The sequence below is a fragment of the Papaver somniferum genome, chromosome 7 (genome assembly GCF_003573695.1).
Source record: "Papaver somniferum cultivar HN1 chromosome 7, ASM357369v1, whole genome shotgun sequence".
NCBI lineage: Eukaryota > Viridiplantae > Streptophyta > Magnoliopsida > Ranunculales > Papaveraceae > Papaver > Papaver somniferum.
Genome location: NC_039364.1, coordinates 144003734 through 144064681, shown reverse-complemented (window position 1 = coordinate 144064681; position 60948 = coordinate 144003734). Strand labels below are relative to the sequence as shown.

Here is a 60948-nt window from a genome sequence, read left to right as displayed (position 1 = left end):
AACCCCAATTTCTAATCGTGGCACAAAACTCTGCCACTTCGGGCCCGCAACATGCCACAAGCCGTACAGACTTAGGAAACCCTAAAAAAGGTGCCACACCATAGCCCCCGTGGAAATATTTGATCTCGTGGCCGTTTCTACATGGTGGCCTGCCTATCGCTCCTCCGGCATGACTCTGGCATCGTTTGTATAAAATGCCATGCCACGATCACCTACCGCATGCTGCATGCCATATATGCTAATTAGGGTTTTGACATGCCAAACCCTAATTTAGGCAAAGTTGTCGCGCCAACCGGGCCAAAAAATGTTCCACAGAACATGGGGATCAATGTGGCCATTGAAACTGATGTTGCCACACCACATTTGAATATAACACCAACGTGACAAAATTTCAGTGGCCATGGTTACGCCAGGCGCCACTTGCACCATCGTGCCGCTGGCATGCACAAACTATGCCATCCATTCCACCGTGCCACTGGCATGCACGAACTATGCCAGCCATGCCACAATGCCGCTGGCATGCACTAAAAGCGCCATTGAGCCACTATCAGGCGCCAACAGAAGGTATCCATGATCAAAGGCTACCGTTTCTCATGAGATGTAATCTCAGCCATCCAAGTTTGCCACCTAACTGACAGACTTGTGGCAACTCTTAGGCGACCGGACGCCTAAATCTAGTGGCCACGGATACGCCAGGCGCCACTTGCACCACCTTGCCACTGGCATGCACGAGCCATGCCATCCATGCCGCATCACCACTGGCGTACACCAAAATTCCACTGCGCCGTTATCAGGCGCCAACACAAGGTAGCCATGATCAACGGCTACCCTCCCTCATGAGATGCGGTCTCAGCCATTGAAGTTCACCACCGAACTGACATACTTTTGGCAAGTTTTAGGCGACCAGCCAAAACGAGCCTAATAGCATCACATGTTATTTTCCTGCGACAAGACTCTTGATTTTTACCTGCCACACGTAGCAAAGTGTTACACATTTTCCACGAAAACATTCGAGACATCAAACATGTCACAAACTGGGGGATACTCATCAGGGTATTGTACTGGCGGTTTACAGCGTGCGGCGTGCAATACGCCTGTTACAAGAAAGTGTCATAAAGCGGGGTGGTTAGTAATGACAAGAAGTAATTGTGTAAACGGATCCTTCATTATGGAAGCATAATTCCTGACGTTACACGTTACTGCACTCTTCCACCACTCAATCGTTTCCACTTCCTACGAGACAAGGGTACGTTTTATTATGACTTGTATAAATAGGTTTCATCTATTTCACCAGACAACAAGTTTTGGTCAGGAGAGCAACACAGTATCCAGAAATCACATGATAGCTTTTCATTCAGCTATCCATTTCTACTTTCTGACACAAGTCACAAACAACCACACTTTCAGAATCAACGATTCTGGTCTCTACACTTTCTTCGCTTCCCTCCCTAAGACCAACCTTTCTCTTTCACTTTGTGACCGAAGCAAGCCTGGAACGGCCGTTTCTTGGTTTAGGCCAGATTTGTACAGATTGATTTCTCGAATCAAAAGTACTCTCGTGCAGTACATTGTTTAGGATCTAGACTCGTTTCTCATCCACACACACGAAATTACCAAAAATAGCAGAAACCGTTTTCACCCTCAAACAATTGGCGACCACAGTGGGAGATTAATCTCTCAGTTGGAATATAAATTTCCAATTTCCAATTTCATTTTTCAATGCCGATCTCAAGATGGTATAACTCAGGTTCGGATCAGCAACAAACCCTGAAAACACTAGCGCTGAAATCATCCTTGGTATTAACGTTCCTTCCAATGGAATTAATACGCCACCTGTCAACACCAGCGGCGCGTAAAATGTTCCTTCAGGCACTACACCTCCGATCACCAGAACCAGAGCCGCTACCGCCACCCCCAACGTTTCTTCAAGTGTGACACCTCCATCCGTCACCAGAGCCGCTGCTACTCCACCATCAGGACGAGAGATTGGGTGAGCCAGAGGAAGCCGATCCCATATTACTATTGCTGATTTGATGGAAAGACAGGAAGTTCTTGCTAGAGCTTATACAGACATGGCTTCGACTCAGAAAGAGATACCTATTTTCCTCAAAACACTAACAGAGCTGCTTCCACAAGAGTCACTCAACCCCATATGGAGCTGACAAGGAATACTTTTAAGCACTTCAGTAGGACGCGCGTTTATAAATGAAGAGGCTCGCGTTGCTATTGAACGCCCAGTAGAAAGGAATCAGCGATCCAATTTCATCACATGTGAAGTCAGGAACGACTTCTCCAAAATCGAGGCAAAGAAAATCAGCAACCCTCCTGAGTTCACAGAGACCCTCTTCCCGTCAGGAGCTGCATGATTTCTAGGGACTTCGCCCACAAAATCGTGCAGTCTATGATGAAACATTTACGTGAGATTACGTATTCCTCCAAGGCGCATCGTCAAGACATATTTGCAGCCCTCAACCGCATTGCATCAGTAAAGCAGTTGTTTCCAGCCAGGGAAGACGTTCACAAACCCCAACCTCTCCTGGAAAGAACGATTGATAGATGGAACTGGGGAATCCTAACCGCTATTCACTTGAAGGATGTCGAGTTTGACAGCACGCTGATTGACGCGGCCTCCGACTTCAACATTGTAACCGTCAAGGCTCTGAGAGTTGCAAGGGAAAACCAAACAGAAGAAGCGTATTCTTTCCCATGAGAGAAAAACACGATTTTCCGACCAGCACTATTTGTGTCGTCTTCCCATATGCCATATCGTATCAAGTCGTTTTTCGAAGTCAAGGGTTAATAGCGCCCTCAGTGGAGTTTTCTCCAGGAGACGCTTCAACATTTCTATATGATCCACTTCAACCTTCTCTCCAGAAATCGCTCCGCTTCAACGTTCTCCAGCAGCGGCTCCGCTTCAACGTTCGCTCCAGCAGCCGCTCCGCTTCAGCGTTCTCTCCATAAGATGCTCAAGGATCCGAAGCCGAAGATTCAGCGTTTTTCCCCATAAGATTCAACGTCCTCTCCAAGATCCGAAGCCGCTTCAACGCCTCCTTCCTGCCAAGGATCGTGTCGTAGCCGCCACTTCATCCTGCCAAAGATCGTGTCGCAGCGGCCACTTCTTCCTGCCAAAGATCGTGTTGTAGCCGCCACACTCCTTCCTTCCAAGGTTCGTGCCCGTATCCACTACACTCCTCCCTGTCAAGGATCGTGAACGCAGCCAAACAAGGTTCATAGTTGTGGCCACCTTTTGTTTCATCCCATCAAATACCTAGGACTTTTGTTCGTCTATCAACTTGTCATCATCCTGATGTCATCAGTAACGCTTGATGATGCTCACTCATGGGGCCAGGCATATTAAATAAATGTTTTATATCTATTAGGCATATTAAATAAATTTTAAATATCTTAGTGTTGAGACGTGTAAATTCCTCAACACCACTATTGTATTGCCAGGCATGCTGCCTCAACACACCTTTCCTATTCGTGTTGAGACATGTAAATTACTCAACACTCACTACTGTGTTTCTATGCATGCTTCCTAAACACTCACTACTGTGTTGCTGGGCATGCTTCCTCAACACATTCTTCCTCTTGCTGTTGAGACGTGCAAATTCCTCAACACCACTATTGTGTTTCCAGGCATGCGGCCTCAACATATCATTTCTCTTGATGTTGAGACGTGCAAATTCCTCAACACTCACTACTGTGTTGCCAGGCATGCGGCCTCAACATATCATTTCTCTTGATGTTGAGACGTGCAAATTCCTCAACACTCACTACTGTGTTGCCAGGCATTCTGCCTCAACACACCCTCCTCTTGGTGTTGAGACGTGCAAATTACTCAACACCACTATTTTGTTTCCAGGCATGCGGCCTCAACATATCATTTCTCTTGATGTTGATACTTGCAAATTCCTCAACACTCACTACTGTGTTGCCAGGCATTCTGCCTCAACACACCCTCCTCTTGGTGTTGAGACGTGCAAATTACTCAACACCACTATTTTGTTGCCAGGCATGCTGCCTCGACATATCCTTTCTCTTAGTGTTGAGACGTGCAAATCCCTCAACACTCACTACTATGTTGCCAGGCATGTTTCCTCAACACACCCTCCTCTTGCTGTTGAGACGTGAAAATTCCTCAACGCCACTATTGTGTTGCCATGTATGCTGCCTCAACATATCCTTTCTCTTAGTGTTGAGACGTGCAAATTCCTCAACACTCACTACTGTGTTGCCAGGCATGCTGCCCCAACACACCCTCCTCTTGGTGTTGAGACGTACAAATTCCTCAACACCACTATTGTGTTGCTAGGCTTGCTAACTCAACATATCCTTTCTCTTAGTGTTGAGACGTGCAAATTCCTCAACACTTACTACCGTGTTGCTAGGCATGCTGCCTCAACACACCCTCCTCTTTGTGTTGAGACGTGCAAATTCCTCAACACCACTATTGTGTTGTCAGGCATGCTACCTCAACACATCATTTATCTTAGTGTTGAGACGTGCAAATTCCTCAACACTCACCATTGTGTTGCCAGGTATAGTGCCTCAACACATCCTTTCTCTTAGTGTTGAGACGTGAAAATTCCTCAACACTCACGACTGTGTTGCCAGGCATGCTGCCTCAACACATCCTTTCTCTTAGTGTTGAGACGTGCAAATTCCTCAACACTCACTACTGTATTGCCAGGCATGTTGCCTCAAAACACCCTCATCTTGGTGTTGAGACGTGCAAATTCCTCAACACCACTATTGTGTTGCCAGACATGCTGACTCAACATATCCTTTCTCTTAGTGTTGAGACGTGCAAATTCCTCAAAACTCACTACCGTGTTGCTAGGGATGCTGCCTCAACACACCCTCCTCTTAGTGTTGAGACGTGCAAATTCCTCAACATTCACTACTGTGTTGCCAGGCATGTTTTCTCAACACATCCTTTCTCTTAGTGTTGAGACGTGCAAATTCCCCAACACTCATTAATGTGTTTCCAGGAATGCTTCCTCAACACACCCTCCTCTTAGTGTTGAGACGTGCAAATTCCTTAACACCACTATAGTGTTGCCAGGCATGCTGCCTCAACACATCCTTTCTCTTAGTGTTGAGACGTGCAAATTCCTCAACACCTACTACTGTGTTGCCAGGCATACTGCCTCAACACATCCTCCTCTGGGTGTTGAGACGTGCAAATTCCTCAACACCACTATTGTGTTGCCAGGCATGCTGCCTCAACACATCCTTCCTCTTAGTGTTGAGACGTGCAAATTCCTCAACACCAGCACCGTGTTTCCAGTCATGCTGTCTCAACACATACTTTCTCTTAGTGTTGAGATGTGTGAATTCCTCAACACTCACTGCTGCGTTGTCGGGCAAACTGCCTCAATACATTTTTCCTCTTGGTGTTGAGACGTTCAAATTCCTCAACACCACTGTGTTGCAAGGCATACTGCCTTAACACATCCTTCATCTTAGTGTTGAGACGCACAAAATCCTCAATACTCACTACTCTGTTGTCAGGTACACTGCCTCAACACATCCTCCTTTTAGTGTTGACACGTACAAATTCCTCAACACTCACTATTGTGTTGTCATGCATACTGCCTCAATACATTATAGTGCTGAAGGCTCCACGACCTCAACACTCATCTTTGTATTCAAGGCTCGCTGCAGCAACACTACATGGCACCAGCACTCCGTGATCAAAGCCGCGCTATCTCTGCCCATTCTGCGACCTAGCCGGCTCCATCCTCATTGTTTGGTAGTCAAAGTTCCAAGTGATGTTTCCACCATTCCGCGGACTGAAGCCAGTTTTCACCATTCCACGGACTGAAGCCAGTTTCCACCATTCTGCGGACTGAAGCCAGTTTCCACCATTCCACGGACTGAAGCCAGTTTCCACCATTTCGCGGACTAAATCCAGTTTCCACCATTCCACAGACTGAAGCCAAGCGCCATCTCTGTACATTCCGTGACCTAGCCATCCAATGCCCATTCCGCGTACCAAGTTGCAGTGCCACCTCTGATGATCAGTAGCCAAAGTTGCAGCGCTGACGCCAACCCCTATGGACAAGCCGAATTCATGCAAAGCCACCAATGCAAGGATCACAGATTCTTCATGCCTCTTGACAAAGGTTAGCCAAATTTTCCTGACAATCTCTTCATGACTTGTCGTTTCGATTTTATCCTTTTCTGTCACCATCTCATGCTTACCCCACAAAAATGCCACTGTCACGGGCAAAGCAGGGGACTTAATGTTGATGGTGGTTTTTAGCTTAGGGTTAAAATCGTAAAACCTTGCATCTGATGTGACGTCACTCTGTAAGGAAGTGGAGCCATGAGTGTCAACCTCTTCACTGGAATATTTATTGATCCGTTCAATATATTTACATGAAATTTATCCAGACTGGCGCATGTAGCAACAATCCCAGATGCTCTGTAAATTTCGGCGCCTTGCCTATGTTACGTATTCATATAAGACTCACTGAGTACCTTTCCTGTGCTATGTTCCCCGGCAGAACCCTTAATATCGGTATGGCATGACGGATTTGTGTTCACTCGCAGCAGAGTAGCACGGATTTCCAAGTACCAAAGTTAAGGCCCTTGCACAAAACGCTCAGACAGAAAGCACACCGCACTCTGTAAATAAGGAATTTTGTGGCAACACACAAAATACAATTAATTTTTGTGATAACTCACAATACTCATGAACCTGACTAATTTGCAAAAATTAGGATTTTGCGCCCTGCGCAATATACTAAACCTCGTTGGTCGAAATTACGCTTAAGCAACTAAGCAATTGATCCACCTCGGATTAATGGGTGCAGAGTCCCGCCCAAATCAGAAAGCAAAGAATAACGGAGCCGCGGAGAAGGATCAACAATGAAGCGTAGCCATGCCACAGGCCAGCCGGCGCCACTTGGCCACGCTCCATGTTACCTAACTGGCCCTTACTCCTTTGTCGACCAATCAGGTCGCATTAAACTTTCCACGCGCACCAAAAGGGTAGCCATGCCCATGCTTGGTCGGCCCCCTACTTTCATTGACCAATCAGGTTGCTCTAAACCTGCCACAGCCTTAAAAGAGGTGGAAATTGTGTCAAGAGGTCGCCATACTAAGTTGGCTTTCCAAAATCGTGCCAACATGCTAACGGCATGCCAAACACGCCAAAACGAGCATGCCATCCAAACGGCATGCCAAAAATGCCAAAACAAGCATGCCAGACGCACATGCCAAACGACATGCCAAACGCGCCACTTACCGGGACAGCATGCCAAAACTTGCCAACCCACTCTCCGTGTGTGACCATCTTCACAACGGACTTCAATTTGGATATCCTAAACCCTAGGCGCGGCCATGCTTTAGTGGCGGTGAAAGAAACCCTAATTTCTAATCGTGGCACAAAATTATGCCACCTCGGGCCCGTAACATGCCACAAGCCGTACAGACTTAGGAAACCCTAAAAAAGGCGCCACGCCATAGCCCCCCGTGGAAATATTTAATCTTGTGGCCGTTTCTACATGGTGGCCTACCTATGGATCCTCCGGCATGACTCTGGCATCGTTTGTATGAAATGCCATGACACGGACACCTACCGCATGCTGCATGCCATATATGCTAATTAGGGTTTCGACATGCCAAACCCTAATTTAAGCAAAGTTTCCGCGCCAACCGATCCAAACAATGTTCCACAGAACATGGGGATCAATGTGGCCATTAAAACTGATGTTGCCACACCACGTTAGAGTATAACACCAACGTGCCAAAATTTCAAGTGGACATGGTTACGCCAGGCGCCACTTGCACCATCGTGCTGCTGGCATACACAAACTATGCCATCCATTCCACCGTGCCACTGGCATGCACGAACTATGCCAGCCAAGCCGCAATGCCGCTGGCATGCACTAAAAGCGCCATTGTGCCACTATCAGGCGCCAACAGAAGGTAGCCATGATCAACGGCTACCCTTTCTCATGAGATGCAATCTTAGCCATCCAAGTTTGCCACCGAACTGACAGACTTGTGGAAACTCTTAGGCGACCAGCCTCCTAAATCTAGTGGTCACGGCTATGCCAGGCGCCACTTGCACCATTGTTCCACTGGCATGCACGAGCCATGCCAGCCAAGCCGCTTCACCATTGGCGTACACCAAAACGCTACGACACTGTTATCAGGCGCCAACACAAGGTAGCCATGATCAACGTCTACCCTCCCTCATGAGATGCGATCTCATCCATTGAAGTTCGCCACCGAACTGATAGACTTGTGAAAAGTTTTAGGCGACCATCCAAGACGAGCCTAATAGCATCACATGCTATTTTCCTACGACAAGACTCTTGATTTTAACTTAACACACGTGGAAAAGTGCTACACGTTTTCCACGAAAACACTCGAGACATCAAACATGTCACAAACTGGGGGATACTCATCAGGGTATTGGTCTGGCAGTTTACAGCGTGCAGCGTGCAATACGCCCGTTACAAGAAAGTTTCATAAAGTGGGGCGGTTAGTAATGGAAATAAGCAATGTTGTAAACGGATCCTTCATTATGGAAGCATAATTTCTGACGTTACACGTTACTCCACTCTTCCACCACTCAATCGTTTCCACTTCCTACGAGACCAGGGTACGTTTTATTACGACTTGTATAAATAGGTTTCACCTATTTCCACCAGACAACAAGTTTTGGTCAGGAGAGCAACACAGTATCCAGAAACCACCTGATAGCTTTTCATTCATCTAGCCAGTTCTACTTTCTGATACGAGTCACAAACAACCACACTTTCATAATCAACGATTCTGGTCTCTACAGTTTCTTCGCTTCCCTCCCTAAGACCAACCCTTCTCATTCACTTTGTGGCCGAAGCAAGCCTGGAACGTCCATTTCTTGGTTTAGGCCAAATTTGTACAGATTGATCTCTCGAATCAAAAGTACTACCGTGCAGTACATTGCTTAGGGTCTAGACTCGTTTCTCATCCACACACACGAAATTATAAAAAACAGCAGAAACCTTTTTCACCCTCAAACACAACCGTAACTAAATTACGGTTCATATCGAAGAGACTAATACCAACCGTAACTGGTTTCACGATTGGATTTTCCCCAAATTCAACTAATTATGGTTGGTAGTTCATCAATTATGAACCGTACTCACGCTTACGGTTGGTTACGTGAGAAACACCAATCGTAAGTCTCTCTGAAAATCTAAAAGTTTTGATCTTTTTATATATTTTAGATAATTTTGAGCAACAAAAAGCTAATTGGATCTAAGTTAAACATGGTCATATAAAGATTCACTCATCTCAAATTTGTCACTTAAACCACTCATTTTGGTTGAGTGAATCAAAACCTAGGGTTTCAAAAATATCACAAAAGTTTTTCTTTTTTTCTCCTCTACACTTTTTTTCCCTCTAAGGCTTTTTCCTATGCATATGCCAAAAAAAAAAAACTGGTTTGGCATACCAGGTGGCATGGCAAACCAATTATGCCACTATGGGAAAATCATTGAGAGACAGACATTCTAGCGAGCGGTATTCATAATATCGCTTGAGTCATACTTTCCATCACGCGTTATAAATAATATCGCTGGCGTTATTAAGATTATCGAGCAGTAGTATTCTGCAATGGCTATTTCCCCCTTCTGATTTCTATATATACGCCCTTGTACTTCTCCAGGTTACTCACACATACTTCTACATATATTTCACCAATTTTTTTTCCTCTATATTCTCAATTTTAAAGTTTCATAATCATCAATGGCGAGATCCAATGAAGACAGGAATGTTATTATGAATCGGTTCAGATTACAGCAAGAAATGTATCGTAGGAGGTTGCAAGAACTTGACGATGAGGAAGCTGAATAAAATAAACTAATCGACACTTTGATGCTTGTACATACGGGCTAAATACTTAGAGTTCCAGACCCAAATAAGTATTATCAAGAAAATATACGTATCGAGGGAGGTAATTTTACCACCAAAAGCTGATGCACGATTATTTTCTTCCAAATTATGTGTACTCTGATCAGAATTTTCAAGGTCGATTCTGCATGCCTCGTCATCTGGTGAAAAAGATTATTGAAGAGATTTGTCGAGTAGAACCTCAATTTGATTATCAGTTTGATGCACTGAAAATTAGAGGTCATAGTCCTGAACAAAAAGTTACTTCGGCTTTAAGGATTTTAGGTTATGGTACTCCAACGGATGCGAACGATGAGTACCTTCGTATGGGTAAAACAACTTCGTTCACTTACCTTTCATTATTTTGTGAAGTAACGATTAATCATTTTGGTCGAACATATTTACGAAAACCAACCGAGGAAGATGTTAGACAAATATTGAGGGAGAATAAGGAAAAGGGATTCCCGGGAATGCTAGGTAGTCTCAATTGTATGCATTGGAATGGCAAGGATGCCTTGTTTATTGGTCCGGTCAATATAAGGATCATTATACAAAACCAACAGTTATCCTTGAAGCTGATGTTTCTTATGATTGTTGGACATGGCATGCTTTTTTTGGTCTTCCGGGTTCACAAATATGTTTTGCACAAGTCGGCTCTGTTTGAAGATCTGGATTATGGAATTTCTCCCGAAGTCCTTTTCATGATCAACGGCCATCAGTACACTCATGGATATTATCTTGCGGATGATATCTACCCAAAATGGTACACCTTAGTTCAATGCTACCATCAGCCTCCTGCCGGTGCATTGGGCCGTTCATACCGGCATTTTAACGATACCCAAATGGCATTGAGGAAGGATGTGAAACGCGCTTTTGGAATTTTGAAGAGGAAGTTCGCAATCATTTGTGGCCCATATCCTGGGTTGAGTCCTCGTGAAATTCACAAGACTATGCTCACTTGCATAATTCATCATAACATGGTAATTCAGGAAACCCGTCGTGATTCGGATTGGACTAACTGTGAAGATGAAGATTTAAGGCCGGAGATTCAACCAACTAAAGACACCTGGGTTAACTAGAGTGTAATCATTCATGCTTCGCAGTTTTGTTTTCAATATGCACGACTTGAAAGATACGTTAGGGAATGAAACAGTTCAAGTCAAATATCACTAACCTCAAGTGGAAGGATGATGTTGTCGTTGTATCTCCTTATTTATTCACTTCTTCAAGTCTTCACAATACTTGTAATGTCTCATATCCTAATACTTTCAAGCTAACCTATACGAAGTTGACTCTAGTACATAATCAAGCGACTCTTAAATGATTTTTGGCTCACTAACATATGACAACCAAACTTGACATACCAACGCTTGGTGGGTTCAACCGATCTATGCTCTAACAACTTCAACTTTTCATTTCAAACTAATATTAAGTGGAATGCAATAACAACATATCAAATTAAAATGCAATACTTCAAATTAAAACTTAAACTAATACATCAATCATCTAGAGGAACTACTACATCAAACTCATCATCAGTTTCATCCTCATCATCATCACCATTGGGTTGGTTGTTAGTAATCCAGCTTGTTGTTCAATCTGTGCTTGAATCCTGTCGAATTAGATTTCCCACACATGTTTTTGTTAGGCGTTTATAATTGTAGTGTTAGCTTGAAGAATGTTATGCTTGTCATAGTCAAACCCAATTTTTTCTTGAGAAAGACGACTTTTTTTACTCTCCCTGTTTTGAAATTTCGTATCAACTGCTCTTTGCTTCTCGACGGTCTTTTGATGTTCCATAAACTCCACCATGTTAAATCCACTGGAACTCCCTCCTTCTTGAGCTACTTTTCTAGCCAGTCTTGCATTGTTCCTCCCTGGAAGTCTTCTCTTACCATCATCATAATTATTGAAAACTAAGTTGGCATGGGGTTCTTGGGGTATATGGTGAAGAATTTGATGGACCTGGTGAAAATGGTGAAGAATTTGGTGTTGAGGGAGAAGAAATATATGGTGACCTTTCAGGTACTTGTTGATTAACTTTCTAAGAAACATGGATTGTATTTGTTTAACACCTTCAAAATATGATAACAACTTTCGTAAGCGAACTGTTTACCATGTTTTCGCTGCCAATCTGTACGAACCTTCCTTTCAAAATAAACATCCACCTGAGCACTCTCCTTGCCTCCTCTCTTGGCTTGCATTATCAATGCAACATAAACGGCTACTTCCCCGTTGATTACAATGAAGTGTTTTGCCAATCCTTTTGGATCACGAGAATTGATGTTCATGGTTTGTTGTTCATATTTACGAAATATATTTTCCTACATGGTATTACCATGTTGTTGTGCACCATCGATACAATCTTGGGTAAAAAAACATAATTACGACAAATACATTCATCTTCTATCATGTTGTATTTTGCACCACGAACTCTGGGGTTTTTTTACCTTTGCCTTGACGTTGAGATTGGGAATCCATATTACAAGAAATAAAAAATCATAGAGAATTAGTGATTGTTTTAGATTTGAATAAGATTAAGAGACTGATTGAGAATTCTAAAGAGATTTAGAATTCTGGTGTGAGTTAAAATTGGTTTGGAATTGGGTATTTATAGTGGGGAAAAATAGTAGTCGTTGGATGAGGAACTACTGGGCGATGATCAAATCAGCGAGCAGTACAATGACCAGCGCTGGCGGTTTAATGACCATCGAGCGCTTCTATGACCATCGAGCGATCGAATCTCTATCGCTCGCTGGAAACTCCATCGTATATGCCTATATGCTATTTCTGACATATAGGCATACACGTTTGGTAGTTTGGCATACCCATAGTGGTGGTGCATATATGTCAAATATCATATTTTGGCATGTACATAGGAATATACCTAAAACAAATCTGATTTTGTTTTAGAGTAAATATAGGGGGATTTTGCGTTTCCCCCTCAAAAAAATACCTATTTTGCATTACCCCTTTTTAAATCGTTAATCGGTAAAAACCCCTCTATGTGAACTTTGTCGTGAATACAAAGTTAAGTCAGTACGTGCAGCACGCGCATGTACCAGAATAATTTACTTCAAATTATAACTGGACAGGTGTTGCTATATAATCGATTTGATCTATGATCAGGAAACAATATTTTAGATGAACAGTTAGGAATTTATCACGATTTATAAAGGCTGATACTGAAATTGGCGTGGCTGATACCGGACTCGGTCAATTCATGAAGACCAGGATTAGAATTTTAAAACGAGGATAACCCTTAACCAATTTCATTCGAATTCCCTTAATATCCCTAGCAGTTTATCTTCTTCGTTTATACACTTTCCCAAAATCAGAAAACATATCTAACCTAAAATCAGTGAGGAAAGCATTCGCTTTCCTTCAAAATTCTCTCTGGAACAATAAAATAAAAGGAATGGTAACTTTTGAGCACGAAGATGACAACTTTTCTCCGGACAATTCGGGTGTGGAAGATGATAGTTTTGGGGGATTTGATTTCTCAGAAGACGGAGAAAAAGATAATCGTTTTGACGGAGAGTTTTACAGTAATACTATTGGTCTGTTAGAGGATGAAAAAGATGATTCCCAAGTTGATCATCGTACAAACACACCAGTAAGTCGATATATTTTATACTAGGTTATGGTTTTGATAAACGTTTTTAGTTCTTTTTTTTTTTTTTTTTTTGTAATCAAATTAGAAGTTAGGGCAAATTAAACTTGACTTCAATAATCGAATTCCTAACACTGTTTTGTTTCAGGTGGATTTTGATAGTAATTCTGTACCCAATTTTGAAGAATACCCCGACACCTCACACTTCTACAAAACCGATCAGGTACATTTTTGAGGAAGTGCTAAGAAAATTTGTTGTATCCGTATCTCTAATGAGAGAATTTCCATATATTTGCTACTTGTTATGAAGTGGTGGCATGTTTTATAGAGTACTAATGTTGGTATTGACCAGCTAATTTTAATAATCAATCTACTAATCAAATGTCTTATAAAACTACAGGCATTTGCCACCAAATTGGATGCGAAAAAATGGTGTGTTGAAACTGCAGCAAAGCACAATTGTGTTGTTGTTACAAAAGTTGGGTCGGTTAGGAAAAGGAACACTTGGTCAACTGGAAAAGGTAGTAGGTTCGAACTGGAATGCGAGAGAGGTGGTTTTCACAGAAGCCACGGGTCTAAAAAAGAAGCCCCAGTTGTGACAAGCAAAAGAAAGAGAGATTCAGACTAAATTAGTTTCCTACTGATATTGTTTTAAGTTTCCTACTTAATTCATTTGAGTCATACTAAATTAGTCCTACTGATACTCATTCGAGTCAGACTAAATTAGTCCTACTGAATGGTTTTGGAACACACTAATTACTGCTACCATCTAAATTTTCTTTAAAACAACGATTAGAATATGTGGGTGGTTATAAACAAGTGGGGGTAGTTTTGTATTTTTATGCATTTTATGGGTATCCCTTATCAGTGGAGGTGGGTTGGGAATGGACTGGTATCAGCCACGCCAATTTTGGTATCAGCCTTTATAAATCTTGGAATTTATCTTCATTTGATGTTGGCTTAAATTATTGTAGGAAATACCATATGGTCCTAGAAATAATATATTAGAGAGAGTCTAGTCCAGTTGACTGAGTCAACTGTCTGTTTGGTCCTTTTTGGTAAAATATATTATAGTTTGGTCCTAAAAATTATGATTTGGCCCTAGGATGACGTCATGGATGATGTAATTTTCAAATGGTAGTGGCAGAAATACCCTTTTAATGGGGACCATATATATACTCATTATTAGGAGAGAAGAAAATAATTTTCAGATTTATTTTCTCTCACCTCCTTTTTTTTTTCCAAGATCTACTTTTTTTTTTCTTCTTCTTTTTTTTTTCTTTTTTCTTATGCTATTGTTTACGATGGTGTGTTAAGATGAAGATGATGATTAAACGATGAAGATTTGTATGTTTTTTTCTTTGTGTTTGTTGTTGTTTGCTGTTGAAGATGATGGAGATGATTTTTTAATGAATTTTTCTTGATTTTTTTTATTTCTGTTGCTGCTGCTGATGATGAAGAAGATGAAAATGACGATGATAAAGACGACGATGATTTTTCGTTTTTTCGTCATTTTTTCCTGCTACTGCTTTTGAAGATGACGAAAAAGATGAAGATCTGCTATTGTTGCTGCTGTCAAAGAAGATGAAGATTGAAACGAAGATGATGAAGAAGATTTTCGATGTTGCTGCTGCTGTTGAATGACGAAGAATTTATTTCTGCTGCTGTTGAAGACGACGAAGATGATGATGCTGCAGTTCATTTCATAAATGAAGTCTGTTTTTTTTTTAGGTTTTTATATGGAGTTCATTTCTGGAATGAACTCTGCTTTTTTTTAGGTTTTTATATGGAGTTCATTTCTGGAATAAGTCTGTATTTTTAGGTTTTTATATGGAGTTCATTTCTGGAATGAAGTCTGTATTTTTTATATGGAATTCATTTCTGGAATGAAGTCTGATTTGTATAGGTTTTTATATGGAGTTCATTTCTGGAATGAAGTCTGATTTGTATAGGTTTTATATGGAGTTCATTTCTGGAATGAAGTCTGTTTTTTTAGGTTTTTATATGGAGTTCATTTCTGGAATGAAGTCTGATTTGTATAGTTTTTTATCAGGAGTTCATTTCTGGAATGAAGTATGTTTTATAGTATACAATAAAGTGTACAGTTTTCATCAGGCAGAATGAACTGCTACAAAAAAATAAGTTGAAATTAACACGGAAGGATACTTTGATTTATTTATTATTTTTAAATAATTATGTACCAAACAGTAAAGTCGTTTTCCAAAATGACCAAACAGACATAGACCCACCTAAAAAAGAACCAAACGATATTTTTCCCCAAATTATTACACTTCCGTAACATTCGTTTGTTTTATCTCCCAAAAACTCTGTTCTTCTTCTCGAGTCCCACCGCCATTAAAAGCTAGGTCATCTTAACCTTAAGAGAAAATTTATGACCTTGTTAAACCCGAAAATAGAAAATTTCCCTTTAATCGGTTTATTTTCTTCAATCACTATTTCTCTATCTTAAAAACACACAAAAAAAATTCTTCCTTAGTCTCTCTTTCAGGGACAAATCTGTTCTTGATTGTGGTGGTAGTAGATAGATCTAGATGGTTGGTGATTAATGATTTGAATGGTGATGTTAGTGTTGATTGTAATCTGCATAGTTGATTAGGTCTTTGGTATGCTTTAATTTCTGATGGTGATTTTTCTTGTAACCTATTTGGCAGAATTCCTCGTAGAAATCTCTTTGTGCATAAGATTTTGAATTTTGTGATTTTGGTCCAGATTTGATGACAAATCTAAGAATATGAATATACGAGTATATTGCAATCAGATTGCACAAGTTTCTTTCGCATTTGATTCTCAAGATTTGCTAATTGGATATGAACTATAATGATTGTACTTAACTCGTTAATGATGAAATAATGTTGTTCTCTTCTCTTTCCCTATATACAGTGATGAAATTGGTTAATTGAAGGAATGGAAAAATGGTGGAGTTGGTTCATTCGGCGGTGGTGAGGAAGGTGGTGGAGGAATTGGTGATTGAGTGGGCGGTGAACAAGATGATAGTAATGTTTTTTAGGGTTCATCTAGAAATGTTTCAGGGACCGTCGGATTAGATTTATTTATTCATGCATGTGTACTGCTCGTGCTGACTTAACTGTGCAGTCACGACAACGTTGACAGAAGGGGGGTTTTACCAATTAGCGATTTTAAAAGAAGGTAATGCAAAATAAGTATCTTTCTGGAGGGGGAAACACAAAATCCCCATACATATAATAGAAACTTGATTATCAACACCAAACTAGATTATCAACACTAAACTATGTAAAGGTTAATTAGTCATTATAAAAAAAAGTTGATAAGACGTTTTTGAAATTATCATCTAATGACCTTTTTTGTCCTATTATATCAGCCCATCAAGTGGTTTCTTCCGCCCCTATAACAGAGAAATATGGAAACCAAAAGTTTGCTCAAACGAGGGAGTTTCATGAGATGAGAGAAACAATAATAATAAAATAAGGAATTGGAGAGGCGTGGGACCGGCCCCGGTCGTGCATGGCCGGCCGGTGGGCCCGGTCCCGTGACGCTCTTCCCTATTTTTATTATTATTTTTCAACTTGTGTCAAGAAATATGGAAAACTAGGAGTTTCGCTCAAACGAGTTTTCAAGACACGAGGAAAAATAATAAAATAGGGTTACAAGAAAAAAAAATGGAGAGGCGTGGGACCGGCTTCAGCGGCATGGCCGGTGGGCCCGGTCCCGTGCGCGCCTCTTAATTTAATTAAGTTTTTAATTATTTTCCTTTCCTATTTTGCATAGGTCTTCATATTTCCTCGCTCGTCCATATTTGGGGTGCTCGCTCGTGCATTATTGGTAAGTACACTCGCATCATTTTTTTTCGGGGCTTACTCGGTAGTCCAAATGCCCGAAAAGTGAATATATATTACTAATCCATGATATTCAGCTGAGATAAGCCATGAAACAGAGTAATAAGATATTATGATAAAAACAGATTATTTTCTAGGAATTCTATCGATGATATTGCGCTAGAATTAATCAATGAATGACTCTATACTAACAGACAATTTGTCTAGGAGCGTTATATTTATTCGAGAGTCGAGGTATGAGATAGTAAAGGCATCATACCCGCTCTGAATGTTTATTCTATATAGTCAGGGAACATTGCAACATCCTGAAGACGTTATCGCTCTATACTAGTAGACAATCTGTCTAGGAGCCGTCAAATCACTATCAATCTATACATAAGTGAATACTGAAATTGCTCATTGTTGATGAAATGTGCACAATATTGAAAGCTCAACTAAGAGGCTTTAATGTTTGCATATTCATGCTGCTCTGAGAGGTTGTACGCTCAGTCAGAGATTGTGACATGAGCTTTCACATCTAATCCTAAAATACGAATTTTACATACGTGTTTGAAATTAGGTCAGAAATATGCAAAATTATGATTTTACGATTTTAACCTTTATCAAAAATCGGAATTCATTATATCTTGTTTTAGATCTAGTATGTACGAAAAAACAAAGACAACAACTCGATCAAGATCCTCATCCAGTTCATCTATTACTTCAACTGTTACCACAACTCCAAAGCCGAGTCACCCCCAGTACTTTCCGGTTAGACACTTAAAGACCAGATTACCTTGATTGCATTGACCCGATTAGACACTTAATGATTGCATTTTTTTTGGCTACAATGTTATCTTGATTGCATTACACAACCTAGACTTAAAAAACTCCAGTTGTTGTTCTGTCCAAGAATCCGTTCCTGCCTTGGCCGGTGCAAATGTGATTTTGGATGTTTTTGGCAAGAAATCAAAAAAGAGAGAGTATGAGAACCAAAGATTAAACTACATAAAACCTAAAACATGTCATCCCATTTCTTCAACTAGAAAGGTAGCAACAAACTTGCATCATCAATGGATTAGACTGATAATTCAACATTACATAATACTTAACATAATAGTTCCCATTTCACTGTCACAAATGAGACACGAAATACTAAACATAACAAAACTTCCAACTTTATTAGAAGACTAATAATTCATAACATGAAACTAAAAAAACCTCTAATTACCTCCTCCACAACCATTCAAAGCATCACCGGTCAACCTACAAATCCTCCATTCCTGAAAAACTTGAGCACCCATTTCTTCATAAAACTTGATAGCATTGATATTCCAATCCAAAACACACCATTCAACACGTCCATACCCCATTTTCACAGCTTGAGCAGCCACGGCAGATAACAACATTTTCCCTAACCCTTTCCTCCTATAACATTCTCTGACAAATATATCTTCAATGTAAAACCCTGGTCTTGCTAAAAATGTTGAATAATTTGGGAAAAACAAAGTAAAACCAGCAACAACAACATCAGAATCAACTTGGAAGTTATGAGCTTCTGGATCTTCAATATTGGTATCAAGATTCACCATCTGAGTAACAGAAGGGTAATTAGGGTTTACAGAATGTCGATCATTTGGAAATGGTAATCTTGAAACTTCAAGAATGAAAACAGTGAACGATTTGAAAGGTGGCGAGTTGAAAAGGGTTGTGGTTAGATTCTCCTGGGTTGCTTCAAATAAGTGAGTTAGACGTTCGAATACTGCCATTTGATGGATCAATTTGTGAATATGAGGGACATCAGTTGGTACAGCTAATCGGATTCTGACGAAAATGGCGTTTGCAGCGGGGTTTTCTGGTAGTGTCATTGATGGAATCGGTGTTGGAGTTGGTGGTGGTGGTCCAGCAGCTGCGGCGGCCATTTTTGTTGATGTTTCTAGTTTCTAGAGGAATTTTGCAGTTACTACTGATGGATTTAGGTCTGTAAACTAAAATTAGGATTAGGACTTCCTTATAAATGAGAGGAATTCATATTTCGCATATGCGGTTGTATTCTAAGGAATTATAGGACGGGTCTACGATGATGGTACGTGTTGGTATCGCTTTTCATCGGTTTAGTTATTCGATCCTAGCCGTGCTAAATTTAAGCGATTAATCAGGGCTTGGGCTTAAGCCTTTCGCGTGGGTTACAATAATTAGGGCAGAGTATAGTCGGGATTGGTCCGGTTTTCGCTTCATCCCCGTCCAATCCAATGCACGACGGATTCATTTTGACATACGTAGTTGTATACGAATGATCAAATAAAAGTAGAACTTAGCTCCTCTCTTCTCTCTCTCAGTAAAAAATAGCAAAAAATTCTTGAACTTCTTTCTTCTTCTTGCTCAGATTTAGTCTTTTTAGGCTAGATCTGAGCAAGGATTATTATTTTTTTTACGAATAAAAGTAGTCTAAATTTCAATTTTAGTCTTTGTTTTGGTGTTGACACATTTATTCGCTATTTGGGCAATATTTACTTCGTCTTTAGGACGATTTTCTCGTCGCTCGAATAGCGATTCTCTCAAATCTCCATGGTGTTTTTTGGCTTGCTATTCTCGATTCATCAAGAACATCAATGATTCTGCTCGGATTCGCTTTGGATTCATCTTCAACAAGGGGGATTTAGGGCATCCGGACACGTTTGTATTTACAAGACTTTGGGAAAAATACTCTATTTTATTTGGAGCATCTCTCATTGAAGAAGATAATTATTTTAAATGGTCGCAGTTGATTCCGGTTCACACTATCATTCGTTAATACTACTGGTAAAAAATTGGATATCTTTGCAGTTCATGGCTCTTTCTCTTCGCGATGTATTTGCAATTGGTGTCGTCATTTGTATTTGGGTTTTGAGTTTCTTGTATTTTGGTGTTTTTGTTAACCTTGTAAGCAATCATGTTATCACTATTTTGATTTGAATTTGAATGAATTGAAATGTGATTTCCATAGAAAAAAAATTAATAAAAAGAAAAAATAATTAATATTTAAAAATATAAGATAAAATTAATAAAAATGACTTAAGATCTTGGTGCCATAAATATGGTTTCTAATATGGGAGATTTATTATTTGGTCCAAGACACGTATAGTTATTTATAGTAAGGTTATTTATAGTAAGGTTCAACTGTAATTTCGTTTTATCTAGAGATCCTAATTTAATTAGAACATGGGAATGACCAGAGTACTCCCTGATACCCTATTGGCAAACATGTATGTCAACACACCCACTACATCACTCGATGTTTTTCTTTTTCCTCATCACAAACCTAATTTCTTTGTGTTCATCCTCTCTCTTTGTTTTTTCCGTTTCTTTTTCATTTTTTTTATCACCAACAAAACCAACACTATCAGATCGTCTTCGGATAACGATATTGCCCAGCTAGATCGAAATGATCAAAACACACACACACACATATATATGTGTGTGTGTGCGCGCGCGCGTGCATTAAAGAAAAATCATATGAAAACCCAATTTTATGTTAATCTATGATTGAAAGAAAAAGAAAAATAAATAACAACAGATAACCTGGATATTATGATATGATCAGTTAGAGAAGAAATCCACATCTACACCTGCAAAAAAACTAGTAGAAAAAAGTATGAATATGCAGTACATATCTTTTGTACTGAAAAAAACTAGTTTATTTTTATTAATACGATCCATCAATGCATGTATAATAGTTTGTTCTTCTTTTACTTACTTGATTCGACAGTACATATATGTTATACTGAAAAGGAAAAAAAAACTAGCTTATTTCACTTCATTTCTAATTTTTCTTATTACCTAGTATAAGGATTCACCATTACATATCTCCAATACTGATGAAAATGCTCAAATACCCATCATAAGTATATATTTTGTTTTTAGCACAATTCGTCAGTACATATCTTTAGAACTTATCAAAATCCTAATTTATTTTGATTGTTATGATCCGTCGGGGCATATATGATACTTTATTTTGCTTTTGACAATATAAATTAGCATTACATACATGTCGTACTAAAAAGAACTGGTTTATTTTGACTAATATGATACATCGGTGCATATATAATAGTTTCTTTTGGTTTTGATAGTGCGAACTAGCAGTACATATCTATCATACTGTAAAAACCTAGTCTATTTTGATAATTAGATCTGTCGGTGCATATATGATAGTTTTTTTCTTTTTCTTTTGACAGTATAAATCAGTAGTACATATAGGGTATACCAAAAAATCCTAGTTTATTGTCATTAATATGATCCGACAATGCATATATGATAGTTTCTATTGCTTTTGCTACTGTGAATTAGCAGCACATATCTGTTGTACTATAAAAACCTAGTTTATTTTGGCTAGTATGATCTATCAGTGCATATATAATACCTTTTTTTACAGTATAAATCAGCAGTACATATTTGTTGAAATAGGTCTTGTTTATTTTGGCCAATATGGTCCATTGTTGCATATAAGTAGATTTTTTTGCTTTTGACGGTATAAATTAGCATTACATATATGTTATATGGAAAAATCCTAGTTTATTTTGATTAATATGACATGTCGGTGCATATATATATATGATAGTTTCTTTAGCTTTTGACAATATAAAATCTACTAATAAAGACTGTTCATCCTTAGGATTGTGATCGTAAACCATAGTTATCGCATACCAAGGCTAATTTGAATGAGACCCTAAAAGAAAAAATATCGATGACGCATCATCCTGATCATGCCTAGATCATTGTGAGACAAGTTTTCCACGTAGGACCAGAATATTATTGTAGTTTCAACTATATATGTTAGAGTATTGCTCGGATAAACCCACCAAGCGTTGGTTAGTCAATTTAAGTTGTCATATATTAGTTTTAATTTTTAAAACTCGAAGTTGCTTGATTTGATTACTATGGTCAACTTCGTTAGATTAGAATAGGAACATATAAATATTGAGACTTGGTATTGTTACTCATAAAGAACCCGAAGACATATCGACATCAATGAAAACATCATCCTTCAGTTCGAGGTTAGTAATACAGACTTGACTTGTTCTATTTCTGTATACGTTCTTTCGAGTCAATATTTATTAAAAACATAACATACTAAGTATAATTTGTTTACTTGTCTCAAGTATCGATGACTTGGTCATTATATTATGATCAAAGTGTCCAGGAAAGATATACTAGTTGTTTTGTACAACTTTGGTAAACAGAATTACGAAGTATAGTTAATGTATGGACTTTGTAGAATCGATATAATACTAATTGGTAATTCTTTATTATTTATTGGGTTGAACTTTCGGTTGAATCCATACCTTGCAATTGTGTTTAATTACATGGTTTAAGAAATTAGACTCGTGAAGCATGTTTTGAATAGGTGACTCAAAGGATCTACACTAGGACTAATCCGCTCAAATGATCTTTACTAGGTTTTGACCTAAGGATATCTAGTAGGAAAGAACCTTAAAGGATCTCTAAAAGGACTGCTTCAAAGAAGGAGGATCTCTACTTGGATCGATCCTTAGGATCTCTTTTAGGAACGATCCTTATATGACCAAAAGTGCATTTTCGATTTGTCACTATCTTAGGGTTTATGTAGATATCGAAATGTAATAGGTTAGAGAAGAAAGTTCAGAAATGATGAAATAGTATTTGAAAATGTGCTAAAGTCTTATTACTTAATATTCAAGTATTTTCCTTGATACTCAAGGCGAGATCCCAAAACCGAAATACTCTGATATCTTTTAGATATTCGGATTTGTATGCTTTCCATATTGTTAGAGCACTGCTCGGTTGAACCCACTAGCATTGGTATGTCAAGTTAGTTGTCAATTTTAGTTTCCAAAATGCATTCTTGATTTAGCATACTAAACATAGTTTCGGACAAGATTAGGTCTAAGAAGTTGAATTGAAGTTATCCTTAAAGGATGAAGATTGAATATTGAAGACTACAAGAAGACATCAACAATTACTTCATCAACAAAGGTATGTGATTGATTTCATTTGGATTCTTGTTCAATTCTACCTTTCTAATCTATCAAGATAAATGCTCACTCTATGGAACAATTCCAATGACGGTAAATGTACATTTATGTATATATACTTTGGAGACAATAACCTTTATTCTTATAAAGAATCTCATGTTATAGTGGATGATCTTACGAATCCAACGAGCCAAGAATCACTCAATTCCGAGTTATAACGATGAAGTTATGAGTGATTTATTAAAGTTCGTTAGTAGGAAACAATCCATGGGCTGTTTATTACAGTTCACGGACTTGAGCCCAATTAAAAGCTATTTTTGGTCAAGTTGGTGATGTTTCCTTGTGTAAGCAAGATGTCTATTAATCCAAACATATTTGATTACCATATTAAAGTATTTGTGATAACTTTTAATTCCTGCCTAAGTTAGAATGTGATTTATTCACATAAATAAATATTTGCTAATTAATTATTTATACATAATATTTGTAACTTAGGAAAGTCTCCCATATTTAGGAGAGTCTTGAAAAAGGAAAATAGCTTTGCTTAGCTTCCGAGCTGTTGTTCACTATAAATAAAGGGTTCGTGAGTTTACACGTTTTTCATCCCCTTTTGGAAAATTGGCGTAAGCTTTGCAGGTTGTTTCCATGTATTTTGTTCTTCGTGAATAAGAGTGAGATAAAAGTCTTTGTATTGGGTATCACAGAGCCAAGTTTGATTTAATCTTCGTGATTGATCATACAACTTGTAATCTAGGTTTTTCACCTCTTGTTTATTCTAACGTTTTCTCTTCTGATATAAAACCATTCAAGAGTTGTTGATCATAAACCCTAGGTTTTGATAGATTTCAGTTTCCGATTGTATACCAACACTTGTTAGTCGAAATCGGAAGCTATAAAGAAAACTTCGATTAAGGTATCTCGTAAAAATCCTTAAGAAGTTTTAAACAAGATATCTATATATTTATTCTAGTTATTCTTGTTGTAGAATTATTAGGGTTTTCTTAACTTGGATATTGATCTTTGGAATTACCCAAGTTTACTTACGGAAATCAGGTTCACGGACTCCTTGTGTGTATGTATACTGATTGTAAGTTAAAACCCTAATCTACAAGTTTGTTTTGATATTAATTTTACCTAGTAATTGTTTTTATCAAAATAAACACAAGATTTACAAAACATTGATTCACATCTAAAGGGAAATCAAACTGTTGTTTTGTGCAAACAAAATATCAAATCTTATCAATCGTGTTGGTGTATCTTCTAAAGAGAACTTTGGGTTCCGCTAGAAGATTTGTGTGAAGAGTTCCTAAAGAGAATCGGTATTCTGCTAGGAGTTCTATAAGTGTTGAAGAAGGTATTGGTGTAACAACTTATAATCAGTGTGTGTTTAATCTGGACTAGGTCCCGGGGTTTTCTGCATTTGTGGCTTCCCCGTTAACAAAATTCTGGTGTCTGTGTTATTTCTTTTCTGCATTATATTTTATTTATATAATAGAAATATCGCAGGTTGTACGTTAAGATGAATCAGCTCTTGTATCCGGCCTTAGGGTTGTTGAGTGAATTGATTGACACTTGAACATTGGTCTTTGGTACCGTACAAGTTAATCCTCTTATATTCAATCGGGCTCGCAAATCCCTATTTGCTGATTGCGGATTGAATCAAGAGATAGAGATATAAAACTCTTTGATATACTTTTTATAAATTAAGTCTAACTGTCTAGTTGATTCTCTTGAAAGTATATTGGAGTTTGTCTATTCAGATTGCCAAATGAAATATTGGGTGTGGTTGTTAGACCTCCGCTTTTTCAATTGATATCAGATCAAGAAAACATGCTAAGACCTCATAAGTCTGTGTTTGTAGCAATCTGATTCTATGGACAGAGGTGCTATCTCTATAAACGTACCGCCAGTCTTCGATGGCACGAACTATTTATAATGGAAATTTGTTATGCGTTCTTTCATTCAAGCGCGATATTTTCAATCATGGGTTTGTATTGTTAATGGCTATGATCCTCCATCAGTTACAGTAGACGGTGTAACCGTTGAAAAGAATATTAGTGATTATAATGATCTTGAGATTCTTGTTGCAAAGCAAAATTCTGAAGGATTAAATGCGATCATCCAGCCATTGCCCCATATCTCCAGCACCATGTTACTATGTGTAATAAGTTTAAAGATTCTTGTGATATCTAAGAAACCGTACTCGAAGGGAATGCCGCAGAGAAAGAAGCAAGGCTTCAAAATCTAGCTTCTGACTGGAAAAACCTTCGCATGTTTGATGATGAAACCTTTGATGAGTTTAACCAAAGACTTTCTCAAACTTATCTCGTGACACACTTCCTAACCATTTGCGCAGGGAGCCCACTCGTTAATAGATGAGAGTAATCTAATTAAGTGAAATCTCTTGTATGGTTTTCGTTTGAGATTAAGAAGCTTTTTGTAGTATCGTTGGTGGGAAACTAAATCGTATTGTTATTTGAGTTTTCGATTATTGATTTAATTGACTAACGGTATAGTTATCCTTGATATATCAAACTTGATTATTCCATGGTCCTTCTCTTATGATATAAGGTCACTCAAGTTTGTTTGATGATTGACTATTCCGAATTTATTCAATTCTAGATCTGAAGATAGAACTAGTGGTCATCCAATGTTAACAGACTTTGTATTGTGCATGATCGATCGTTAATAGGAATCAAGTTGTTTGTGCAGGTATTTTGAAGATTGAAGACTAGAAGATTTTCTTTTTGGTATTCCTATCTTTGTGATACTTCTTGCATACGTGGTTCTTTAGGATATAACATTTTTTTTAATTTTGATTAATATCATACTTGTTGAAAAGATCAGGCAAACTGGTTAGTGGATTTTCTCTGAGAATTGCTTGACTAGATCTTGTCGACTGAGATAGATTATTTCTATAATATTTATCTTGGTAATCTTTTGTGAAAAACCGGGGGTATAACAACACCACCCAGTATTTCGCTTAGCCATTTGTATGGAAAAACTCAGATATACTTTTATGAGAATCAACAAGACTCAATCAATTAAAAGTATATCAACGAGTTTACATCTCTCTTCTTGATTTGATTTACTGAAGCAAGAACTGCGAGTTCTAATCAAATAAAAGGAACAACTTGGATGGTACCAAGGACCAATATCCAAGGATCAATCAATATCAATCAACAACCGAAGGTCGGATTTCCAATTGATTGATGCAAACGCACAACCTGTATTATTTCAATTATATAAACAAATATAATGCGGAAATAGAAATAACACATACACCAGAAATTTTGTTAACGAGGAAACCGCATATGCAGAAAAACCCCGGGACCTAGTCCAGATAGAACACACACTGTATTAATCCACTACAAACACTAGCCTACTCCAAGCTAACTTCGGACTGGACTATATTTGAACCCCAATAAGTCTCCCACTGATCCAAGGTACAATTGTACTCCCTACGCCTCTGATCCCAGCAGGATACTACACACTTGATTCCCTTAGCTGATCTCACCCACAACTAAGAGTTGCTACGACCCAAAGTCGAAGACTTGACAGTAAACAAATCTGTCTCACACAGACAAGTCTATCAAAGGATCACTCTGTCTCCCACAGATAAACCCTAAAAGGTTTTGTTCCGTCTTTTGATAATAATCAAGGTGAACAGGAACCAATTGATAATCAGGTCTTATATTCCCGAAAAACAGCCTAGAGTTATCAGTCACCTCACAACAATCTTAATCGTATGGTAGCGAAACAAGATGTTGCGGAATCACAAAGATGTTTGTGATTATTTTTTATATCTTGCATATCGGAGATATCAATCTCAAGCCAATCAATATGATTGTACTCGTACGATAGAAGATGTAAGATCAGATCACACAACTACGATAAAATTAGTATCTGTCTGGCTTCACAATCCCAATGAAGTCTTTAAGTCGTTAACCTGGTTTTAGAAGAAGAAAACCAAAGGTTAAAGGAGAACCGATTCTAGTATGCAAACTAGTATCACACGTGAGGTGTGGGATTAGTCTTGCACAGATACTAGAGTTCCCCTTATATAGTCTTTCAAATCAGGGTTTGCAATTAAGTTACCTTGGTAACAAAGAAATCAATATCCACCGTTAGATGAAAACCTGATTTAGATTCAAGCTAATATTTCTCAACCGTTGGATCGAAAAGTTAGCTTGTTACACACACTTGACAATGCAGGCTTCTAGGTTTGTTAACCGTACCCAAACATATGCACTTGTTGGTTCAACAATAGTTAACCAAATGGTTAGCCATATGAGCATTCCATATCAACCGCGTTCTGCTTCACCATAACTAGTTCAAATGAACTAGTTAGAGAGTTGTTCAATTGCAAGTAAATCTCATGTATTACACAAGACATAATTGAAGCAAAGATGATTTGATTCACTTGAATCGGTTCATGAACTTTTATAGCCACGGTTTGCAAACTGCGTTCCTTAGTCTTTTTTAAGTTTAGGTTCAGAAATCATCTTCAGATATATAACCTTCTCAAGTTCGCAGACTAGGTTCGCGGACTTAAGTTACCGGGCGGAGTTTACAAACTCCAGCAGAAATTCTCGGGTATGAGAACTTCTCCGGTTCGCGGACTGAGTTCGCGGACTTAGTTTCACGCAAGTAGTTTGTCAATTCCAGCAGAAATTCTCGTGTCTGAGAACTTCGGCAGTTCTCGGACTGAGTTCGCGGACTTGGATCACGCCACTCTTCCGGTTCTCTTGATCAACAAATTTCCCAAACTTTGGTTGTAGGAATAGGACTTATACATAAATGTGTTTCCACAAAAATTCTTATATCCACCATTGGTTATGTAATCTAAACTCGCATTTCAATCATTGAAATATTCTTAGAGGACGTTATATAGTTGTTACACCATTTCTCATCAAAGCAATTTTCAAGATGATTGAAACATATCATGACTTTCGTCACATGGTAAGGATAAACTTGGTTAAAGCGAAAAGCTTACCAACTCATATTTCGAGATATAGATAGGAGAGGTATACTCGGCTCGAAATACCAAATGTGTATAATCAAAGTATATATATATATACTTTGATTATATATAAACTTGATTATATATATATATATAACATACGACTTCTTGTCTCAAAGAGTAGGAGATAGAGTAGATAGACTTTTGAGTGATAGATAAGTTCAAATCTTCACATACCTTTTTGTCAAGAAGTTCCACCGGTTCCTTGAGTAGTTCTTCTACTTGTATGATGAATCGCCATGAAGTCCTTGATCTCAACTACACTTTCTATCCTAGTCCGAGACTTAGCTATAATATACTAGAAATCAAGACTTATAGTTTTGATCACTAACATTGACAAACATGCTTGAGATAGCAACGCATGCGAGTTCGACCGAGCAATGCTCTAACAATCTCCCCCTTTGTCAATTTTAATGAAAAAACTATCAATACATATGGAATACAAAAAAGATAAAGAAACTTTAGTAGCTCCTATTCCACATGTCTAATCTTCAACATTCCTCGAAATCTTCGTCACTTCCAAGTACTCCAATGATCCCAAAGGTTGTAAGTTTAGCATCACCGTTTTTGAAGATCCGTAGCTATAACAATGAGAAAACATAGTTCTCGATCATTGTTATACAGTGTCATAGTATTATTATACAACATCAAAGTTCACTTGTATCACTACTTCAACAATAATACTATGGTGATATGTATCACTCCACCTTAGTCAATACTCCATCTCACATGGAAACCACTCCTCCTTACACAATGATCCGAAAACCATATGTCTTTGTAGTATGAACTACATATTAATTCTCCCCCTTTTTGTCAATAAAATTGGCAAAGGTACAAGAACGGGATCATAATGAAATTTCCGAGAGAGACATTTCATGACAAAAGGAAAAAAAATACATACCAACTAATTTAGATGCAATCATAAATCCGAATCTAAATGCATTCATCAAGGAGTTTAAAGATACAAGATAACCCCACTAAAATTCCACAGCCGCACACCCCTCAAGATATGACCATTAAGCATAGGTTCAAAATAACTCTCCCCCATTTGATGTCATTCCCGAAGGAACAACAAGAGCGACCTTAATTTCTAAAGAAAAGAAGGATTTTGAGACAAAAATGACACTAACATGACAAAACAAAAAAAAAAACAACTCTACAGAAACTGAACTGGAGTAACCCTACTGGAGTTTCAAACTCAATTGCCCAAAAGATAGAGATAAGCATAGGGGCAAGAGTTATAGAAACGTTTTAATGTACCAAAACAACACCAATAGACTGCCGCAAGTGTTGAGATGTTGCAATGTCTAATGGTTTGGTAAGAATATCAGCCAATTGTTGTTCGGAAGGCACAAATTCCATACTTATGATACCATTTTCATAGAGATCACGAATAAAATGGTACCTTATGTCAATGTGTTTTGTTCTTGAGTGCTCAACGGGATTCTCAGTGATTCGAATCGCGCTAGAGTTATCACAAAATATTTTCATTATTCCAGTATCAACTCCATAATCAGCTAACATTTGTTTCATCCATAGGAGTTGAGTACAGCATGATCTAGCAGCAATATATTCTGCCTCACATGTAGACAGGGATTGAGAATTTTGTTTCTTCCTATGCCAAGCTACAAGATTCAGTTCTACATAGTAGAAACCCCCTGATGTACTTTTTCTCTCTTCTACAAACCCTGCCCAATCTGCATCTGAATAAGCAGAAAGATCAGTGTTAGTATCAAAAGTATAAGATAAACCATACCCGGCAGTGTGATTAATATATCGAATAATCCTTTTTGCAGCTGCAAGATGAGATTCTTTTGGATTTTCCTGAAACCTAGCACAACAACCAACACTGAAAGAAATATCAGGTCTAATAGCTGTAAGATACAAAAGGCTACCAATAATAGATCGATACATCTTTTGATCCACTTTTGCTCCTTTCTCATCTCTATGTAGTTTACCAGTAATGGGCATAGGTGTCAATTTTGGAGACGACTTATCCAGGTCGAACCTTGTCACAAGGTCTCGAGCATACTTCTCTTGGGATAAGTAAATTCCATCCTTATGTTGTTCAAATTCTTTTGCAAAAGAAACTTGGAAGTCATTTGCAAATTTTTCAGAAGTTGATCCATAGATGATATCATCTACATGGACTTGAGAAATAACCACATCTTTCCCACTCCATTTGGTAAACAAGGTTTTATCAGCTCCGCCTCTTGAAAAACCTTTTCTAATGAGAGAAGTGATAAGTTTTTCAAACCAAGCCCTAGGTGCTTGTTTCAACCCGTACAATGCTTTTTTGAGTTTTAGCACATGATCTAGGAAATCAGGATTTTCAAATCCCTTAGTTTGAGCAACATAGACTTCCTCCTTTAAAATTCCGTTTAGGAACGCGGATTTTATATCCATTTGAAATAGCTTAACCTTAAGAAAACAAGCATGAGCTAACAAAAGTCGAATGGACTCAAGGCGTGCCACAGGAGAAAAGGTCTCGTCAAAGTAAATTCATTAAATCTGTGAATATCCTTGAGCGACCAGTCTAGCTTTGTTTCTGACAATCGTACCAAATTCATCAGACTTATTCTTGAATATCCATTTGGTACCAACAATATTGATATTGGAGGGACAAGGTACCAGTTCCCACACATCTTGTCTTTGAAATTTATTTAACTCTTCATGCATTGCATTCACCCCAAAAGGGATCGTTCAGAGCTTCATCAATATTCCTTGGTTCTACCTGCGAAAGATAACAACCAAAATTACACAAATTTTGAAATTTTCCTCTTGTTTTGGCTGTAAAATATCTTCCTCAAATAGTATTGTTAGGACCATGATTCCTTTGAACCCTGAGATGTCGTGGAGGGACATGTTCTTGTTCGTTAAGAATGGCTTGATCAGTGCTCTTTTCCTCGTCACTAGAAATGTCAGGATCGGTAACAGTAGGAATAACTTCAGCTAATTCTGGGATTTCTTTGACTTTCTCAATCGTCTCTATTGGAGGCAATTCAGCAGGAGGATTATCATGACGAAATTTACTAATGTCGTCGATGATAACATTAGCAGATTTCATCATGACTTGTGTTCTGAGATTAAACACTCGAAAACCACGACTATCAGAAGAAATAGCCAAGAAAGATACCTTCATCACTTTTGGTGTCGAATTTCCCTTTCTGTTCTCGAGCTTTCAGAGTATAACACTTACTTCCAAACACCCTAAGATAGTATAGGTTGAATTTCCTTCCGTACCACAACTCATAAGGAGTGTCAAGGGTTTTAGACCGTAAATACACACGGTTGATCAAGTACCATGTTGTAAAAACAGCTTCTCCTCAAAACCTTAATGGTAAGTTTTTGTTGTGGAGCATTACCCTGGCCATTTCCTGAATATTCATATTCTCTCTTTCAGCAACTCCATTAGCTTGAGGAGTGATAGGTGGAGAGTATTTTTGAATGATCCCCAGTTCGTCACAGAATTCAAATACCTTGGTGTCTTTGAATTCAGTTCCACGATCGTTTCTAATTTTCTTTAGTTTGCGACCTTGTTCATTCTGTATCCTTTTAACAATAATCTTGAATTCACCAAGAGTTTCATTCTTATGAGATAGAAATGCAACTCAAGTGAATCTGGTGTAATCATCTACCATAACTAAAGCATACTTCTTACCAGCAATAGTAGGTTGTTGAATTGGTCTGAAGAGATCCATATGAATTAAATCAAGTGGAGGTTTAGTGAGAATATCTCGAGATGATTTGTGGTGAACTCTTGTTTGCTTACCCTTTTGACAGGCACCACACACACCTTCAATCTTTGCATCGATTTTTGGGATGCCTCTAACAAGTTCTTTGTTAATGATCTTAGTTAGAAGATGATAATTTATGTGACCAAAACGCTCATGCCAAAGATGTGTAGATTCCACCTTAGTAAAATTGCAACGATTGCTAAACTGAGTATCAAGTAGATAACAGTTATTTTCACCACGAGTTCCTTGAAAAATTACTTTCCCGTTTTTGTCTACAATGTCACATCCATTTGCATAGAAGACAACTCGATGGACTTTGTCACAAATTTGACTAATAGAAAGAATATTAGCAGTCATGCCATTTACGTATACAACATCATGAATTTCTGGAACACCGAGCAGTTTGATCGTTCCCTTCTTGCTGATGTAGCAACAACTCCGATCTCCAAACGTAACAGGACCTCCTTCATAGTCAACAGACGAAACAAACCATGTGAGATCACCTGTCATATGTTTGCTACATCCACTATCAAGAAACCATTGAAAAGGAGACGTATATCTTAAATAAAAGGCACCCATACTATTAGTACTTCTCTGTTTAGAGTTTCCTGATAGTTTAGTATGACCTTTCAGAGTATCAAAACGTTGTTTTGTTATATTACAAAGATTACTTGCAACATTCAAACTCTTTTGAAAATACATACAAACTTGTTGGAGGTGAAAGAAATCACAACAACAATGTGGGCTAGAACTTTGAAGTTTGTCTGAGTGGTTCCTAGTCATATCAGTTTTCACAACTACTGGTTGTAGATTATCATCTGATTTACGACTATTTAAAAAGGAACAACTGGAGTTTCTCATATTCACCAAGGGACAATTATCGGATATCAAATCCTTAAGAATTGCAATTTATGCAACAAGACCTGAGTTGATCCGGATTTGTTCATCCAACCCCTTTTGAAGAGTAACCAGTTTATCAGACCTTTTTCTACAGTTGGCTTTTAAACCTGGTGAAGCGCCCATTGAGACTTTATAGTCCATATAGTCAGATCGCTACAAACACAGACTTGTAAGGTCTTAAACGTGTTTGCCTGCTCTGATACCAATTGAAAAAGCGGGGGTCCAACAACACCACCCAATATTTCGCTTAGCAATCTGTATGGACAAACTCGAATATACTTTTAAGAGAATCAACAAGACTAAATCAATTAAAATTATATAAACGAGTTTATATCTCTCTTCTTTATTTGATTTACTCAAGCAAGAACTGCGAGTTCTAATCAAATACAAGGAATAACTTGGATGGTACCAAAGACCAATATCCAAGGATCAAACAATATCAATCAACAACCGAAGGTCGGGTTTCCAATTGATTGATTCAAACGCACAAACTGTATTATTTCAATTATATAAACAAATATAAATGCGGAAATAGAAATAACACATACACCAGAAATTTTGTTAACGAGGAAACCGCAAATGTAGAAAAACCCCGGGACCTAGTCCAGATTGAACACACACTGTATTAAGCCGCTACAGACACTAGCCGACTCCAAGCTAACTTCGGACTGGACTGTAGTTGAACCCCAATCAGTCTCCCACTGATCCAAGGTACAGCTGTACTCCCTACGCCTCTGATCCCAGCAGGATAATGCGCACTTGATTCCTTTAGCTGATCTCACCCACAACTAAGAGTTGCTACGACCCAAAGTTGAAGACTTGACAATAAACAAATTTGTCTGACACAGACAAGTCTATCAAAGGATCAATCTGTCTCCCACAGATAAACCCTAAAAGGTTTTGTTCCATTTTTTGATAATAATCAAGGTGAACATGAACCAATTGATAATCCGGTCTTATATTCCCGAAGAACATCCTAGAGTTATCAATCACCTCACAAAAATTTTAATCGTATGGTAGAGAAACAAGATGTTGCGGAATCACAAACAATGAGACGAATATGTTTGTGATTACTTTTTATATCTTGCCTATCGGAGATATCAATTTCAAGCCAATCAATCTGATTGTACTCGTACAATAGAAGATGCAAGATCAGATCACACAACTAGGATAAAAGTAGTATCGGTCTGGCTTCACAATCCCAATGAAGTCCTTAAGTTGTTAACCTGGTTTTAGAAGAAGAAAACCAAAGGTTAAAGGAGAACCGACTCTAATATGCAAACTAATATCACACATGACGTGTGGGGATTAGTTTTGCAGATACTAGAGTTCCCCTTATATAGTCTTTCAAATCAGGGTTTGCAATTAAGTTACCTTGGTAACAAAGCAATCAATATCCACCGTCAGATGAAAACCTGATTTAGATTCAAGCTAATATTTCTCAACCGTTATATCGAAAACTTAGCTTGTTACACACACTTGACAATGCACACTTATAGGTTTGTTAACCGTACCCAAACGTATGCACTTGTTGGTTCAACAATAGTTAACCAAATGGTTAGCCATATGAGCATTCCATATCAACCGCGTTATTCTTCACCATAACTAGTTCAAATGATTTCAAATGAACTAGCTAGAGAGTTTTTCAATTGCAAGGAAATCTCATGTACTACACAAGACACAATTGAAGAAAAGATGATTTGATTCACTTGAATCGGTTCATGAAATTTTATAGCCACGGTTTGCAAACTGCATTCCTTAATCTTTTTTAAGTTTAAGTTCTGAAATCTTCTTCAGATATATAACCTTCTCAAGTTCACAGACTAGGTTCGCGGACTTAAGTTACCGGGCAGAGTTTACAAACTCCAGCAAAAATTCTCGGGTATGAGAAATTCGCCGGTTTGTGGACTGGGTTCGCGGACTTAGTTTCACGCAAGTAGTTTGTCAACTCCAGCATAAATTCTCGGGTTTGAGAACTTCGGCAGTTCGCGGACTGAGTTCACGGACTTGGCTCACGTCATTCTTCCAGTTCTCTTGATCAACAAAGTTCGCAAACTTTGGTTCAAGGAATAGGACTTATACATAAATGTGTTTCCACAACAATGCTTATGTCCACCACTGGTTATGTAATCTAAACTCTCATTTCAATCATTGAAACATTCTTAGAGGACGCTATGTAGTTGGTACACCATTTCTTGTCAAAGCAATTTTCAAGATGATTGAAACATATCATGACTTTTGTCACACGGTAAAGATAAACTTGGTTAAAGCGAAAAGCTTACCAACTCATATTTCGAGATATAGATAGGCGAGGTATACTCGGCTCGAAATACCAAATGTGTATAATCAAATTCTATATATATATATAGCATACGACTTCTTGTCTCAAAGAGTAGGAGATAAAGTAGATACACTTTTGAGTGATAGATAAGTTCAAGTCTTCAAATACCTTTTTGTCGAGAAGTTCCACCGGTTCCTTGAGTAGTTCTTCTACTTGTATGATGAATCGCCATGAAGTCCTTGAGCTCAACTATACTTTCTATCCTAGTCCGAGACTTAGCTATAATAGACTAGAAATCAAGACTTATAGTTTTGATCACTAACATTGACAAACATGCTTGAGATAGCAACGCATGCGAGTTCGACCGAGCAATGCTGTAAAATTTTGACCAAATGATTTTATATTGATTAAAATGAAAATCCTTTATACTCAACCATATCTCTTACCTACCCATGTTTGAATGATAGAAAACGAGATGGTTACTGAAATAGGTTAGTCTTTTTACTGTTTCGGGTTACGATCTAAAGAAGTTGAGATAATAGAAGTCTTCACTACAGGTGAAGCAACTTGAGATTGTGGACTCTATCTTGGGTTCACATACACAGAAATATTGGTTATAGACACAGGAATACTGGAGGAACTGAGTAACTAGGAGTAGTTTACTTGGTCTCAACTATACGATTATTTTGCAGTAATTTGAAATTAAAAGATTGCACATATGTTTGATGGAAATCGTTACTAAACCATGTTTCATAATTCATGAAATTTTGAACCCACTTATAGAAGTGATAATTCTCATGTATAAGGTCTCTTATAAAACTTAGAAAATTCAAGGAAAATAAAAAAAATAGTAACAATAACATGATAAACATCCCCATTACGTATGAGATCATTCAAAAGTGGACTAGGTCCTGGGGTTTTTATGCCTCGCGATTTTCCTCGTTAACAAAATCTTGTGTGTGGTGTTATTTACTTTACTTCTGCATTATATTGCTTGTCTTTATAATTAAAGTAAATACACGTGTGCGTTAATCAAACTTCGTGTGATCTCATAGATTGGTTCAGTTTCGAGCTTAAGTTATTTACCAAGTTACATTTTGTTGAAATAATCTTTTGACTTTTATTAGGCTGATACGAAAAGATTGCGGTGTACTTGGTACACTCGTTATTTCAAACTAAATCACACATGTTTTAACTATTATTGTTAATCAAATTCCTCACCTCCACATGCTTCATAGGGTCACTGATCCCTCTAATGTTCATGCCTTCTATAAAAATCATCATTGGCAAGTCTGTAAGGAGCTTGTCTAATCTGACCCGGCTTCTTTAGTTCAAAACTCTTTATTCCCTAATGCATCATAGGATCCACTGCCTTTTATGATGGCAAAGGAATTCTGAACTTCATAAGTGTGGAGTTATGCATTATAAACTATTATGCTAAATTAGGTTCAAATCCTGATGAAATATTCATAGATACAATAAGCTCATGCCCATCACCGGCTGCCATATATTCATTGTAATTCTTATTGATTTCCTCTTATTAGTCACTGGATGCCAATCTTTTGCATTCCTCGTCATCTTATAATATTTTTGTTGGTTAAAAACCAATCTATTAGAAGGCCAATATTTCCTCCAACTTAGGAACGTAAAACATTATAAGGGGAGTGGAAACCTTCGCTTTTGCCTTCTCAGGGAAGTTAACTTCTTTATAATTGTTAGAGCATTGCTCGGTCGAACTCGCAAGCGTTGTTATCTCAAACGTTGTTATCTAAAGCTTGTTTGTCAAGTTTAGTTTCCAAAACTATTAGTCTTGATTTCTAGTCTACTTATAGCTAAGTCTCGGACTAGGATAGTAAGTGTAGTTGAGCTCTAGACTCCACGGCGTTCATCATGCAAAGACGAAAAACTACTCAAGGAACTAGTGGATCTTCATCGACAAAAAGGTATGTGGAGACTTGAACTCTATTCTATCTCCTATCTTGAGACAAAAGTTGTATTGTTGTATAGGCTTCGATTATACACATTTTCTATTTGGAGCCGAGTTTATCTCGCTTATCTATTTCTTGAAATATGTGTTGGTAAGCTTTCGCTTTGGCAAAGTTCGTCTTTACGCGTGACGAAAGTCATGTTGATTATTTCAATCTCTTGAAAATCGCTTTGATGAAAAATAGTGTGTGAATAACCATTATATAACATCCTCTAAGAATGTTTCAATGATTGAAATGAGAGTTTAGAATGTATAACCTTGGATGGATATAAACATTGTATATGAACTCATACTTGTGTAAGTCCAAAATCCTTGAACCAAAGTATGCGTACTTTACTGGTTTAGGGTGTCTGGAGCTAAGTCCGTGTACCCGTACGCGTACTGCCGGAAGTTCACATCCCGTGAATTTCTGCTGGAGTTTGTGAACTAAAAACAAGCTCAATCCGGGTACTTAAGTACACGTACTTAAGTGGGTTATTTTCTAAAAACGGTTTATTCGTGAACTAAGACATATATAAACTAAGAAATGCAATCTTTGCAAACCGTGGCTATAATGTTCATGAATCGATTCGAGTGAATCAAAATCGTTTTTGCTTCGATTGTGTCTGATATACTTGTATGGGATCTAAGCAATTGAACAACTCTCTAACTAGTTCTTTTGAGTCATTTGAACTAGTTATGGTGAAGATGAATAAGGTTGATATGAAAGTGCTCATACGGTTAACCATTGGTTAACTATTGTTAAACCAACTAGGTGTACACGTTTAGGTACGGTTACTCAAACCTAAATGAAGTTACATATCATTTGTGTATCACAAGCTAAGTTCAATCTAATGGTTGAAAGATATTAGCTTGAATCTAATCAGGTTTTCATCTAACGGTAAATATGAATGTTTGTTACCAAGGTAACTTAGATTGCAAACCATGATTTGGAGACTACATAAAGGAGAACTCTAGCAACTGGGCAACCTAATCCCCACACCTCCTGTGTGATACTAGTTGTATAAGATAGAGTCAGTTCTCCTTTAACCTGAGGTTTCTATCCAGACCATATAGGTTAACGACTTGAAGACTTCATTGGGATTGTGAAGCCAGACCCAACTATCTTCTCTGTAGTTGCGTGATCTGATCTTGTTGTTTCTATCGTATTTGAGTACAATCATAAGATTAGATTGAGATTAATTTCTCTGATAGGCATGATAGAAAAGTAGTCACAAACAACTTCGTCTCATCATTTGTGATTCCACAATATCTTGTTTCGCTAGTCGATTAAGATTATTGTGAGGTGATTGATATTTTTAGGCTGTTCTTCGAGAATATAAGTCCGGTATATCAATTGGTTCCAGTTCACCTTTATTTATCAAAAGACCGAACAAAAATCGTAGGAATTTCCGTGGGAGACAGATTTATCTATTTCTGTAGACTTTTCTGTGTGATAAAGATTTGTTTATTAAAGTCTTCGACTTTGGGTCGTGTCGCAACTCTTAGTTGTGGGTGAGATCAACTAAGGGAATCATGTGTGTAGTATCCAGCTGGGATCAGAGACTTCAGGAGCGCAACTGTTCCTTGGATCAGTGTGAGATTGATTGGGTTCAACTACAGTCCAGACGAAGTTAGCTTGTAATAGGGTAGTGTATGTAGCGTCTTAATACAGTGTGTGTTCAATCTGGACTAGGTACGGGGTTTTTATGGATTTGAAGTTTCCTCGTTAACAAAAATTCTGGTGTCTGTATTATTTCTTTTCCGCATTATATTTTATTATATAATTGAAATATCACAGGTTGTGCGTTGTATCGATCAATTGGTAAATCCAACCTTTGGATGTTGATTGAAATTGATTGATCCTTGAACATTGTTCTTTGGTATCGTTCAAGTTATTTCTCTTGTATTCAATCAGATTCGTAGATTTCTATTTGCTTGAGTTGGGGTTGAATCGAGAAATTGAAATATAACTCTTTGATATACTTTTTATTAAGATTGAGTCTAACTGTCTAGTTGATTCTCTTAAAAGTATATTGGAGTTAGTCCATACAGATTGCTAAGAAAAATATTGGGTGAGGTTGTTAGCCCCCCAATTTTTCAATTGGTATTAGAGCAGGCAAACACGTTTAAGACTTCATAAGTCTGTGTTTGTAGCGATCTGACTCTATGGACATATGTGTTATCTCAATAAATGCACCACCAGATCTAGGGATTTCTGAATTCTCTTCCATGCCTAATTTAATTAAATCTGTGGAAGAAATTCTATCTAATCCTCCACTTGGTTCAAAATCCCTTGATGTGTTTTCAGGTCTTGAAAAGAAAATGGAAAGCTTATCTCTTGAGGTTGAGTTATACCTGAAAATACGGGGTCTAACAACCTCACCCAATATTTCGGTTAGCAATCTTTATGGACTAACTCTAATATACTTTTAAATGAATCAACTAGACAGTGAGACTTAATCTTAATAAAAAGTATATTGAGGAGTTAATACCTCGATCTCTTGATTACTCTATACTCAAGCAAATAGAAATCTGCGAGTCTTTATTAAATACAAGAGATATAAACTTGGATGGTACCAAAGACCGATATCCAAGGTTCAATCAATTTCCAATCAACAACCAAAGGTTGGATTTCACAATTGATCGATACAACGCACAACCTGTGATATTTAAATTATATAACAAAATATAATGTGGAATAGAAATAACACAGACACCAGAAGTTTTTTTAACGAGGAAACCGAAAATGCATAAAAACCCTGGGACCTAGTCCAGATTGAATACCACACTGTATTAAGCCGTTACAGACACTAGCCTACTACAAGCTAACTCCGGTCTGGACTGTAGTTGAACCCTAATCAATCTCATACTGATTCAATGTACAATTGCGCTCCTTACGTCTCTGATCCCAGCAGGATGCTACGCACTTTATTCCCTTAGCTGATGTCACTCATAACCAAGAGTTGCTACGACCTAAAGTCGAAGACTTGAATAAACAAATTTGTATCACACAGAAAAGTCTACGGTAATAGATAAACCTACGAGTTTTGTTCCGTCTTTTAATAAAATCAAGGTGAACAGGAACTAATCGATAACCCGGTCTTATATTCCCGAAGAACAACCTAGAATTATCAACCACCTCACAATAATCTTAATCGTATGGTAGCGAAACAAGATATTGCAGAATCACAAATGATGAGACGAAGATGTTTGTGATTTATTTTTATCTTTCCTTATCGGAGATAGAATCTCAAGTCAATTCTTTCAACTGAACTCGTACGATAGAAAATGGCAAGATCAGATCGCTCAACTACAAGAGAAGTAGTTTCGTCTGGCTTCACAATCCCAATGAAGTCTTTAAGTCGTTAACCTACAGGGTCTCGAGAAGAAACCTAAAGTTAAAAGGAGAATCGACTCTATCTAAACCAACTAGTATCACACAGGAGGTGTGGGGATTAGATTTTCCAGTTGCTAGAGTTCTCCTTTACATAGTTCTTAAATCAGGGTTTGCAATCAATGTTAGCTTAGTAACAAAGCATTCAATATTCACCATTAAATAAAACCCTGGTTAGATACAAGCTAATATCTTTCAACCGTTGGATCGAAACTTAGCTTGTCATACGCAAGTGAAATGTATTTCATTTAGGTTTAAGTAATCGTACCTAAACGTGTACACATAGTTGGTTCACAAATAGTTAACCAATGGTTAGCCCTATGAGCACTTTCATATTAACCGTATTCATCTTCTTCATGACTAGTTCAAATGACTTCAAAAGAACTAGTTGAAGAGTTGTTCAATTGCTTAGGTCTTTATACATAGACAAAATTGAAACAAAATCGGTTTGATTCATTTGAATCAATTCATGAACAATATAGCCACGGTTTGCAAAGATTGCATTCCTTATAATTTATTGTTTAAGTTCATGAACTACCGATTTGAGAAAATAAACATCTTGGGTACGCACTGGTATGCGTACCTTAGCAACCGGATTGAGTTGGTTTTGGTTTCCAAACTCAGCAGAATTTTTCGGGCAGAAAAGTTCCGCCAGTACGCATACGGGTACGCGTACCTAAGGTGACTGGTTTACTAGTTTGTAAACTACAAACTCAACAGAATTTTCCGGGAAGAAGAGTTCCGCCAGTACGCGTACCCAACCTGTCTCCTTTACCAATTATGTATGCACACATATGCACACACTTGGTTTCCGGTACATGGATTTATACACTAATGTGCGAACACACGATATATGCCTATATCCATAAATGGGTACATAATCTCAACTCTACATTTCAATCATTGAAACATTCTTCTATAATGTTATAATAGTCGTTATTCACAACTATCGTCATCAAAACAATTTTCAAGAGATTGAAACGTCATCATGACTTTCGTCACGGGTAAAGATGAAAATGGTTAATGCGAAAGTTTACCAACACATATTCCGAGAAATAGATAGGCGAGATTAACTCGGCTCGAAATAGCAAATGTGTGTGTATGAAAACTATCATACTTATACGAATTTTGTCTCAAGAGTAGGAGATAGAGTAGATAGACTTTTGAGTGATAGATAAGTTCAAGTCTCCGCATACCTTTTAGTCGGATGAAGTTCCACTGGTTCCTTGAGTAGTTCTTCGTCTTCGTAAGATGATCGTCGTGGAGTCTGGAGCTAAATTAAACTTAAGTATCCTAGTCCGAGACTTAGATATACGTAGACTAGAAATCAAGACGTGTAGTTTTGACGACTAAATTTGACAAACAAGCTTAAGATAGCAACGCTTATGAGTTCGACCGAGCAATGCTCTAACAATATCCCCCTTTGTCAATTTTAGTGACAAAACTATCAATGTATATGGATTAAAAAATAAATAAAAACTTTGTAGCTTCTCGTCCACATGCTTGATCTCCTTGGTGCTTCAACATTACTTGAAAACTTCGTCTTTTCCAAGTACTCCCATGATTCCATAGATGTTCAGTTCAGCATCATAGTTGTTGAAGATCCGTATCCATAACAATGAGAAAACAAAAGCTCTCGATCATTGTTATACACTGTCATAGTATTATTACGCAACATCAAAATTCAATTGTGTTACAACTTTGACAACAATACTATGGTGATATGTATCACTCCCCCTTAGTCAATACTTTCATCTCAACATGAAACCACTGCCCCTTACATAATGATCCGAAAACCATATGTATTTGTAGTGTGAACTACACATTAATTCTCCCCCTTTTTGTCAATAAAATTGGCAAAGGTACGAAAACGGGATCCTAATGAAATTTCCACGGAGATGCTTCAAGACCAAAGAAAAGTACATATCAACTTTTTTTAGATACAATCATATAGCCGAAGCTAAATACATTCATCAAGGAGTTTATAAAGATACAAGATAACTCCTAAAATATTCTACAGCCGCACTCCCCACAAAGATATGGAAATTAAGCGCAAGTTCAAAAGAACTCTCCCCTATTTGATGTCATTCCCGAAAGAACAAAAAGAACGACCTTACTTTCACAATAAAAGAAGGATTTCTTTGGACATCAAAAATCATAAAGGAAATGATTTTGTATCCAAAATTCTCAATTAAAATAATCACAAGAGAACCCATGATTAATTTAATCGGAATACTCAACCAAGTAACCACAAACGAATTCATGATTAGTTTAGTTGGAAATGCTCATATAAGAAGACTTATGGAGCCGCACAGTGTATATACACAAAATATGGATCAGGGAAGATCAATACTGCGGAATGGACAAAGATTCATTCTATTTTCATCACTATTTGCATAACGACATATAACAGACATAATCTTTGTGGACAAAAATTCATCCTATCTTCCATCAATTATTTGCATAACGACATAATAGGTTCAATTTTTGTTTTGTCAAAAGTTCATCGATCTTTTATCAACACGTGCATATCGACATACGAATGAGATAACTTTTGACATAGTATGGGACAATCATAGTTCACGGACGCAAACACACATATCCCACAATATATTGCAATATATAAAACCTTAAAGATTAATACTGCAAAAATCATCTTCCAAATCAACTTTTAGAATTTAAATAAATAAATATAAAAACATTGCAAGATGAAAACTTTGGACATAGCTATGTGTACTCACAATATGGCTATTCCAAACTCTAGTTATTCTTATAAATAAAACATGAAAAGAAGATTTACTGGACAAAGTAAAATCATAGTTTATTGAGAACCTCATACCTTTCAATGAATCCTTCAAAGAAGGTATCACTGATTTCCTTTACTCTCTTGACCGTAGACACACCATGTTCGTGAATTAGAATACTAACTTTACGATCAACAACCTGAGCAAGTTGTCTAGCCTTGACACATTCAATGATGAGCTTCTTTTGATTCCGTATCAGAATATTCTGATTAGCAAGGATTCTGGCCTGACCATCTAAGAGTTGGTTTATTTGCAGTTGAATATTCGCAAACTCAACCTTTGAATCGTTCTGAAAATGATTTAAATCCTTGACAGAATCATCAATCCAGGTGTTGTGATCCTTTCTTTCAAGCATCTTCTTTATAGCCAGCTCTTGAATTGACTCACGTCCTTGAGTGTCTTCCTCCACATCAAGATGCACTATCTCTTGGGATTTTTCAGAGTTCTCCATATATATATATATTTTTATAGGGATGGAGTAACAAAATAAAGAGTATATATGTGTTTGTAAACAGGAGAAGGAAACTCTTGTTTTGGAAACCTTTTGAACTCAGAGGAGTAGGACACGGACGTTCACGGACCGCTCACAAGGCAGGGATGGATTTGAACTAAATCCAGTAAGAGGATAAACAAAATTTTTGTCAACAATTGCTCAAAAATCCTTAGAATTAGAGCATGAGTCATAAAACAGTCTTTCATAACTTTGATTGATTGATAAAAGAAAACGGCACAAAAAGACGCACAACAAATCTTGAGACACCCATAGTCATCATCCTTGTACCTCTCAAGATAGATTCAAGGATGAGATTACCTAAAGTTAGGTAAAGGAGTGAGAAGTAATCTCACTACCAAACATGGGAAGAGAGTTGTACAGGTTCTTTGACCGTTTTACTTGTATATTCCCCTTTTTCCATTGATTATAACCTATTCCAGAGGAATTAGTCATAAACTCTTTCAAAAGTCCATCTGAAGGATTTTTCTGAGGACTGAGTCTAGGACCTCTGGAAATAGGTTCCAGAAAAGGGAATTTAGAGGATTTCCATTTTGTTGATATAGACTTACCAGACTTGTTCTTATGAACACATGGAAAGTCTTCATTAGAGTCATAAGAGTTTATACCATAATGAGGAACATGCAACCTGCGATGATTTCTTGAAGAGAGATCATAAGATTTCTGGTTTTCTGTCGGCAAGATATTCACTATAGATGTCCTCAGAATATTTACTCCATTGACAATAGAAAGAAGCAAATTATGGAGATTAGAAATTTGTTTCTCCTAGCAAAACAATGAATAGCATAGTGATTCTTTTTCCCACATAAAGAAAAACATCGTGAAGTTGGGACTTGATTGCCTTGATCCAAATCTTCATCCTTCACATGCACATTTTGCAATTGATTCTCAGTAGGTACATCCTTGTAGGAATTTTTCTTTACACGAGGTAAAACCTTGTGAGTATCAGGAGAATGTGTAGAGAATGACTTAACAGAGTTTTCCTTTTTCAAGATGTTACACTGTTCTTGGGAACGTTGCAGAGATGCAACAAGTTTCTCTTTTTCATCACGATAGTTGTTTATTTCTGATGAATGCATCTCGATCAAACGTTTTTCTCTAATTGAACCTTGCTTGACAATATCCTCAAGAATACTAATCTTTTCACGTTGTAGAGAAGTTTCTTGAAGAATTTTTTCAATATTGTTGGAGAAAGACTCGATGATACTATAGCGTTCACGTTCTCGACCAAGAGACTTTTCAAATTCATCAATGAGCTGAGCATAATCCTGAAAATCAATAGTCTCAATCGAATTTTTTGAGATTCTGGTGAGCTCCTTTTCAGATTTTGCGATAGTGTCAACTGTCTCTTTAGAGGAACAAATATCAACATTTGATAGATCCCCTTTTTTACCTCGGGATTAAGAAGAATCAACGAAGGAGTAATCCTTCGAGGTGACCCCAAGATATTTGACTTAGTTAAAAGATTTGGAGGGAATTTTGGTATGCGTATGCCAGAGAGGAGGTTCTGTCCACAGACTCACATTGCTACAAACACAGACTGATAAGGTCTTTAGACGTGTTTGCCTGCTCTGATACCAATTGAAAATGGGGGGGTCTAACAACCTCACCTAATATTTCGATTATCAATATTTATGGACTAAATCTAATATACTTTTAAGAGAATCAACTAGACAGTCAGACTCAATCTTAATAAAAAGTATATCAAGGAGTTAATATCTCGATCTCTTGATTTAATCTATACTCAAGCAAATAGAAATCTGCGAGTCTTTATTAAATACAAGAGATATAAACTTGTATGGTACTAAAGACCAATATCCAAGGATCAATCAATTTCCAATCAACAACCAAAGGTTGGATTTCACAATTGATCGATAAAACGCACAACATGTGATATTTCAATTATATAAAAAAATATAATGCGGAATAGAAATAACATAGACACCAGAAGTTTTGTTAACGAGGAAACCGTAAATGCAGAAAAACCTCCGGACCTAGTCCAGATTGAACATCACACTGTATTAAGCCGCTACAGACACTAGCCTACTACAAGCTAACTTCGGTATGGACTGTAGTTGAACCCTAATCAATCTCACACTGATTCAAATTACGGTTGCGCTCCTTACGTCTCTGATCCTAGCAGGATGCTACGCACTTTATTCCCTTAGCTGATGTCACTCATAACCAAGAGTTGCTACGACCCAAAGTCGAAGACTTGAATAAACAAATCTGTATCACACAGAAAAGTCTACGGTAATAGATAAACCTACGAGTTTTGTTCCGTCTTTTGATAAAATCAAGGTTAACAGGAACTAATCGATAACCCGGACTTATATTCCCGAAGAACAGCCTAGAATTATCAACCACCTCACAATAATCTTAATCGTATGGTAGTGAAACAAGATATTGCAGAATCACAAATGATGAGACGAAGATGTTTGTGATTTATTTTTATCTTGCCCCATCGGAGATATAATATCAAGTCAATTCTTTCAACTGAACTCGTACGATAGAAAATGGCAAGATCAGATCGCTCAACTACAAGAGAAGTAGTTTCGTCTGGCTTCACAATCCCAATGAAGTCTTTAAGTCGTTAACATACAGGGTCTCGAGAAGAAACCTAAGGTTAAAAGAAGAATCGACTTTAGCTAAACCAACTAGTATCACACAGGAGGTGTGGGGATTAGTTTTTCCAGTTGCTAGAGTTCTCCTTTATATAGTTTTCAAATCAGGGTTTGCAATCAATGTTAGCTTAGTAACAAAGCATTCAATATTCACTATCAGATGAAAACCTGATTAGATATAAGCTAATATCTTTCAACCGTTGGATCGAAACTTAGCTTGTCATACACAAATGAAATGTATTTCATTTAGGTTTGAGTAACCGTACCTAAACGTGTACACATAGTTGGTTCACAAATAGTTAACTAATGGTTAGCCATATGAGCACTTTCATATTTACCGTATTCATCTTCTTCATGACTAGTTCAAATGACTTCAAAAGACCTCGTTGAAGAGTTGTTCAATTGCTTAGGTCTTTATACATAGACACAATTGAAACAAAATCGGTTTGATTCATTTGAATCAATTCATGAACAATATAGCCATGATTTGCAAAGATATTATTCCTTATAATTTATTGTTTAAGTTCATGAACTACCGATTTGAGAAAATAACCAGCTTGGGTACGCGTACGGGTATGCGTACCTTAGCAACCGGATTGAGTTGGTTTTGGTTTCCAAACTCAGCAGAATTTTTCGGGTAGAAAAGTTCCTCCAGTACGCGTACCAAGGTGACTGGTTTACTAGTTTGTAAACTACAAACTCAACAGAATTTTCCGGGAAGAAAAGTTCCGCCAGTACGCATACCCAACCTGTCTCCTTTACCAATTCCGTATGCACACATATGCACACACTTGGTTTCCGGTACATGGATTTATACACTAATGTGCGAACACACTATATATGCTTATATCAGTAGATGGTTACATAATCTCAACTCTACATTTCAATCATTGAAACATTCTTTTATAATGTTATAATAGTCGTTATTCACAACTATCATCATCAAAGCAATTTTAAGAGATTGAAACGTCATCATGACTTTCATCACGGGTAAAGATGAAAATGGTTAAAGCGAAATCTTACCAACACATATTCCGAAAAATAGATAGGAAAGATAAACTCGGCTCGAAATAGTAAATGTGTATGTATGAAAACTATCATACTTATACGACTTTTGTCTCAAGAGTAGGAGATAGAGTAGATAGACTTTCGAGTGATAGATAAGTTCAAGTCCCCACATACTTTTTAGTCGAATGAAGTTCCACTGGTTCCTTGAGTAGTTCTTTGTCTTCGTAAGATGATCGTCGTGGATTCTGGAGCTCAACTACACTTAACTATCCGAGTCCGAGACTTATCTATAAGTAGACTAGAAATCAAGACATATAGTTTTGACAACTAAATTTGACAAACAAGCTTGAGATAGCAACGCTTACGAGAATGCTCTAACAATACCTACAGAAAGAACAAGAGTCACTTGACAAGATAAATCTAGTTATGATGAATAATATTCATGTTGAGGTTGACATTGATTTACTAATCAGTGAGAGAAATGCTCCTCCTCTGTGTAATCAAATTGGTTGTAGCAAACTAAGCAGGTTACAAGAAGAGTTTAAGTCTGAGTCTTCTGACTATATCATCTCCAAGCATGAATTAATTCATTGGTCAATTCCTGATGTACCCTACCAAGATAATTTTATTGTCTTTCCCCATGAAAAGGTTAGGACATCTCTTATTTTCAAAAGAGTTTCCCTATGCAATACTAAAAATTATTTGCAGAGACTGTTTTTTATAAGAAAGAAAATAAGAAATCATAAACACACTTATTTTTGTGTGCTCATAAATTTCTTTGACTCTCCTGAAAAAACAGTTCATTGGGCTTCTCTCTTTACAAAAAACTGTAAGAGTTGTTGGAAAGAAACTCTATCTTGGTGTGATGGTGAGCGAGATCTGCTTGCTATGTGTCTGATTCTTCATAGGTAACTCGTAATTATATTTGTTGAGCCTTAATACGGATATAATGACTCCATATGTTTGTTAAAAACAAACGAGCCCTTGTCAGCACATGTGCGGTTCACATACTCTGAATTTGTAACTAGTCCATGTTGGAACCATGTTCCGGAACGTGTGTAACTGGTTCGAGTACCACCATTTGACACAATAAAAGAGGAAAACCAACCTCATTATCTTCGCCTCTTCTTCTTCTCAACAATTCGATAACAAAAAGAAAGTAAACCCAAAATAGTTCGTGAACTGTTGATTCTCGTAACCTCATTTCTCAACCGTTTTGAGTGTTCTTGAGTTCTTTGTCTTCACAAAAAAATAATTACACAATGGGTTGGTGTTTGTTGCTCGTTTCCTTTCTGTACCGGTGTTCTACCATTAGCATCAGTTTGTTTACAAGAAAGAAAAACCTAACAGTTCACAAACCAAGTAAGTTTCTCAACTCCTTCTTGAGAATTCATTTTCAACAATGACACATAGGAGAACTAGTCATGTCGGAGGTTCAGGCAGTCAAGCAGAGGATCATTCCTTCTATGACCCCAGTATCCGTGCCAAATTTATTAACCCTACTGCCCGTGCCCTCTATTTGGAGTATAAGAACAAATAACCAATTTTAAAGGTACTATTGAAAAGGCGAGGGTACCCAAATATACCTCAAGCTAAAACTTTTCCTACCTATAAGTCCTTTCTCCGAAAATGATTGTCTATGGACTGAGTCGAGACAATACAACTAATCGGTTCACAGTTCATGTGATCGTCTATGGATACGAGATCGAGACAATACAACAACGAAGTATGTTTACTTGATACAAAGGTTCGGACTTAACCAAACACAATAGGATTGCTTATCAAGTAAATAGGAATTAACATTTGTGTAATTTATTTAATTATAATAAAAACAATTATAATGCGGAATATAAAAGTAAATAACACAGCAAGATTTTGTTAACGAGGAAACCTCAAACGCAGAAAAACCCCGGTACCTAGTCCAGAATTGAATACTCTCAGGATTAAGCCGCTACACAAAATTACACTAACTTCGTATAGTTGAGACCAAGTAACTAAACCTATAGTTCACCTAGTTCCTTCTGTATTCCCACGCCTCCAACTTATAAATAAGTCACGTACTTGGAACAATTCCTTTGGTTCGTATTCCAAACAGTAAAGGAACAACAAATAGGTTTGGTATCAACTCTATTCAACCAAGTGATATGGGTCAGACAAAGGCTCTTCCGTGTATTTCAACATAAACTCCTTCGTCAGGTCCTTAGATCTATCTTATGTTCAATCACCCAAAGGTAATCAATTAAGATTAAGCCAACAACACCTTTAATCCGAAGAACTGTGTTGATGTCGATCTACTCAATTAATCAATCCAATCTACCACAAGGATAAATTGATTATTAATTGGATCCTCTTTTACCGAAACAAGTATTGTGCACGCCAAAGATTATAAAAACCAAGTTAGATCTTCAATATCTTCTTTGTCTTCAAATCTTCTTAAATCTTCAATAAAAACCTGCACACAATCACTTGAATCTCTTGTGATCAATCACGCACAGAACGGAGTCTGTTAACAATGGATTATCACAAGATCGTATTTAGAACTAACAACAGTCTAAAGATCCCTGTCGAAACTCTGAACTAGTTTGAGTGAATATTATATCAGAAGAGAAGATTCTCAAGAATAAACAAACTAGGTGCAATCAGATTTCAACCATCGTTAGTCAATCAAATCAATCGAAAACAAAAGATAAACCGCAATTATCTAGTTTCCCACCAACGGGTAGCGCTAGAGCTTCTCAATCCCAAAGAAGACTTTAAACTAAGAGGCCGTAAGAGATTTCGCCTAATTAGGTTACTCGCCTCTCCGAATAGGCGGCTACACCAGTAACAACAAAAGAGTAAATCTGTTGTTACGAGGGATTAGTTTGCTAGAAAGGAAAACTTCGTGTATTTGTAGACAAGGAAGTTTGGACACCAAGGAATTTCCAAAACCGAAAATATTCTCAAGATATTCATTAAAGAACAAATTCGGTTTCCATAATTCCTGGAAACGCTCTGTCCAAAAATAACGATCGAAATCTCTTGGAAAATCTAATTAGTAAATGCACATTAATAATTCTGTAATTTCCCTACAAAATAAAATTAATAACCTTAATTAAAAGATTCTTAACTTACTTATGTTTCGATCCTGGGATTCTTTTCCCTTAGCCGTTAAGGAATATCTTTGAACAATTAAAGAAATAAACATTCACAGCACGTGTTCAAAGTTTGTCGAAATCTTAACTTTGTAAGTTCTCTTTCACACTTACAAACTTGAAACCAATTTTCCACACTTCCAAAAAAGTTTAGAATTGGTTCATCTGACTTTCAAGAACTATGTGATTGATCAAACCAACATTCAATCACAACCATGGGTTTACGGTTCTACCAAAACAAGTTTCGGTTCTACCTTCATGTGAGTACTGTGCATAGTCACACTAGCTTTCCAAAAATTCGGTTGACTAGGTACTAGGATCGGTTCCCCACACATATATGGTATCTAACTTATATGTGTTGCACATGTCCAAAGGATCAGTTCCCCTTTTCCTAAAAACGTTTTGCACATGTCCATAGGATCGGTTCCCCTTTCTGCTATTAACCTTGCTGCACCCCATACATGATCGGTTCCCCTTGATGTACTGCACCCCTTACTTTCACTGTGGATCGTCATATTATTGCTTATCTGTTGAATGTAACTCATATTGTAAGTGCTCGATTTCCTCCTCCAGAGAATGAAAGATTGACTCCACAAGTGATGTCAAATCGTCTCTTTGATAGAGATGTCTCTTGGAGAGATGGTAAGATTAATGCTTACGGTGCTAGGTTGTTTCCCAAAGTTGCTGCAAAACTCATTGTAGTCAACATGATGCCAAACACTATTTACAACAATCTATGGACCAGGTCCCTTGCTGAATTGGTCTGTTATATTGTTGAAGGGAGAGACATTGATTTCTATGGACGTATTGTTAATCAGATGATAAGTGTAAAACAGACTTCAAAGAAAATTCGAGGTTTTCCTTGCCTCATCTCAAGAATTTGCAGTCACTTTAACCACTCCTTTTGGATCTGAGAGTGGTGGTCCAAAGGTTCTGAGTATGGCAAGCATCAAAAAGATGAAACAATCTTCAACCGGTTTCCCAGCAAGTTCTTCTGCAGTTGCAAACTCTGAACTTGTTCGCCTTCAAAATGAAGTGGACTGCATGAAAGAGCAGTTGGAGTATGCTGAAGCAAAAAATCCAAATCTAATCGAGCAGTTTTATGAAATTGCTAGAGATTTTTATGAGAGAAGAGATTGATCTCTGCTCCAGTGATTCTGTTACTTCCTTTATTTGTTAAACTTCTTATGATTGACATTAATAGTTGTAATAACTTTTATGGTTTTTAGCCTTCAAGGATTTTATATTTCAATTAAAATTGCTAAATATGGAGAATCATAAGAAGTACAGATGAATCATGGTCAAAAGTTAAGTCCTTCATATGTCGATATGCAAGTATTGATAAAAGATTGAATGAACTTTTGACAAACAAAAGATAAGCCTATTATGTCATTATGCAAATACTGATGGAAGATAGGATGAGCTTTTGTTTACAAAGATTAAGTCTATTATATGTCATTGTGAAAATAGTGATGAATAATAGAATGAATCTTTGTTTATTCCGCAGTATTGATCTTCCCTGATCCACATTTTTATGTATATATTGTGTGGCTCCGTAAGTTTTCTTATGTGAGCATGTCCGATTAAATTAATCATGGGTTCTCTTGTGGTTAATTTAATTGAGATTTTTGGATACAAATTCATATTCTTATGTGATTTGTTAATGTACAAAGAAATCCTTCTTTTCTTGTGAAAGTAAGGTCGCTCTTGTTGTTCTTTCGGGAATGACATTTCATGGGGGAGAGTTCTGACTTGAACTTGTGCTTAATTTCCAAATCTTTGTGGGGAGTGCGGCTGTGGAATAATATAGGGGTTATCTTGTATCTTTATAAACTCCTTGATGAATGCATTTAGTTTCGTCTATATGATTGCATCTAAAAAGTTGATATGTACTTTCTTTTGGTGATGAAGTGTCTCTATGGAAATTTCATTCGGATCCCACTAGTTTTCGTACCTTTACCAATTATATTGAAAAAAATGGGGAGAATTAATGTGTAGTTCACACTACAAATACATATGGTTTTCGGATCATTATGTAAGGGGGAGTGTTTTCATGTGAGATGAAGTATTAACTAAGGGGGAGTGATACATATCACCATAGTATTATTGTCGAAGTTGTGATACAATTGAACCTTGATGCTGTGTAATAATACTATGACACTGTGTAACAATGATTGAGAGATTTTGTTCTCTCATTGTTATGGCTACGGATCTTCAATAACAGTGATGCTGATTTGAATATCTTTGGAATCATTGGAGTACTTGAAATTGAAGAAGATTTCGATTAATGTTGAAGAACCAAGGAGATCATACATGTGGAAGATAAGCTGCAAAGTTTATTTATTTTGTATTCCATATATATTGATAGTTTTGTCACTAAAATTGACAAAGGGGGAGATTGTTAGAGCACTGCTCGGTCGAACTCGCAAGCGTTTCTATCTCAAGCTTGTTTGTCAAGTTTAGTTGCCAAAACTATAAGTCTTGATTTTTAGTCTACTTATAGCTAAGTCTCGGACTAGGATAGTAAGTGTAGTTGAGCTCTTGACTCCACGGCGTTCATCATGCAAAGATGAAGAAATACTCAAGGAACTGGTGGATCTTTATCGAAAAAAAGGTATGTGGAGACTTGAACTTATCTATCACTCAAAAGTCTATCTAGTCTATCTCCTATCTTGAGACAAAAGTTGTATTGCTATATAGACTTCGATTATACACATTTGTTATTTTGAGCCGAGTTTATCTCGCTTATCTATTTCTCGAAATATGTGTTAGTAAGCTATCGTTTTATCCAAGTTCGTCTTTACTCGTGACGAAAGTCATGTTGATTATTTCAATCTCTTGAAAATCGCTTTGATGAAAAATAGTGTGTGAATAACCACTGTATAACATCCTCTAAGAATGTTTCAATGATTTAAATGAGAGTTTAGGATATATAACCTTGAATGGATATAAACATTGTATGTGAACTCATACTTTTCTAAGTCCAAAATCCTTGAACCAAAGTATGCGTTACTTTACTGGTTTAGGATGTCCGGAGCTAAGTTCGCGTACCCGTACGCAGAGGCGGAGCCACAGGTTGACTAAACCTGGATGTAGCCCCCTCTTTTTCCTGCAAAACCTGACCAAGTTCGTAATTCACCCTTGTAAAAAAAAATTTAGTTTAGTCCACCAAGCTCTATCGATTTAGTCCACCAAGCATAGCCGTTTAGTCCACCAGGAAGAACATAGAAGAAAAGATAGGGAAAGATAGCAATCTTCAAGTATTAGGTAAGGATTTTTCTCTTATACTTTTTAGTATCATCCACAAGAGAAATACCTAAACAGTTGAAGTATTATTTTTGGTTCATGTTACTTAATTAGGTTACAAAAATCTTATGTTTTCTAGCGTCTTTTTTTGTTTGGTTAGATTCTGTCATACTGATTGGAAATTAAAACTATTCTAAGATTTACGTTGTTGTGTGGAATAATGGTGTTGTATCGATATTGAGGGTTGTGTGTAATCTTACAAAAGACTTCTTAGTGTATCTAAAGGACATGGTGCAGTTTTTTTAGGTTTATATTGGTTGTCAATCAATCTTTTAGCCATGCGGAATGTACCGAAGGTAGGACTCAATATATCCAGATGATCATAACTATTGGCAAAGGCCAGAAGACATGAATTATCCCATCCAGTGCTATTTTTCATTATATACTCAAGCTTAAAGACAATTACAAAATTAAGTTTCATGCGGCCGTGTATATAGTTATAGCCTCCTTAGATTTCCTTTGAGCCCTTCCAAGCTTAATTTGTTTAGCCCTTCGCACACTCGTTAACCGTCCATCAATTTGATCCTAGAGGCACTAAACCAAAATTTGATCAATAAATTTTAAATACAGGAATTAGGTGTTCAAAATTATGAACTGTACAAGTCAGATTGCAATTTTTTATTTTGGTTAATGAAAAGTGAATGATAGGTTTCTGTTATAGTTTAGCATATAAAGTTGTTCTTTTACCAACCTAATAGTTCCTACAAATGTTTTTTGCAAGAAAAAAGGAAAAGAAAAAGGAGTTCCTGCAAATAATTTCTGCCCCCAGCTTGGATACCCCTAAATAGCTCCAAGTATGTAGAAACTATTCTCAATGTTGTGTGTGTCTGATCGTTTAGAGTTAAGTAAATAGCTAAGCAATAACTCTGATATTGGAGCATTATTTGAGGTTTCAAAAGATGCGTGTGTGGTGGAGTATACGCAGTACATGTCTGCCATTTTCCAAGATCTTTCTCAGTTCACTATTGTCCTTTTCATTATATCACACTTTTTCCTCAAAAAGACTAAAACCTGTACAGATACATAAACTCGTATTGGTGTTTTTGGCTTCAGAATTGAATTAATTAGAGAAGGAGTGCTTGCCACCATGTATTACTCATAGATAGTGCATAGAAATGTCTACATACATGCACTCTGCAAAATGTCCTCAACTCTTCTAACTTCAGTTTTATTTATAACTATGAGTAATAACTCTTAACATGATACTGTTCTCACAACAGAAATTGTGTCTATTCCTTGATCTTTATGGATTTTAAAAGTGTTTAAAGGAAGCGTTAACTGCATATTCCTTGGTCACTTTTTAGCCTATCATATTTTTCTTGTATCACTTTGTAGCACTCACTAATAAGCATCAGTTTCTTAATCTCGGAATTACGTTAATTGCATATTTAGAGGGCAAATGCAATTCGATTCCTAATCTTAGTTTCAACTCTATCTAACTATTTTAGATAACAACTAGATACTGATTTAGGTGCAGCGGAAAAAAAAATTATCCCCCCCACCCCGCATTCTGAAATCCTGGCTCCGCCACTTCCCGTAGGCGTACTGCCGGAATTTCACATCCCGTGAATTTCTGCTGGAGTTTGTGAACTAAAAACAAGCCCAATCTGGGTACTTCAGTATGCGTACCGGTATGCGTACTTAAGTGGGTATTTACTAAAAACGGTTTATTCGTGAACTAAGACATATATAAACTAAGAAAATGCAATCTTTGCAAACCGTGGCTATAATGTTCATGAATCGATTCGAGTGAATCAAAATCATTTTTGCTTCGATTGTGTCTTATATACTTCTATGAAATCTAAGCAATTGAAAAACTCTCTAACTAGTTCTTTTGAGTCATTTGAACTAGTTATGGTGAAGATGAATAAGGTTGATATGAAAGTGCTCATACGGCTAACTATTGCTTAACTATTGTTGAACCAACTAGGTGTATACGTTTAGGTACGGTTACTCAAACCTAAATGAAGTTACATTTCATTTGTGTATCACAATCTAAGTTTGATCTAATGGTTTAAAGATATTATCTTGAATCTAATCAGGTTTTCATCTAACGGTGAATATTAAATGCTTTGTTACCAAGGTAACTTAGATTGCAAACCCTGATTTGGATATTATATAAAGGAGAACTCTAGCAACTGGGAAACCTAATCCCCACACCTCCTGTATGATACTAGTTGTATAAGCTAGAGTCAATTCTCCTTTAACCTTAGGTTTTCTATCGAGACCCTGTAGGTTAACGACTTGAAGACTTCACTGGAATTATGAAGGAAAACCCAACTATTTTCTCTGTAGTTGTGTGATCTGATCTTGCTGTTTCTATCGAATTTTAGTACAATCGTAAGATCTTGAGGTTAATTTCTCCGATAGGAAAAAAGTAATCACAAACACCTTAGTCTCATCGTTTGTGATTCCACAATGTTTTGTTTCGCTAGTCGATTAAGATTATTGTGAGGTTATTGATATTTCTAGGATGTTCTTTAGGAATATAAGTCCGATATATCAATCGGTTCATGTTCACCTTGATTTATCAAAAGACGGAAAAAAACTCGTAGGTATTTATGTGGGAGAAAAATTTATTTATTAATGTAGACTTTTCTATGTGATACATATTTGTTTATTAAAGTCTTCGACTTTGGGTCGTAGAAACTCTTAGTTGTGGGTGAGATCAACTAAGGGAATCAAGTGCGTAGTATCCTGCTGGGATCAGATACGTAAGGAGCGCGACGGTCCCTTGGATCGGTGTGAGGTTGATTGGGGTTCAACTACAGTCCAGACCGAAGTTAGTTTGTAGTATGCTAGTGTCTGTAGCGGCTTAATACAGTGTGTGTTCAATCTGGACTAGGTTTGGGGGTTAGTCTGCATCTTCGGTTTCCTCGTTAACAAAACTTCTGGTGTCTGTGTTATTTCTTTTTCTCATTATATTTTTTTATATAATTGAAATATCACAGGTTGTGCGTTGTATCGATCAATTGGTAAATCCAACCTTTGGTTGTTGATTGAAATTGATTGATCCTTGAACATTGGTCTTTGATACCGTTCAAGTTATTTCTCTTGTATTCAATCAGATTCACAGATTTCTATTTGCTTGAGTTGGACTGAATCGAGAAATTGAGATATAACTCTTTGATATACTTTTTATTAAGATTGAGTCTGACTGTCTAGTTGATTCTCTTAAAAGTATGTTGGAGTTAATCCATACAGATTGCTAAGCGAAACATTGGGTGAGGTTGTTAGACCCCCACTTTTTCAATAATAAAAAAATGGAGCATTATGCTGGTTTCCAAGCATATTTTGGCCATCATCAAACACATGATTTATAACACTCTTCTGCTCGAACTTTGGGTTAACCACTACAAACATACGAGAAAAAACTATTATATATGTTGTTGCTGTATAACCATCCAAAAGCAAAGGCTTATCAACAACGGAAGAAATGAAGCTCAACCCAATAAGACTGAAGAGATGAGCTAAAACTTTTCTAATCACTATCCACACTGAATTGATTGGTCTCTAATACTTGATGAATAGATGGTTCTCATCCTCTAGAAAATAAATAAACAAGAGAGACAAATACATGACCGTTCTCCCAAACAATAACTCAATTTTCTTCCAAAGAGAACTTAAGAATGAAAGCTTTGCCACCATAAACTGTCATAGACATGTGACACTTTATTTTCCAAGCTTTCTCAATATCATCCTTCACCAGGCTGAAAAGTAACCTACATCCAACAAATCCACCTAACACAAGTTATTGGCACTCCCTCATGTTTCAACTAAATTCAACTAACTAATCTTCACAACAAGTTGATCATCTACCATTTCTGGTGGATAATAGCAAAGATTATTCAAAGAGATTGGCAAAATTATTGTGAACCTGTTTACTATTTCACTCTGGTTAAGTCTATATCATTTCATATTACAAAAACATGTGCATAGGTATCATCAAGAAAATAAGAAACAAAAAATAAAATAAGAGGAGAAAAAACCCTAATCACCTTGGCATTTACTCAAAATTGTTGGGCCAAAGAAATATATTGGGCCCACTTAATTGCTTTATTATGTTTGTTTTGTTTACTACTTCTACTTTGGGGAAGGACCGGGTCACAACCTTAGTAAAACTGAATTATCACAACGTCGTATGGCCAATGGATTTCGCCACTATGGATGGCTGAGATTTAAACAAAACACACACGTTTTATTAACTTTATCTATGACCCGTGTTGATAGTGAGTTTCTTCTGTTATCTTCTCTCTTGTACTGGTGTAATTGATAATTAAAGATGATGTTTTTGGTGATGATTACATCTAACTGGAAAATGAGGATATCAGTAAAATATTGGTTTTCTTTTAACAATTCTTTTTTTAATTTTGGCTTTCCTAATATAATAGTGTTTTTCCTACAAAATTTCTGAAAGCTGGGTTGCAGGAACTCAATGATTCATTGGATATATGAGCTTAGCTCTGACTTTCTTTATTCTCAAAGATGGGAAGCAGATCAATCTGATTGTGGGATCTAACAAATCAGAGCTTCTAAAGAAGATTCTAGCTGCTCTTATTTTATTTTTGTGGCATGCTAGTGCTCTTTCCATTCCCTTAATAGACCACTTGGATTAATGTCGATAACTACAAGAGGAGAAGTTATTAGTAACTCCCAAAATTGGATTTCTATTAACACAAAAATAGGTAAGACCAGTAAATAAAAATAAATGTAAGTTGCAACAACTTAATTTAAGATTAAAGTAATAAAGTGTCGAAGATAATGAATTAAATTTTTGATCTAAGACATTAACATATACTTTCAATCCCTAAATCAAAATCTTGTAAATGAACTGTTTTAAAAATTCAACATCAAACACTAAATTCTGGGTTACATAATAAAATATGAGGATGAGTTTCGATATTTCTGAACTTAACCAAAGATTTTGATTGCAAAATAGTTAACTATGAATAATTTATTTTGCTGTCAAAAATGGAAGAAGAAGTGCGAGAAAGAAAAAGGTAACTCAAAGTAGAAGAGAGAGGAAAAAAGAAAACAAAAGAGTTGTCATGTATCTAAGTTGTGAAAAATACTATAACCCCCTAATATATGGGTTCAATTTATAGAATCCTTACAAAATGGATCCTTCACTATCAACTCCGTACTTTTACTTTTTGATATTTCTAGGCCCAAAACTTTTAATTTTTGGGGCAAGTTTTGCCTCCCGGATTGCTGACATCAACCACTTTTTAATAAATCTAAAAATACCAAAACTAACCTCTACTATTTATAGTCGTTTTATACAGTAACAGAAACAAAAAATCAAACCAAATTTTTTTAACCCTATTCTCTCTGCTCTCGTTGATTTTTTCTTCAGAAACAGAATTGGAATTTTTTCATCACACGAATCGTTGCATTGAAGAACAAGAATTCGTTAGTTTGATGTGTTGAAGACGAGAGGCGTTAATTTTTTCTCAATTTGTTGATCTTATTCACTGGTTTTCAGATCTGACGAGAGTGAGACGATGTATTGAAGAACAACAAATAGGTTGGTATCAATTTATCTTTTCTGTTTGTGTCAAATAGGTTTAATTCACTAGTTTTTGTATCCTTGAACATTGGTCTTTGGTACCGTTCAAGTTATTTCTCTTGTATTCAATCAGATTCGCAGATTTCTATTTGCTTGAGTTGGATTGAATCGAGAAATTGAGATATAACTCTTTGATATACTTTTTTATTAAGATTTAGTCTGACTGTCTAGTTGATTCTCTTAAAAGTATATTGGAGTTAGTCCATACAGATTGCTAAGCGAAATATTGGGTGAGGTTGTTATACCCCCATTTTTTCAATAATAAAAAGTCGAAATAATGGAGCATTATGCTGGTTTCCAAGCACATTTTTGCCATCATCAAACACATGATTTATAACACTCTTCTGCTCGAACTTTGGGTTAACCGCTACAAACATACTAGAAAAAACTATTATATATGTTGTTGCTGTATAACCATCCAAAAGCAAAGGCTTATCAACAACGGAAGAAATGAAGCTCAACCCAATAAGACTGAAGAGATGAGCTAAAACTTTTCTAATCACTATCCACACTGAATTGATTGGTCTCTAATACTTTATGAACAGATGGTTCTCATCCTCTAGAAAAGAAATAAACAAGAGAGACAAATACATGACCGTTCTCTCAAACAATAACTCGATTTTCTTCCAAAAAGAACTTAAGAATGAAAGCTTTTCCACCATAAACTATCGTAGACATATTACACTTTATTTTCCAAGATTTCTCGATATCATCCTTCACCAGGCTGAAAAGTAGCCTACACCCAACAAATCCACCTACCACAAGTTGTTGGCACTCCCTCATATTTCAACTAAATTCGACTCACTAATCTTCACAACAAGTTGATCATCAACCATTTTTGGTGGATAATATCAAAGATTATTCGAAGAGCTTGGAAAAATTATTATGAACCTGTTTACTATTTCACTCTGGTTAAGCCTATATCTTTTCATATTACAAAAACATGTGCATAGGTATCATCAAGAAAATAAGAAGCAAAAAAAAAAAAAAAAGAGGAGAAAAGACGAATCACAGTTGGTAATCCCAGGATCTGGAGGAACCGAGATCATCATGGTTGCAAAAACAAAAAACCCTAATCGCCTTGTCTACTACTATAAATTGCTGGGCTAAACAAAGATATTGGGCCCATTTAATTGCTTTATTATGTTTGTTATGTTTACTACTTCTACTTTGGGGAAGGATCGGGTCACAACCTTAGTAAGAAAGACTTATCACAAAGTCGTATGGACAATGGATTTCGCCACTATGGATGGCTGAGATTTAAACAAAACACACATGTTTTATTAACTTTATCTATGACCATGTTGATAGATAATTTCTTATGTTATCTTCTCTCTTGTACTGGTGTAATTGATAATTAAAGATGATGTTTC

At 36.9% G+C, this 60948-nt stretch overlaps 1 protein-coding gene across 1 annotated transcript; it reads right to left on the bottom strand.

Moving 5' to 3' along the window:
* Positions 1-18327: 18327 nt before the first annotated feature.
* On the bottom strand, positions 18328-19320 carry LOC113298638 (probable acetyltransferase NATA1-like). The gene has a single exon (XM_026547433.1). The coding sequence runs from the start codon at positions 19245-19247 to the stop codon at positions 18549-18551; it is 699 nt and encodes a 232-aa protein (XP_026403218.1). The 5' UTR covers positions 19248-19320; the 3' UTR covers positions 18328-18548.
* Between the last annotated feature and the right edge of the window lie 41628 nt (positions 19321-60948).

Excerpts from the sequence above, each read along its gene's own strand:
- LOC113298638 (XM_026547433.1), bottom strand. The coding sequence starts at position 19,247 with ATGGCCGCCGCAGCTGCTGGACCACCACCACCAACTCCAACACCGATT.